General features: G+C 33.3%; 1 protein-coding gene across 1 annotated transcript; it reads right to left on the reverse strand.

Annotated features, from left to right (window-relative positions):
* Window positions 1-22,474: 22,474 nt before the first annotated feature.
* On the reverse strand, window positions 22,475-55,836 carry LOC143236020 (uncharacterized). Its single transcript, XM_076474229.1, has 3 exons — window positions 55,586-55,836; window positions 49,293-49,355; window positions 22,475-25,470 (listed from the first exon to the last, which is right to left on the reverse strand). The coding sequence occupies exon 3, from the start codon at window positions 25,445-25,447 to the stop codon at window positions 23,903-23,905; it is 1,545 nt and encodes a 514-aa protein (XP_076330344.1). The 5' UTR covers window positions 25,448-25,470; window positions 49,293-49,355; window positions 55,586-55,836; the 3' UTR covers window positions 22,475-23,902.
* Window positions 55,837-72,089: the final 16,253 nt, after the last annotated feature.

Consider the following 72,089-nt stretch of genomic DNA (forward strand, 5'->3'; position numbering starts at 1 on the left):
AACGTTTTTGTCCGATTTTTTTAGACTAATTGCCTTAATCTAAATAACCTTTCCAAACGCTTACCTGACCACCTGATAAGACTTGGAACATTTATTAGAGATGCCTTACTAGATTATTTAGTCGCTGTATTTTGGAGCTATAAAATGCATATTATGTTATATGAAAGTAAGATGTTTCAAAGATTTGTATTCCTTAGGGTTGCCCGTTCGTTTTCCGTTTTCATTTGTAACCTTTCAGGAGGTAGACTTATTGAGATCTATGTCGTTTCTACAGTCTTTTATATTAGATCTTAACACTTTTCAAAGTTGTTCTTTGAGTGTCACAAATTTTCCATCAAATTCAATATACTAACGCGGAATAACTTCAACTGTTAATTAAAACTGTCTCTATATTACTGTGTTTAGGTTTCTTGTAACTTTTTCTGTACGAGGTTTTATTGAAATGTAACTTCAAACTGCTTTTGATCAAATAAAAAAGTGAATTACCTCAAAGGGTTTTAATTCTCCACAGAGGGTAAGAATAAAGAGAAGGCAGGTAGTCATCACCACCCACCGCCAACTCTTGGGCTAATCTTTTATTAACAAATAGTGGGATTCACCGTAGCTTTATAACGCTCCCACGGCTGAAAAGCAAAGCATGTTTGGTGCAACGGCGATTCGAACCCACGATTGCGAGCCGAGCGCCCTAAACAGCTGGTCATGCGGGACCAACCTCGTTTTTTGAACCATAAATGTTCATAACATACCAGTAGCTTAGGTAATGAAAGAGCTAATACAGATTTCCTAACTTATGGTTTCTATCAACCATTTTGAAAGAAACAACAACAATATTTCAGTGCATCTTTTTAGTACCATAGTACCATTCAACCTGGAGGATTGTCAAAAAGAGTACAAAACTGAGTTCGCATTCTTCAGAAAATAGAGTAATATGTTTTCACTCGATTAAAACGAACAACTTTTCTGGAAACCATTTTGTACCTAATAAGATTCTCTTTGTATCGTCTGTTGGTTTCTCATCAAATGTGGGCTGTAAGCCGAATATTGTTATTTGAAACTTATTTTAACGCATCAAATCCAATTTAATCTTCGCAGGACGACATTAGAAATCAAATTACTTTTTGTACCAATAATTGAATTGATAGCTTTCTCACTTTTCTGTTGAATTATCTAACAAAGAAGTCATTTAATAGGATTCGTCTATCCATTACAAGTGTATTATGAATTCAGTAATACTTATAATAACAAATTTATAAATATTGACCAACAAATGTTTTTTTCTTCAAAATCGAACCTTCATTGTAAATATTTCAAGTTTTTTTCTCTAACTTTTTAATCTATTGAAAATCGTAAAACTTTCACTCCCCTCGTCTTCGAAATAATATAATGTAGTCATAGTTTAACACAAATATGAAACAGTGACATACATGATTATTTATTTGAACAATATTTCCTTTACATAACATTTATATGTATGAGTACGTAAATAATACTGGAATGAAAATGTCTATACTTAAGATTAAAATTTCATTATTTAATTATTTCTTTAACAGAGACAAAATAGTACGTAACAATGTGGAGAAATACTGGCCTTTGGTATTAAAGTAAAAATCTTGAAAAATTATATGTTGTTCAGTAGTTCTATATAGCTATTCTTATCAGGTACTAAGTCATGTATTCTAGTCTGTCTAGTAAATGTTATTAATATGAAGGTTGAAAAGATATGCGGCATGGCTAGGTGGTTAAGGCACTCGACTTCTAATGTGCAGGTCGCGAGTTCGAATCTACGTCACACGAGATCCTCCCCCTTTACAAAGACAAGTAGTGGACTTTCTTAATCTTTCAGTAACAAGAGGGGTCAAAAATGCCATAAATCATCCCAACTAAAATTAGGTCTCGAAATCGTAACTTTAAAAAGCAAACATTTAATAATGTCCTCTGAACCAATTTATTTTATTCGATACATTTTTTTTAAAATGCCAACAATAAACGCTTAAATTATTTTAATGTTGTATCAACATATTTGTATGTATTTTTATTGGGCTTTCATATATTTCTTAAGTTTGCAATAGATTTCCGCATTATTATTACAAGAAAATGTTTTCTTAAAATTACCCTTGCACTATGAATATGGAACAACATAATACTTCATTATTTTGGCTGTAGGTTGGTTAAGACAACTTGTAATCTGAGGGTTGCGGGTTCAAACCTTCATACATGTTTCAGCTGTGGGGGCGTTACATGTTACGGTCAATCCCAGTATTCGTTGGTAAAAGAGTAACCCAAACGTTAATGGTGGGTGGTGATGATTAGCAGTCTTCCCTCTACTCTTACACTGCTAAATTAAGTAAAGCTAGCAGAGATAATCCTCGTGTAGTTTAGCGAGAAAATCAAAAAGCAGACAGTATAATCCCATTTTTCTTCAGTTGCACCAAGTACGTTCTGCTTGTTTGTAGTTGTAAGTGGTAGGACAGCGTCCTGGTTGTGATGTAATCGCTTATACAACATATCAAACACAACAAGAATTCGTATTCCCACACTTTTCCCGCTAAGAGAGATTTTAAATGTTATTCGTATATTAAGTGACCAACTTTTGCTATGTTATTGTTCTTTCGTGAGAAAAACCTTTACCGATGCATACTATCTTACCACATATTTAATGGGGAAATTGTAATAGGCATCATCTCACAGATGTTCTTAAGCCTAAAAGATTGCTTGTTAGAGCTTACAAGTGCTGACGGTTAACTAACAAAAATAGTCCTCGAAAAGTATCAGGAAGTTAAGAAGTGCAGCTGGAGTCGTTATGCTATTTTGTTTGCTACTGCCATATTTATTAATTAAAATATAGTCGTTCGTTTTTATCGATGTTTCAAAAAGGTAATTCGGGACAGAAGAAACATTATTTTTGTTGGTATACACTGAACTGGTTATACAACCGGTTTAAAAGTTTAAACTTCATTTATAAGTGTGTATTAAAATATGCGTTCTTAGAAGAAGAGAAGCAGTAACCTGATACTAATTACTGTGAATTCCTGAACTTATTTGACGATAAGTTAAAATATTGTGTCATATTGAGAAGCTTTATGACATATACATATATACATACTTTAAACATCTTATCAAAATTTTATAGGTTGATCTCTTCATTCTTGGATTAATACGTCATTAAATGACACTAGACAAGAAAATTCAAAACATATTTTTTATTTTAAGGTAAATACAATACATAAAACTTTTATTGAAAGTGGTTGTCAAAGAGCAAAGGAAACGTTCTTAAAAGGAATACGTTCATCATGAAGATACGATAGAGCTTCAATGTGTCAGCTACAACCCTATAATGAAATTCAATGATAAATTGCTAATAAAACATAATTATAAAGTTGAAAATCTTGCATCGAATTCAGAGATCGCACTCACTACTGAATCTGACTTCGTAACAAAGAATATTAGTTCTAAGATGATTCAAACTTTTTCCGAGAACTATGTTATAAATGAAGATAGTTAAACCAATATAATATAAAATTAAAAATGAATAATTATAAAGCGGATATGTGTAATACAACTATTGTTCTTGAAAAAACATAATTATCACAGTCAAATCAATGGCATGTTTATTTATAACAGTTTCAGGCTCCTAAATATAGAACCCACTAAACCTTCAACAACAATGTTATTTTTTTGTTGAACAACAGCAAAAGGTTACTTAACAAACTCGAAGCTAAGTAGTTATGAACCTTCGCACTCTGTACGAACTTCCAAATCAATATAAACCAATATCCCCATTAAACCTATTATTTTTCCTATGCTAATGCTTATCCGCTTTCAAAGTAGCACAGAAAGCTCACGAAGGTTTCAAAAATCCAATTATTTTCAAACATAAGTCTAGTACGAAGTATTCTCTGGAGATACCGAATAATGTATAAAGTGTTTTCTTTAATGTTTGTAATCTGATCACCAGTATACTGACAAACAAAGTGTTAGTGATTTAATGAATAAAGAAAAAGTAAACCATCTTTAAACCCAGGATTAAATAAAAATAATAACCACTTGCTTAGAATAGAACAAGCTTAAATTTAATGACCAAATATATAAACACAACGATGGTTTAACTGTGGGTTTCTCCTCTCTCCTTTGTTTGCAGAAGTTTTCATGAATAATTTAAGGAAGAAGTTGTTTAATGAAAAAAATAATACAAAACATTTAAGAGAACTGGTATAAATATGTTAATGATACGATTCGTCTATGGACAGACTCAAACTTCAACTTGATAATTACTAAGTTCACAAAACAAATTCATTAAATTTACTTTAGAATTTGGTAAAAACGGAAATATTAATTTTTAGTCTAATATATTGGCATACATTCCTTCCAAATCTTCAGAATACCAACTAATTGTGACACCGTAATACCTGCTTCTTCAAGGCATCCAATATCTCACAAAGTTACTGTGTTCCATAGTTAATTGACGTACTGTCGTTTAAAAAAAACTAGTAAAATTAATATACCCACATATTGTATCAAACGACAACAAACACAAAAGGTTTTAGACAAGCTTCATTGATAAATCTTGTCACAAAAAATATACAAACCAGCCTCCTATTGTACAAACCAATTTAGGGAAGACGTTCTGCAACAACAAATACATAATTGAAAAATTCAGCGACAGTTGTACGTGTCAAGATTACATTAATGTATACATAGCTCAAACAGGATGCTCCATAGCAACGAGAATTAAAGAACAGTTTGGAAGCTATACATTAAGAAAAACAGAGTTAACTTTTCCTTAACTAATTTGAGCTGTTACAAATATATATTTGTGAAAAAATAAAAAACTAGATAGTCTAAAAATTATAGAACTAAAATAGATGTCTAAAACAAACCCTGAGAAAGTTCTAAGCGACCAAACCAACTTAAGCTCTTCCCAACTTGTCTCGAGGTGAATGTATGTCCAGGTTGTTATGTATTATGAACCACTTCGTTCTGTACGTGATGACGATTTTACTAGCTAAATCATGGTTCAATAAAAGTAAGTTTATATTTTGTGAAAGTTACGATTGTCTTTGTTTTTTCTATTCTGTAGTTATGGAGTTCCATCAAGTTACATTAGTTTCAAATATCAGTTATATAAATTACATTCATTACATGTAAAAATTCATAAATCATAAAATTTACATTTTTATCTTAAAGTAAAATCCTAAGTGACTAGATACTCGTTTTAAGTAATTTTACAACACATATTTTTGAAAAATAAATAAAATAAAAATTTAGCTTCTTTATCAAAATCATTTGTGAAAAATGAAATAATAATAATGAAAATTTTGTTTGACAGCATAATTATTAAAGGTTTCTTATTTATCACTTGCATATCTAGAACTTATGGGCCGTTTTGTAAAATATCGAAAGATTGCAATAATTTGTTTTGTGCATATACATATTTACTTGCACATAATTACGTGATAAATGAATATAGTTTCTTATTTGTTTGTAGTAAAGCATAAAGCTACACAATGAGCCATCTGTGCTCCGCCATCACACAGAGACAGCACTATGTCGTTCCTCCAGTTATGTCAACACAAACAAGGATATGGATATAGCTAATCGAAGTAAACTCTCAAACTACCTGTTTACTTATACACGTACAGGATCGCAGGTATTTGTTGTGAACTGAAAAATACATATTTGGTGGAAATTGAAGCAAGCTCCGTATTAGTAATTTCCCTCATGCTGTTCAGACACAGAATAAATTGTCACAGAATGAGCAAACGTTACTTATTTACGAGAGGACACATGAACAAGATGTGATTATTCATAATTTAATGATGTGACTTCTAGTGCCATCTTCAGTAAACCTTTTACTCATAATTTAATGATATGACTTCTAGTGCCATCTTCAGTAAACCTTTTATTCATAATTTAATGATGTGACTTCTTGTGTCATCTCCAGTAAACCTTTTCCTAATAAGGTTTAATTTTCATGTATTAAATATTCTTGTTTTCCTTGTAATGCGTCAATTATAAAAATAAGTAATTTATCTAGCATCATCAGTATTAACTAGGTGATATTCAACTGTTCATAATTGATTTTAACGTCCCTTTAGTTCCGTCTTTCGACACGAGCTACCGTTTCTTCCGTAAGCTTTTATACGCAAGTTAAAACCTATCATTGCTTTCGTTTAACAAACTGGCATATCCTCTCCTTGATGCTATTATTCATTCAACATCATACTTTGTTCAATACAGTTTTCTGTCTTCCCATCTTGATAAGTCACATTGTTCTCTAACATTGGGCCTTCAAACTAATTATTTTTTTACTCAGGCTATTTTCAAACAAATCAGTCTTATCATCAGACCCCGGCTAGCAGGCGTACAGTGTAGGTTCACATAACTTTTCCTAAAGTTATGGATAAAGCATTTTTCCTCTCTTCGTGGATTTAATTTTTATCTCTTTTTACCACATAGAAACTTTCAACATACGTAAAAAAAATCCAGTAAACTCAGCTAAGCTTTACAGTTTTTTATCAACGAAAACTAGGCACGATTTAGGAATAGTTTCTATCATGAAAATTGTAAAAAACACCAGAGCTTCTCGGGGCTTCGCTCCCTCTACCCCAAATCACAAGGATGAGAGATAATGTACTCGCAGGGTATCTATCAAAATTCTGAGTTCAGAAATCTTCCAATACGTATGATTATCAAACAACAAAATTTAACTTTGATAGGCTTCTACGTGCACTTACATCTTTATTTTTTACCATTAAAATAATTTAACATTACTCTAATTTTTCAGATATTTTCCTTTAATGCGTTTTGCTAAAAGTAACTTTCAACAATTGTTGAGAAAATTACTTATATGGAGAAATTATAGGCTTTGCTAATATACATCCCTGGGCATTAAAACTACCATCTGACATACATCTACAGATAATCATTTAAATAAATACTATTTTACAGATGAAGCTCTAAGTAGTTTTCTGTCGTCCAGTTTTATGAGTAACACGACCTATACCAATTGTACAGGCTTGTGTTTGGCGGGAGATAAGACAATCAGAGGGCAGCGAGTTTCAATTCCCGTCACACCAAACATGTTCGCCCTTACAGCCGTGAAGGCATTATATGTAACGGTCAATCCCACTATTCGTTGGTAAAAAATTACTCCAAGAGATGGCAGTGGGTGATGATGACTGGTTGCCTTCCTCTAGTCTTACACTACTAAATTAGGGACGGCCAGAACAGGTACCCTCGTGTAGCTTTGTCCTAAATTTAAAAACAAACAAACAAAATTAGGTTGCAACTATTATTTAACATATTATAAATATTAATATAAACTTTACTGTATTGACTTTGTGGTGACAGTAATATGTGCATATTCTCAGTGTCAGGAATTGTAACAATACTGTAACGCTGTTGAAAAGCATTGCTTAGTTGGGGGAATACAGTAATTCTAAACTTTATATGCTAGTGGGCAATCAACGATTAGTTTTGTTACTTTAATATTTTAGGGTATACATAAAACAAATATTTTATAACAGCGATATAACCACGATAACGTATACAGATATACATATATAATAATAAACATTGTATTCGATGGACATGTGCTACTTCTTTACAATGAATTTGAATAGGGCAGTATCGACGTGTTTTTAATATAATACTATTGTCTAAAGCTTGAATATTTGTAAAATATTCGTCTCCCTAGTTTTTCGTTTCTCGACCGAAAGAAAGAGGGGACGTTAACCCAAAAAACATCTAGATTTTGGGTGTTCTGGGGATAAAGTAAAAATGGAAGTAGCTTTAATTTTGTTTAAACATTATATTTATGTGAAACCAAGGGGAATTTGGCGTAAAGGGTTCTTGAAAATGACGACAACTTCAGTTAGTAATTCCAATTGGCTGATTGTCGTGAAAAAGTGGACATTGTTGCTTATAGTCCCTTTAACTAACGTGTTATAAACAATAACAACAACAAACAAACAAAAACCCTGTCAGATGATACTATTATTTCAGTTGTATTTCTGTTTTACGTAATAAGTGATAAGTTTGTTCATGTTAAGTAATATATTGATTTGTTATTTCAAAACCACATCTTGTTTCCACAAACTTGTGGAATGCAAGCTGCAACATATCAACATGTCGAAACTAAAGATAATAGAACAGTTCAAATGTCGAAAAAAAAAGATTGGTTTGTTTTGAATTTCGCGCAAAGCTACTCGAGGGCGATATGCGCTAGTCGTCCCTAGTTTAGCAGTGTAAAACTAGAGCAGTGGTTCCCAACCAGGTGAGAGATAGCGTTCCACGGGGTGCGAGATAACATTATAAAAATATGTTTTGGCTACCTTCACCTTATTCTTAAATAAATAATTACTGTAAGGGGTGCGAGAACATATTAAATTTTTTTAGGGTTGCGGGGCATAAAAAAGGTTGAGAACCACTGGACTAGAGGGAAGGCAGCTAGTCATCTGGCCATGCAGGACCCGCGTTCTTTTTATCTAGCTGATAGAGCTGCAGGATGATTATGTAGCGCGAGCACCTGTACATGGTGTGAGGGCGGTGTGTTACATGACAACCAACAGTGCATGGTTACCAATAGAATATGGTTACCAATGTACTTGCTCTTCAGTAGTGTTCAGCAATTGTCATTATTATTACATATTATTACTAAAACTATACATGAAACTAACAAAACGCGTAATTTAATTATGAATATTTAGATTTAAGAAGGTGAAAGCAGAAGAGAACTATGCCTTCTCAAGAACATTAGTCAGTCGTAATTACAAATGTGTGGTTTCACAAAACTCCTGTTTTTACTCTACCGACTTTCTCAACTACTATGATAGCTTGCTAACTTGCAGTTTGTTTGCTTCTCAACCGTGTGCATAAAGTACTTGTAACGTTTTGTTTACATGCTATTTATAGAGTGTTTGAGATATCAATTATATTGTACATCTGGCCCATTCCTACTATAAGTATACGTATGATCACATTAAAATATATGTTAAAATACACACACAAATGTTTTACAAATGTTATACACACACAAATATTTTCTGAAATTTAAATCGAACTTTTGTTATTTTATATCAATTCTGATTGAAATTTTAAAGCTTCATACACAGTTATTTTTATAATATTTATTAATACGGGTATTCGATGAAATAAACTATCAGTGTTGTCAGTCAGGTATGGATCTGTCGTAGTTAAACAATCGCTGTTCTAAAGTCTGTTGTTATTTTTATCGCAGAGTTGCATAATAATTTACGTGCGTTCTGCCAACCACTAGAAATTTATTACTTATATCCATTGCTGTCTGTATTGTTCTTATAGTTTTAATACATCAAGACATTTTTCAACAAGCTAGACAATTAACTTCTTTGGACAAGTGCAGTTGAAGACAGTGAAAAGTATGCGTGAAAAGAAACACATATTACAAAACGTATGTCCCAGTCACACCAAACGTGTTCGCCCTTTCAGCTGAGGGGGCGTTATAACGGTACAGTCAATCCCACTATTCGTTGGTAAAAAAGTAACCCAAGCGTTGGTGTTGAGTGGTGATGACTAGCTGCCTTCCCTCTAGTCTTAAATTGTTAAATTAGGGAGGGCTAGAGCAAATAGCCCTCGTGTAGCTTTGCTCGAAATTCAAAACAAACAAACAAGCAAAACGTATGAGTATAGAGTGAAGTTAATTTTTTTCACGATTGACACTGGGCGAATGTGTATTCTGTGCTTTCATTAATTGTGATGTAAATAACATGTAGGCATAGCTAAACCCTAGTGCATGCTTTATTAATAGTGAACAAATTCTGATGAAGTTATTTTACTGTATTCGGGTCTACAAAAGAGTGTAAAGATTTAAGTTCAACCCCAAAATAATTTTTTGGGTTTTAGGTCGATTTGATTGCATTTGATATGATTTAGGTTGATTGCAAAATCAGTTGCTGTGCTGATATTGAATTTGATAATGGAGTCGATGAAGACAAAGTGTTTACAGTAATTAACAGTATCAAAGAAAATCATTAAATAAATTAACAGACAACCTACTCTTATGCATATCTTACCCTGCACAAATAAAAATTAACTTACTGTTTTGGTCAGGAGTGAACAGTTCTCCCAATTTTATATTGTGGAGCAAAGTTTGTCTTTGTATTCAAGCTTAAAGCTACACAATAGGATATTTATATTTTGCTCGTTTCCCGCTAGTACAGTGGTAAGTCTCCAGATGTACAACGCGAAAATCAGGGATTTGATTCACTTCGGTGGACACAGCAAATAGCCTGATATGACTTTGTTACAAGTAAAACACACTATATTTTTGTTATCACGAATACTGAACCTCTGTATTTAGCATACGTTAGATTTTTGTTTGTTTTATTCAAAGACGCTGTGTGTGTTCTAATCTTCCCTATCTTTGAAGTGATAGGTTAGATGGAAGATATTCAAAAACACCCACCGCCAAATTTTAACCAATGGATAATGCAATTTATCGTCACATTCTAACGTATCAGGTGAGTTTCCTCAAGGACGGAATTTGAACATGCGATATTTGGACCTATGAGTCTAATGCTTTAACCACCAGGCCGTGCCAAGTCGCTTAGCCTTACTGTTTTGTGCTCTATAATTTTGCGAACTACGGGTATGAATGATATTTCTCATTTCTTAAATTAGATGAACTTCATATTAATCATCCTAATCATAACCTGGAAGTTACAAAAAATAAATATTTTATAGACACTTCTAAATGAGTATAGTTCACTGGTGATGACGATAATGTATCACTTTGCAAGCGTCTCTTTTTCTATTCAGAATTAAGCTCAAATATATCAGTAAGAGAAGCCTTAGAAGCTCTGACATTAAAGTTATTTTATTCCACAGTTTCCGGTCAGCTTGTATACGAATGTATGCTTTTTTCTGAAAGAGCAAAACATGTCAGAATTATAAGGATCACAACAGACACAACAGAAGTTGACACGTTTAACGATTATGGATAGCAGAACTTTCTCATCGTAGAAACGTCTACTTGAATTGTAATTGTATTTGCTGTACAGTATAAACAAATCGCTTAACTTTAATAGATCGATAAATGTCAGTTCTTTATCTACGTGCTTTAAATCATTTTTTTCAATAATAACTCTGAATACAATATACATATATAGCTGTGTAGGTTGCTGATATTTCTCTAGCTAAAGTGTCATGGCTACTGCTATGGCTGAAGTATTTTCCCAATAAGTAAAGATTTTCTCAGGGTTAATGACAATCTTTAGAGCATTTTGTTCTCTATTGTTTTCTGGATAACCTTTATTTTTTATATCTCTTTGTTTGATGTACTAGTCGTCCCTAATTTAGCAGTGAAAGATTAGAAAGAAGACAGTTAAAGATCACCACCCACTGCCAAACCTTGGACTACTATTTTACCAATGAATAATGGAATTGATTTGTCAATTTTATAACGTCCCCACAGCTGAAAGGGAGAACGTATTTGGCAGGATGGGGATGCGAATCCTCCACCTTAATCACCTGGCCATGCAGCCCATCACTTTGTGTTTTTAACATAATGGTTTATTTTACGGGTACTTCAGAAACTATCAGATAGTGATTGATGTGTAATAACTCATACAAATCTTTATTTGCTGTTTTTTTTTCTTTTCTATTTTTGAATAAGACAACATGAGCAGAGATCCAGTTTGTTGTTTTAGTATCTTGGTAATTTTAAACATGCTTTCCAATTTGTTTTCCTATTTTCAGGTGCATATGCAGAGTCTGTTTCATTTTTTATACTATAAATAAACCCTTTAAATTCAACTCGTCTGTAGTAACTCTCATTAAAACATTTTGGACAACACTGGCAATCATATAAGCCTTATCATCAGTACATGTCATACAAAACATTAAAGTTTTCTTCACCAAGAGCAGCTAGTAACGATGATTGAAACTTTAAAGTTGGAAAAATGAAGCAGACATTTCATTTGACATGGCTAAAGTTTTTTTCCATCAATCTTGGCTAAACTTGAAGTTATTTGATATTACTAGATATAACCTTTCAGTTTCTTGCAGTGTAATTATTTTTCAATCTTGCTGCTGTTTATTTTGTAAGATGAGGTTCATACGTACATAAAATGACTACGTACAACTGATAAAAAATAAATCTAAAGAGCACTGATATTCAGCAATTTGGTACAAATATACCAAAAGTAACATAAAATATTACCTTATGTCAAAGAAAAATGAATATTATATCAATGTTTCGAGGAGTTGCTTCTACTATCTTTTTCTATTAAATCCAAATATCTGTCAATCTAATAACCGAAATATTTCTTTAAACTTAAATTACAGAATCTGAAAATATCGAAATAACATTTCATCAAAAAGCTCCGTATTAAAAAAATGGTATAATTGTTAGTATTCTGCAGTACATTATATTATAGACATTACATTAATTTACAAATTATTCTGTATGTCTTTACACTAGGAGACAGCATTCAGTAAAATAATGTCACATATGATGTAGTCCTACTGTTTTTAATGTACTTATTCTATCCATAAGATTGCTGGAACGACATGATGAAGTCTTCTATTATCTTAGATTCAGTATGGCCAGGTGGTTAAGACACTCGACTTGTAATCTGAAGGTAGATGGTTCGAATCCCCGTTTCACCAAACATGTTCGCCCTTTCAGCCCTTGGTCAATCCCACTATTCGTTGGTACACGAGTAGCCCAAGAGTTGGCATTAGGTGGTGATGATTAGGTGCCTTTCTTCTAGTCTTAAACTGCTAAGTTGGGATGGCTAACGTAGATAACCCTCGAGTAGCTTTGCGCGAAATTCAAAACAAACAAAACAAAAAATACACGGACTATGTAGATTTTCCAGATCTAGGTTCCGATGGAGCGCTCTGGAGTGAAAAAAAAGTGAAAAGTTGTATAATTTACCTTTGGATTGCTTTCAAACTACTTGTGACCTTTAGATATCTAAGGTTGTACTTGAAACAGTTCAATTTATAAAGTATGTCTTTCAAGGAAAGAAAACTAAATAAAATGAAAACTCGTAGGCTGATAACCTTGAAAAGACATTTTCTCAGCGATGAGAGCATTATTGCATGAATAGAAATAAGGTTAGAAATAATAATGCTGAATATGTGAAACAAGTCGTAGTCATTAACCTAGTCAAAGAAAACGCTGCCTCCTTAGATAGATAGAAAAAAAAAACTATAGTAAAGATATAATCAAAAGCCAGGAAATGTGCAGAGATAACTTTAAGAAAAGCTCAAACCCCAGTCACTCTCGAGACTTAGTACCAAGAAATTACGAGAAGGATAGGCCTAGAACATTACATCCCAGTCTTTCTCGAGACTTAGTACGAAAAGAAGGTACGAGACAAATGTAAAAATATTTAAATAAAAATTAGAAAATCGAACTATCTGCTGTATCCACTGAGAGAAATCGAACCCCTGATTTTAGGGTTGCAAATGCGTAAACTTATAGTTGTCTCAGCGCGAGACAAAAATTAGAAAATATAAATGGGAGCACCAAAAAGTAAGGAAACAAGGTAGAAATTAAACACTTAGCGGGTTTTGAAATTGTGCAATCTGAAAATAATTGTGGCCATCTTTCCGTCTATTCCTACTTTATATTATACTATGACCTTTTATCCAATCATATAAACGAATTCAGTTTATCAGTAGCTAATCCTAAATATTTAGCAAATTTTAAATTTCAAACACTATAGATTTTTATATTATTTATTTGGTATGGGACCAGTCAAATATCTATAACGTCTCCTAACCGTAAAATGCTATTGGATCTTCCTCTTTCACTTCCGACATCAAACATCCTCCTTATGATATCATACATCTCGTTTGTTTGTTTGTTCTGAATTTCGCGCAAAGCTGCACAAGGGCTATCTACACGAACCGTCTCTAATTTAGCAGTGCAAGACTAGAGGTAAGGCAGCTAGTCATCACAATCCACCGCCAACTCTTGGGCTACTCCTTTACCAACGAATAGTGGGATTGACCGTCACATTATAACGCCCAAACGACTGAAAGGGTGAGCATGTTTAGTGCGACGGGGATTCGAACCCGCGACCCTCAGATTACGAGTCAAACGCCTTAACCCATCTGGCCATGCCGGGCCCATGCATCTTGTTAAAGTCACGTAATTTGATTACATACATGTATGTGAACTTTTGTTGCTGAAAACAAATTATAACACTTTTGTTTGTTTGTTTGTTTTGGATTTCACGCAAAGCTACACAAAGGTTCTCTGTGCTAGCCATCCGCAGTTTAACAGTCTAAGACTAGAGGGAAAGAGCTAACTAATCATCATCATCCACTGCCCTCTCTTGGGCTCCTTTATGACCAACGAATAATGTGAGTGACCACCACATTGTAACGTCCTGTGGCTGAAGAGGCGAGTATGTTTAGTGTGATGGGGATACAAACCAGCGACCCTCAGATTACTTGGTCGAGTGCCCTAACTACCTGGCCATGCTGGACTACAGTTTCAACACCTTTAAACTCATTGTCTTGATTTAGCGCCAATAGAAAGGTATATCTAATCGTTCTCATAGTTTAGAACAAAATAATAGTAATGAGTAGACTACAGTATCAGTTCAGTTAGAACAAATAGTTCAACCTTCAGTTTTCTGCTAAAACCACCCATGTATCAGCCACGGTTACTTCTGGAAATAAAAGACTTGCCGATTTTCATTTAATAAGAATAATTATTTGTTATTCTTGTTGTTACGAAACGTTTGGGTTAAGCTAAATAAGAATTATATCCACATAGGCATTGCTAATTTTTAGGTGACAGAATAGAGGGAAAGCAGTCAGTCAACAGCACTCTCCGCCAACCATTTAGCTACTATTGTCTGATTGAATAGTTGTTATTTACAGTCACTCTTTCGTTGCAATCATGGCTTCAGAGTGCGTGTTTGTGCCAATTGCAAACGAGCTATGAGCCTTTGAAACCATATACTGAACATACTACCTTAAGGTCAAGCCCGAATGCAAGAGATTGTTTGCAACAAAAAATTTAGGCCCCCAACATCAGTTTAATAAATTGTACAACTACATCTGAAAAGTTTATTTAGGGATGTGAAGCTGTAATTATCGTATACTTCAATAATTAATCCTATTATATGTATCTATTATGGTTTCAATCTCTTGGAGATGCAGTATAAGAGATAATATATATTTTGATGACATCCTTTTGGCGAATTTTAAAATAACGATATATTTGTCAGTGACCTTCTAACTAAATAAAACTTAACATTTTTTAATTACAGTTCAGATACGACGTCCATAGTATATAATAAAAGGACAGCTAAAATATAGGACCTGATCAGCGAAGGCTATCAACATATTTTTTTAACAGATCATGATTTTGTTTAACAATCAAAACAGCTAATGCAAAAAAAAAAATCTCTATAATTAATCTTCGATCGAACACTTCATTTTTAATTACCAGACGATGTGGACAGTTAAGCACAAAGCAACACGATGCACTATTTGTGATCTGTTGCTTTTGTTCATATTAAGCACAAAACTACACAAGACATTATCTGTGCTCTGCCCACCACCGGTATCGGAACCGAGTTCCTAGCATTATAAGTTTGCAGACACACATACGACTATGTCACTTGTGATCTGTCCACCACGGGTATCGAAACCTGGCTTCTAGCATTTAATTCATAGATATAACGCTGTTCCACTGAGGGCATTCTAAAGGTTTTAAGTCATATTGTACCTTAATGACACCCAGTTATGAACCATGTGATTGGTAGACCTGTGTTTCAGTGAAGCCCACATGTGTCTTACATTATGATGGTGTGTTTCTTTTATGACAAAACGATACTGATTTACCTGTTGTGTCTACTGTAAATACTTCGACGTACTGATCGGAGGGCCATTGCTATTACTTTTTTTCGCAAGAGCTTTAGCTTCAGTTGTGAAATACGGACAATGTTCCTACTACATTTGAAAAAAATGCAGGAGATGGCTTACAATTTTAAATAAAAACGTGTTTGCAGCCACAGACTTTATCCCATTGAGCGAAAAGTGCTGGTATGTGATAAATCTAAAAGATTTTATATGTTGTTCGATCAGTATATAGTTAGAAACGAAAACTAGGTTTTGAATTACATATACTAATTTAATGTTGTGAACCATGCTAAATTATCAAAATTAGCTTTTTTTCCATTGTGGTTTAGTAGTGCTCACACCAAACATTTTTAGATCCTAAATATGACATAAATGTTTTGAAAAAATATTCACAGAAAGGTATCTCATCACATATGTTTCAGCTAACTTATAAACAACATTTTAAATAATTGACATTTTATGTGGTTTTTGCACGAAAACAACAAAAAACTGTATTGTTATAACACAAAATCCAAGTTCATAATTTCACGAAATTTAGAGTTCAGGTCAAATTATTTTGTCATGTTCGAATCCACTGAGACCTAGAGGTGTAATAACAGACCTAGAGGTGTAATAACAGACCTAGAGGAGTAATTACTGAATACTTACTTTTTTCACTTACGAATTTTTTTCTTTTATGCCAAGAATTTTTGAAATAATACTTCGTATATGAAAACTCTACTTTCACAAACACCTGTTTTCTCTTTTACTTGAGCAACGTTTCAGATGTTCGCTCTTTGTTAAAAAATCTCTCCAAACAGCAACGTTTGGAAGAGATACTCTTTCTCCGAAATCGCTGCTTTATGTCTAACCTTCTGTTCTGACCTCATCATGATCGACGTTTCGGATGGACACTCTTCCGTAAGCTTCACTACTTGGCACCTGTCTCCAATGACATCACCGTGAGCAACGTTTCTGGTTGATTCTTTTTGTGTGGAACCACCCCTTGGCATCTAACTTCCTGCACTGAACTTATTTTGAACGATTTAAGAGAATGCTCTTCGTAAGGTTTCACTAACCTCATTTATATACGCAAAATACATTCTTTTAGCAGTGTGGGCCTGGCATGGCCAAGCGCGTAAGGCGTGCGACTCGTAATCCGAGGGTCGCGGGTTCGTGCCCGCGTCGCGCTAAACATGCTCGCCCTCCCAGCCGTGGGGGTGTATAATGTGACGGTCAATCCCACTATTCGTTGGTAAAAGAGTAGCTCAAGAGTTGGCGGTGGGTGGTGATGACTAGCTGCCTTCCCTCTAGTCTTACACTGCTAAATTAGGGACGGCTAGCACAGATAGTCCTCGATAGCTTTGTGCGAAATTCCAAAAACAAACAAAACAAATTTAGCAGTGTGTTACTCTATACTGTTTATAAATGTTTTATGAATATGCGTTACTTATTTTTTAATTAGATTATTTACTTTTTGTGATACCAGAAAGAAAAAGAAGATTATGTAATGATAACATATTTTTACTATTATAAGAGTTTACAGTAGTAATAATTTGAGGCACACTATAAAATACTTTCAATATTTTATAATTAGATACTTTCTCTTAAAATGTATTCTTGAATAGTAAAGTATCTTCTTGTTGTCCGTCGTAACAACTAATTAAATTTGAACAATTTAATAATAGTAATAAACGACTATCTATCAGATATGTTTTTTTTTTCTTTAAATCTACACTCCACGATGCGATTTAGTCTTCTGGAGAGTTCGGCTAACACACAAACCGTAACTGATAGGACAAACTTTCATTTGATCTTAATACCACATTCTACATATAAACATGCACATTACAACCCAGCAATGTTTTGGGGATTCAATTTATTAAAAAGACAAATTTTTCGTCTGAAACCTACTTTCTCGTTTGTTAACTTTTGGTTTCGTTTGCTTGGAATTTCGCGCAAAGTTGCACGTGGGCTATCTGCGATAGTCATCCTTAATTTAGCAGTGAAAAACTAAAGGAAAGGCAACTAGTCATCATCTTTCACTGCAAACTCTTGGGCTACTTTATTACCAAGGAATAGTGGAATTGACCATCACATTATAACGCGCCCACGCCTGAAAGAGCAATCATTTTTGGTGTAACGAGGATTTAAACTCGTGACCCTCTGACTGCGAGTCGAGCACCATAACACGTGACTATACCAGTCCCATTTTCTAAGTAAACGAAGTGTAATTTATTTTCCTGTTATATATTTAGTTTTATCGTGAAGTCAAATAGTGGTATTATAATGTTGAAACAAAATAATCCAATGTAAAAAAAACACCAGTGGTTACTTATCTTTCTAGAAACCTGCAATTTGTGAATGAACCTCTAACATTATACCAAAAATAACAGGAAAATGTAACAGTTGCCTTTGGTTTTTAGGTATTTACACTATGCTTACCACAGGAAGTGTAACCGCGTATTTTAACGTTAAAAGTCCGCGAAGTTAACGTTGACCTACGTTTTGGCGTTACGAATTTGGTCGCAAATAGTTGTATCGATCACGTGATGCCCCACAGTAATTTAACACAAAGCTGTATATTAATATATATACTTCATTCTCTAATGTTTTCGGTAATAACACAGAAAAACGCCCAAGCAACTGAAAACGCAAAGATCAAGCAGCAAGATTTTATAGTAGTTTGTATACTACTAAATTTGTTTAACTTTGGCCAGAAACGTGTACAGTAATTGAAAAATTATTTTAAAGTTTATCACTGACAGCCTAATTATCTAGGTTGTGTTTATTCAATTGTATCTTACTAACCCTTGTCCTTCTATTCTAAACGCTTTTTGTATCTAAATCAGTGGTTCTTAACCTGGGTTCCATCGAACTCCAGGGGTTCGGCGAGTCAGTCTCAAGGGTTTGGCGGAGGTCAAGGCACATACAGTGTGTGTGTATCCGTTCCGTACACCCCACTCGTATGATTCGTGACGTCATGCTCCACATGGCCATCATTGGCTGCGGCTGATCACGTCACATCACTTGGCCTTAATATTTGTGTTGTAGGGAACTTCGTGCGCTCAGCAATCGACTTCTGACTGTAGTAATCGTGCGTCATTTGATATTTTTTCCTAATCTTTCAATCCCTTCATACTATGTCGAGCAAAAACAGAAAGTGGTCGGACGAATACGTACAGTATGGATTCACGTGTACAACGGAACATGATTGGAGTCAGCGTCCTCAATGCATGATTTGCAATGCTAAGTTGAGCAATTCTAGTTTAGCACTGGCAAAACTAAGAGAACACTCCCTAAAGCTCCATGGAGATGGGAAATACAAGAACACAACTCTTGCTGAATTCAAGGTAAAGAGAGCCAGGTTCGATGAAAAGGCTATTTGCCTGTTCTTGGCTTTGTACCCATCTACAAACCAATCCTCACAGCATTGTACGAAGTTGCGTACTTGATTGCAAAGCAGGGCAAACCACACACCATTGATGAAGCACTCGTAAAACCAGCTGCGTTGAAGATGGCGAATATCATGCTGAGAAAGGCTGCTGAAAATAAGTTATCCCAAATTTCTCTCACAAATGACATCATCAGCAGCAGAATAGATGGCATGAGCGATGACATCTTGGCTCAAGTAGTTGCAAATTTGATTTCAAGCCCAGCAAAATTCAGCCTTCAACTCGACGAGACCACCGACGTTTCCAATCTAAGCCAGCTTGTTGTATTCGTGCATTATGTGAAGAACGACAAGATAAAAGATCTTTTTTTATTTTGTAAGCCTCTTACAACAACAACTAAGGCAGCCGACGTGAAAAAATTGTGGATGACTTCTTCAGAAACAACGATCATTCGTGGGATATGGTTTCTGCAGTTCGTACGGACGGAGCTCCAGTCATGCTGAGACGAAACTCTGGTTTTGGTGCGCTGATAAAAGCCGATGCACCACACATCATTGTAATGCACTGTGTTCTGCACAGGTATACGTTGGCAACAAAAACCTTGCCTTCAAAACTAGCAGAAGTATTAAAGATTGTAGTGGAATGTGTAAACTTTGTGCGAAATACTGCCCTGAAGCACCGTAAAGAGCTGTGTAATGAAATGGGCTCTGAATTCGAGGTACTTCTGTACCATTCCAACGTTCGGTGGTTATCCCGGGGAAAAGTGCTGAATCGTGTTTTTGCCAAGCGTGTGAAATTAATCCTGTTTTTGCGAGAGCACCAACATTGTCACGCAGATTGCTTCGAAAAATCTGAGTTCATTCTCATTTTGGCGTACATGGCCGATATCTTCAATGCTCTCAATCATCTCAATCAACAGATGCAGGGCGGTGGAGTCAACATCATCGAAGCGGAAGAAAACCTGAAGGCTTTTTAAAAAAAAACTGCCGTTATGGAAACGACGAACAAAGAACGATAACTTCACAAACTTTCCCCTGCTGGACGACTGTGTACGTAAGATTGAAGATGTATCTGAAATCGGAGACATTTCTATACCCGGAGAACTGAAGCAAGCAATTGCCATGCACTTAGATGAGCTCGCAAAGTCTCTTGGCGGATACTTACCCACCAGAGTCATATCCAGCATGGGTGAGACAGCCGTTCATGTTTAGTGTTGCGACTGCATATGTCAATGATGAATACATCGACGAAATCATTGAACTTCAGCAGAACCAGGTTCAACAGCAACTTTTCAGAACAACAACGCTCTCAACGTTTTGGTGTCACCAAATCGTAGTGTACCCTCTTATTGCTAAGAAAGTCCTTGAGATACTCATACCGTTTGTTACAACGTATCTTTGCGAGCAATCCTTTTCGAGGATGGTAGACATAAAATCGAAGAAAAGAAACAGACTTTGTTGTTAAAATGATGTGAGAGTGACACTTGCCAAGGTAAAGCCGCGCATTTCTGAACTTGTCTCTGAAAGGCAACAGCAAAAGTCACATTGATTTGCAGTAAATATTCATTGAGTTATGTTTTTGTTTTTGTGTGAAATTTTTGTTTTGTTGGTTTTGTTCTTTGAACACAGTGATATTGTGTGCAATTGATGCATGGTTCATTTTGTGCACTAATAAAATATCCCCTTATGTTTTGAATTTGAAAAAATCATATTTTATTTTTCCAATTACGAAGGGTTCAGTGAATGGAAGTACGAAACTTCCGGGGTTCAGTGCCTCCAACAAGGTTAAGAACCACTGATCTAAATTGTTATAGTACGACAAGTATTGATTAGTTGCGGCTTTCACATTTATTACAAATAAATCAAGAACATCATTACTTTGACATTTTTGTAATATATTTATAAACAGTGATACTGTGCAGTTTTTTATCATTCCTTTCTTACTGGTAAATATGAGTTGTTTTTTATTAATGCTTAACATTTCGCGATTCATCTGCAAATAGTGCACAATTTCTCATGACACCACAATGAAATCTAAAATTTGCAAATTGACAATTTAAGTCTAATGCCCTTTTTGTCCCTGATAAAATACTATTTTATAGATTTTAGATATTAAATACTATTTTGCATTATTATACACTATTAACGTGGAATGCTACTATTTCAAACTATTAAAGATTACACGTTTTGTATCAACCAAAGTGCATACAAAACCAGTTGTCAGTCGCTGCGTTGCACAAGCTGATGAAAGAAACCGGTGCAATGTTTTGATGAGGTTTGTGTTTCAGGTGATTACTTTTCACATGTTTAGTTGCACTAACCCATGTTTATGTACTACACATTATGGTACTATAGGCTTACATATTACTGTGAATAAATATTAAAGTTCTTCCACATTCCAATTTTAAGACGTAGTAAATATTAGAAAGCTAGATTGAAATTTTTGTTAGATATTCATACTTCATAATTTGCTTTATGTACTGTAAAACAGCTTTCCCTGTTTAGCAAAAGAAAACAATATAGTTGTGTTCATTTTGACGCTAAGTGTAAGAAAGGGTATGAATTAATAATAAACAATAACTGTTTTGTGAGGGGGTAACCTTGTGAAATAAGAGCCCTATGTTAATCTCTCTATGAGCATATTATTAAATGAAGTAATTATTTCTTATTTTCTGAATATTTAAATTAATGAGATTAGTCTATCTGGATTGCTAACAATTATGTTAAAATTACACTAGTTTTTAATGATGTAAACTCCGAATTACAAGAAAAAAGGTCGGGTAGTTTACTCAGTCTTTAGTTTTACATTATTCTAATCAATACTTATCGTACTATAACAATTTAGATCAGTGAGTTTTGACATTGTTGGAGGTTATGAACCCCGGAAGTTTCGTACTTGCATTCACTGAACCCTTATACAAACAGTGTTCCGACTAAGTAGGTATCCTTTTTAATAATACAAATAATTAAGATACTATGAAAATGATTTTCTCAAAATTAGTGATGCATTTCCAATTCTGCATTATTATAGTTTGATACGATACGATAGAAACAAATCCCTGAGAAATTTAATTACAACCATTTATATTTCAATTTTAGTCTCAATTTATGAACAATACAACGTTATGTGTGTACATTTACGTAATGCAAACAAAATACACACCAATGTTTCATTCAATATTCAATATAAAATACAGCACAGCAGATGAACAAATTATTATACATTTCGTTTATCATATTTTTAATCACAGATCTGTGGATAAGAGACCATTCCTGGCTTTCATGATATTAATATATTGAAGTACAACAGCACATATATCTAAAATCGTATTGTTCTTCTTTCCTTTCGATTTGCCTCTGCGAAACATTCGTATCGATGCTAATGAGAAAGCACGTAATCCAGATAAAACTACACAAGTAAAACTTAAACCGTAACTTCTGAATGATAAAACAGAACAAAAGCTGAAATAATGAATAATGTACTGGCATTGGGTACAAGGTAAGTTGTTGTTTGTTTGTTTTTTTTAAATTTCGCGCAAAGCTACTCGAGGGTTATCTGCGCTAGCCGTTCCTAATTTAGCAGTGTAAGACTAGAGGGAAGGCAGCTAGTCATCACCACCCACCGCCAACTCTTGGGCTACTCTTTTACCAACGAATAGTGGGATTGGCCGTAACATTATAACGCCTCTACGGCTGAAAAGGCGAGCATGTTTGGTGCGACCGGGATTCGAACCTGCGACTCTCTGAATACGAGTCGAACGCCTCAACACACTTGGCCATGCCGGGCCACAAGGTAAGTGCTACAATGTGTAATATTTCAATGTAACGTAGTACCTATATTTGCCTCTCAAATGTCACCTAGCACCAAAAGATTGTCTACGTAGAAACAGCTGGCTTTACTGTGCCTTTGCGTTGAATCTTGAAAATAAATATTACAGTTGATGTAATTAATGCTGATATAATTTTTCATAAAACACAAGATAGTATTAGCAGTATTCATTGGTCGCTAGCAAGATGTGCCAAACCTTGGGCTTTATAGCCTAGTGTTAAGATAAAAAAACTTCACTTTATATCACCAAACTGGTTAACCCTTTAAATGCAAGAAGTTACATGGTTAATTAAATAAACGTGTTTGCAAATCACTATATTGAGTTCGCGGTTGAATTCAAACAATTAAAGTTGCTTACCATTATAGGTGCTGTTATCTAGCACACCAATGTCTTATAGCTAAAGAAACAAACCACTTGGCTTTCTTCGTTTCGTAAACCACTGAAAAACGTCATTAACCTGCCACCTGGCTTTTGATACTTTCAGTCATCTTTTTTTTTTTTTCAACTAACTTTCCAAAATTATTTTCTCAACCTGTATTTTCTGCGTAGTTAACTTTAATGTTTTCTCCTTACGTTAAAAATGTATTGGGCAAAGTTTTTAAACAAAAACAACAACTGTTTACTTCTGGCGTGTTAAATTTGGATAGGTGTCATAATTTATTTTTATACAAATAAACAATTATGAAAATATAAACCAGAGCATGTGTTGTTGTAAAACTAACTTAAAGATTTTCTTTACCTCCTTTGTTTTATCATATGTACCAACATAATTAACTACCTCATGTTATTCACGATTGAAAAATGAGGCAACATGTCTATACGTTATCATTCATAGTTCAGTTACTGGCGTCATCTTCAGAGATTGATTTACTGCTGCATGAAAAATGTTATTTTCTTCTTCAACACATACAGTTTTTTTATAATCGTTCTTCTTTGCTTCAGACAGCCATCTATTCTTAAATGCGCGGGAAATATTTTTTCTATACCGAAATCCAAATAACAAAAGTACACAGATTACTATGACGGTTGCCACCATAACACCAATGATGAGGTTTCGTCGCCTGTTTTCTAAATCACACCCCAGTTCTTCTTTAGAAGCCTCTTTAAGAAAGGAGTTTTCCAGGACTAAAGGACTACTACATTGGACTTCGGTCAGGTCGTTTGTCGCTGCTGATGAAACATTATATTTTTTCAGCAGCTTCCATAACCACATCAACTCACAATTACAAACAAGAGGATTGTCCCTAACGTCTAAAACATCTAGCTTATCCCAAGGGAGCCAATCATGATGAAGTGTGGTGAATGCATTACCTCGTAAACTTAACAATCTCAGTTTGGATAAACCCTTAAACGTATGACGTTCGATTTGATTAAATATTTTATTGTGATTTAACACTAGTTTTTCCAAGTTCCTGTTGTCTTCAAAGGCGCCATTTTGAATTCTAACCATTTCCTCACATTCACTTATTTCAATGACACGAAGATACTTCAGTCTTTTAAAACAAAATGGCTTTAACTCAATAAATTTATTCTGACCAATATTAATTTCTTCTAAATGCCTAACATCATATAACGTATTCGTCGGAACTTCACTGAGTTCATTGTCTTGGAGTCGAAGAACTAGTAGAGAGTTCAACCACCTAAAGGCTCCAAGTTCAATTATTTGTATACCATTACCATCAAGAGATAGCTCCTTTAAGTGCGTAAGAGATGAGAACGCTTCCTCTGGTATGGTTCTAAATGAATTGAGGCCGATATCAAGTTTTATTAGCATAAGCAAGTTATGGAACGAATGAGTTGGAATGTCAGTAAGTTTATTATTTCTCAGTGAAAGTACCCTTAATCTGTCCAGACCAAAAAATGTTGATTCTGAAATAAAGAAAATTCGATTTTGTGAAATGTCCAAAATTTCCAGCTTGGATAGAACGCTAAACACATTTGATGGAACTTCTTCTAATAAATTGTCGTTAATATGCAGCACAATTAGTTTTTCTAAACCAGAAAACGTTTCGTTATGTAAAGATGAAAGCATATTTCTACTTAGTAATAAGTATTTAAGCTGGTTTTGTTTTTGAAAATTATTTTTATCTATTGTTATTAACTGATTTTGCGAAACGTCCAAATATTCTAGGTTGTGATACACAGTAAGTGAAGCCATTATGCCTTTTATGTTATTGTTTTTTAAAACCAGTTCACGAAGCTCTGGGTTTAGGGTTAAGGGAACAACTTCAAGATTTGCAGAGTCACATTCAACATGTAAGTTCTCATCATCACAGTTGCACTTAACAGGACACATTGCAGCGACCTCATTCCACAGAGAGGTGAAGTGAAACAGCAAAACGACAACACACGGAGTTCCCTTTAAATAATTCATTTCTGTTCCTTTGTATTTAAAACCTATAGTAAAATAATAAAAAGTGAAATTATTTCTTATTATATATGTAAGTAAAAAGTGTTGCTAGAAAACAATTTAATAAGTAAATCTGATAAATCGTATTCGGGTAACAGTAGGAAATTCCAAAACTAAACACTACCAGTGAGTTTATCATATTAAGTATGGAAAACTAAGTTCCACATTCTAAGTCACATTTATTTCTTACGAGAGTGAGTAAATTCAACAAAATTTAAAAAAAAAACTAGTTTGTTTCCTTTAAAACAGTTAAAATAAAATTTAATCCATCAAAAAAATAACTGCTACGTGTGATAAATAAAAATAGACTCCTAAAACGGCCAACAAAAATATACCAAGTTTGTCCAATTTTTGAATTTGATTTTAAAGGAAAATTTGCAACTTTAATGGTAAATTAGAAATAACGTAGTCTTAAAGTTAGAAAAGATCTTTGAACAATCTTATTTCTTAATTAATAAAACATGAAAATCAAACTAAAATACTCAAACCCGAATAAGTTATAAGAAATTAATTAGTATGGTGTGTTTGTATAAGTACCACTGGTACCTCTAAAGTGTAGTCTAAATATTTTCAAAATATCCACTTTATCGAAAAAAGTAATTCATAATTTTAAATTTTAACGTGCAAAAAATGGAAATATATTTCTAATAGATCACACGGAATCAAAATTTAAAGTAGCGAAGTAAGTTATATAAAAAAAATATTAGCAGCAAAAACTTTGTTGGAAATTCCTTTAGGATCTCTCCTTCACACGCGACATCCAAATAAATGGATTATCGTGAAGACTGCGTTCTTATTTCTTGTACAGTCAGAAAGCGAGAATAATATTGTTTGTTTGTTTTGGAATTTCGCACAAAGCTACTCGAGGGCTATCTGTGCTAGCCGTCCCTAATTTAGCAGTGTAAGACTAGAGGGAAGGCAGCTAGTCATCACCACTTACCGCCAACTCTTGGGCTACTCTTTTACCAACGAATAGTGGGATTGACCGTAACATTATACGCCCCCACGGCTGGGAGGGCGAGCATGTTTTGCGCGACGCGGGCGCGAACCCGCGACCCTCAGATTACGAGTCACACGCCTTACGCGCTTGGGCGAGAATAATAAATTTAAAAAAAATTAAATTTCTGGAATGGAGATATTTTGAAGTCTCTACATTACACACCTTATTTATGGTTACTTTTAAAGCAAACTTGTGTATATTAGATTCATAGTATCACGAAACAATAAGGCTCGGCATGGCCAGGTGGTTAAGGTGATCGACTCGTAATCCGAGCATCGCGGGTTCGAATCCCCGTTACTCCAAATATCCTCGCCCTTTCAACCGTGGAAGCGTTATAACGTAACAGTCAATCCCACTGTTCGTTGGTAAAAGAGTAGCCCAATAGTTGGCGGTGGGTGTAAGACTAGCTGTCTTACACTTCTTTGCGCGGAATTCAAAACAAACAAACAAAAACATTTCGAAAGACTGGAAACTTGAGTTTCTTAATAGCAAACGTTTTATTAGTTTTCCGTGTTAATGTCGTTATAGTTGGATCTTTTGTGGTAAACAAATGAAGTTTAAATCAAGAAAGTGCTTTTTAAATACAAGTTTTAAATGTAGGAAAGAAAACTGTCGTGAATGACCATATACGTTACAATATCCGAAATGTCAAGCCAGCATTCATGAAGAGGGGAAATTGTTTTTCAACTCTGGAACCTCTGCTTTAAATGGAAGTGGTTCCACCTGTGTTTACACTATGACAACAATCTGTTGGATTAGTCCGACATTCTGCTTGAGAAAACTGACCGAAATGTAATGATTTTCAGATTGAATTTTGTTGTTGTCTTTCAGGAAGTGTAATACTTGAAGATTTTAGGCTGGCCAAGACGTATTCACTGAACTTCCAGATCTGTAAGTTACTCACAGCGAGTTTTGGTTGTACGTAGACGGACGGAAACATGTGAAACACTCCCTCTATAAAACCTGCATCCAGTAAATATTCTGAGTTTTTATTTTCGTCTTAGCATCTATAATACCTAACGGCCTCTGTAATAAACGTATATAACACTGTACCACAGGATTTATATGATCATATAAAAGGTATATTAACTGCAGACTTTAAACATATAATCACTGCAAGGTTTCTGTCAAAAATGTAATTGTATAGATTAAAGAACTGAAAAAAAAACAAATAGTTATGGTAATATAAATATCCACAGATGTTGTTTTTTTCACTTCAAACAGCTAATTCAGGAAAGTGAAGCTTCTTTTATATAATACAAATAAATAAAATTAGGATGAAAACGAGACAAGATGATACGAAACTTATAAATGTGTTAGTTTATAGTATCTAAATTTACATATTGTGGTGTAATCTAAACCTACGACAAGTTTCATGGTTTTTACTACAAAATGCACAGTTCTTCCTCAATGATTAAAAACAACGGTTGAAGGATGTCAGCCGTTTCAACCTTTCCGTGTGTGTGTGTGTGCGTGCATGTCACTTCTTATTTTTAGGGACTTTCATACTTTTTTCTCTATTTTCAGAGTAATTAAAACAGCAAGCTCATAAGCTTGGAAACACACACTATTTGATAACTGTGTAGGTAGATTTGAATGTGAAAAGCATTTGGGGCGTTTAATTTAACTAAGAATATTACGCAAGTTCACTTACAAAAAACTTGAAGATCTTAGTTCATTATGTATATTAAGTATATATTATCTACAAGTTATTCCACAAAAAGTTTGGAATCAATACATGTACACCCAAAACAAATTATTATCATATGCATTTGACTGACTGAACAAGTTCGTAATTAGTTGAACAAGTTAAACTTTACAAAAGCATGATGTCTCGAGATTTATAAGAATCTCATTTTGTTATGTATTATTTGTATGTTAAATGCCTGCACAATCCTACTTCGTGGAGTAGATCCCAATGTACAACTGGGTTAAGGTTTTTAAAACAGGTTGTCGTTTGCAGTATTTCTTCAGACATACAATACTTTTCTTCCTGTAAAACATCTGATGTATTTATCAGTTCATTTGTCCTTATTACAATTTTATCAATAAAATAGCGACTTCAGATGAAAGAACATGTACTATTAAGAACAAGCCTATATTCTGGTTCCCGTTTTACAATTTCAGAATATAGTTTCAATCTATAACTATAGGGAGGGGTTATCGAAATCTTGATTTGTCTGGCATTATTATTATTATATGAAAAATTTAACCATTAAAACTCAAATCGAAATTAGCATAGTAATCAATGATAGAGTAAAAAGGTTGTATTGCTATTTCAAATGTTAAATGAAAATACATTAAATTTAAATTAACTTGAGTAAAAACAATATTATACACAAACTTTCAGTTCCGGCATGGATTTTATAAAGTTCAGAATTATTAGATTTCATTTTGTAACTACGTTGATGTTGCATTAAATTATCCCAGGTTGTTTCTCATGAACTCAGTACTATTTTACTATATAAATTGTAGCTTTAAGCTCACCTCTTGTGGGATCCATTTAATTTAACAGTATGTTTGGTAACCTGTACTGTGAAAGAGATCATACAATTAACTGAGCTGAGTATCACGTCTAGTATGGCACAAGGTAATGCTTTGAGTTTGAATTTCTATAGGCTAAGCCTCCTTAGGGTCACTCAACTTATCTGTGATAAGGATTAAGAGCACATGTTCATAGGACCTCTTACGATTGGTGTGTTTGAATGGTGTCCATTAAACCCACACGTGTAACACTCTTTGAGGAACTCCCATAAAAGATGACAGTAGATATCAAATCCTATTGCATACTCTATCTTAACTTTGGAGCAGACACTAAACGACCCATACTTCTAAATTATTTATGCGTCATCTTTAACTTATCAATATCTAGCAAATTACCTTATTAGACACCACCGTTATCTAACCAATAAGTCAAACAAGAGAATATACTGATTCTCAAAACTAGGAATATTCCTGCTAAGGTAACCCTATAAAATATTAAGCTCTCTTGTTTGTTTGTTTTGAATTTCGCACAAAGCTACTCGAGGGCTATCTGTGCTAGCCGTCCCTAATTTAGCAGTGTAAGACTAGAGGGAAGGCAGCTCTTGGGCTACTCTTTTATAGTAGGATTGACCGTCACATTATAACGCCCCCACCACTGGGAGGGCGAGCATGTTTGGAGCGACGGGGATGCGAACCCGCGACCCTCAGATTACGAGTCGCACGCCTTAACACGCTTGGCCATGCCGGGCAATTAAGCTCTCTTGAGAGAGAAAGTATTAAAGTTGATCTTTTCAACATCCTAAAGAAGGATATGTTACTGTATTGTAAGAAGTATTAAAGCAGTTAATGGATCTTTGCTCATAAAAATGTAATGATAACAAAGTTAATCGTTATTTTTCAAACGTTCCTCCTCATCCTAAGATTAAAGTAAGATATGCGAGTTCTGTGTTCCAACACCTGTTTAAAGTTCTTTTTTATTCTTTTATCTACTCGCAAATTGAGTAATCCAAGACTTTTTATTGTAAATTATTTATGTTCATAGTAATGGAAGTGACAATGATAGCGCCAACTGTAAAATTGGGGTAGTGTGTACGTATGTATTAAAATGCATTTTATGACGATGCACAGTTTTAAAACAGTTATGCTTCAATCATCCATTCCACCATTTTTAAAGATGCAGGCACATATCTCTGTACTTCTTACTGAATGTTCATCTTACCCTCGAGTTCCATCAGTTCTACTCTATTCCTTTGAGAAAGCTACCTAACTCTTGTTTCTCTAGAATAATTCACCTTCACTAGATGTGTGTATCATATCTGTTTAATGCATCACTATAGGACTTTTCTATGGTCTCAGCTCCATTCTTTGGAATCAATGCATGAGATTAAGAATAGTTGATTTCCCAGTCTAAGGACTTACAGAAGTTGTTAAGCACACTAAAACAAAGATACTTTAAAATGTTGAATAGAACAAAAAGATTAAAAGTTTCATTGTAATCACGACGAAAGTAAAGCCAGATTATTTATATATTTACCAAGCTACTGGTATCTCCAGATAGAAATATTTTACAACTTATTTTATTACAAGTTACAGCTTTTACAGTAAGAATAGTTTTTTTTAGAATCTATAATAAGATACATAATCACTAAGTAAACTCAAGTTGAGACTATTTTCAACATTGCTAATACTGCCTCAGTTTAGCAGTTTTCAAATGGTATGGGAAGACGATCTGCGATAAACATTCATGTTCTCTACTTACCGTATAATTACAGTTCTCTGTATCCGTCTCTTGGTAAATATATTGATCCAGCAAGCCCTAGTGCTTTAGTTGGATATCAAGAATTACCCAATGGAGGCTGAGGTGACAAAAACCAAGTGGTCAAATGTACCTGCCTTCACAAAATTCAAACATTAAATAAATACATTACCAAAATCATCTCCAATTTAAAAAAAAAAATTAAAAATTACATTTTAATTTGATGTTGATAATAAAACATAATATTTTAAATAAATTGCATACTATTATAAAATAGAAGTAAAAAGGACGAGTGTCTCTTTAATTTTCATTATCATTTTCATAATTCTTCTGTTCATTCCTTTCGGTCTGACGAAACTGGCTTCGTTATCTACTATGCAATAAGTGTTTCCTAGCATATTGGTTTGCTACTCTCCAGAGTACAAGTTTTCTTACTATCAAAGATATATCTGACAAGATATATCCCAGTGAAATTATTTCCGAGAAAGAAGATATTACTGCTTATACGTTATCAGAGTGAGAGTTCCAAAATAAAGTAAGTTCTAACAAAGAACAATCACAATAATAGGTCTCTTAGAAAAATATTCGTGTGAATTATCTACAAGCTACACTTAGAGGTACAACAAATTACAAGTAAGAAAAACCAGTACTTGAAGTAAATACTTTGGTATAGCCAATGGTATTTGATGATTAATTTGTAACTATTAGAAAAATGCTTTGAAAAATTTATACATCATTAACATTCCCTCATTAACTCATGATCTCGCACACAGTTGACTAATAAAAATTCAGAAAATATTAATGGATGAACAAAAATGTCGCTCAACGGATGTTCAGTTCGCTCAGACACACAAAATATTTGGCAACTCGAACGTTTAATAATTCTATAACAGTTGTTTATTAAAAAAATAATTACAAATAATAATTATGAATGATTTATAAATAAACAAAATAGTTTAAGTGTTTGTATGTCATTATTAATTTAATAAATAAAAGTTGAATGTTTAGCCTATGTGAATAAAAGAATCTAAATGTTCCCGAGGCAAACAAATTAAAGCTTAACGACTGTGATCCCTCTGACGTCATTTGGAATCATTTAGTACTTTACAGACCACTGCTTACTTAAACCACTTTTTATTAATGCTGAATAAAACAAAAATACGACATTGAAGGACGTTGCGGTAACACAGCAGTTGTGTTTTAAAACGAAAGTCTGTGGATGCATCTCTGATTGCATATTGAAGTTCAATGAACCGGTGAAAAGGTTTATATTAACACTGATTTTATTGCAATTTTGCTGGAAATGATTAAAGCTGTTCTAGAAGGTGAAATATATGATTAATCGGTCAGACCATGTTTGCTAAGCAGCGATTAATTGCACATGGGTCAGTTATAGAAACTACATTTCTTCAGAATGCATGACACGATTCGTTATTAAGCCCCTTTCTTCGGTTTATTTGTACAAACCTAGACAATCGTCGCCTCGCATGGTATGATGGTAAAACAAATTATTATAGTTTAGAATTTGTCCTCAGGGGCGCCATATTGATATAACAAGTACAGAAACACAAGTAAGGAAAAAACTCATTGCTTATAGAAAATTGTACCATCGTTTGACAACGATATTGTGCTAGAATTTTATGAATACCAAAAAGTGCTGTCGTTCAGGTTTGTGGTTTTGTTAAATAGAAGATGTACTGTCGACAAAGACTTGAAAACTGAGACCCAATGATGGCAGCACGAAAACAAAAGTGATAATAACGCAGGTCCTCTTCCAAACCATAACAGTATAAAAGTGGGGTACTGAAATAAGTGACAGAAAGCTAAATAAATTAATGAAAATTGCTATCATTCTGAAATGGAGTTACATACTGCGAATTTTATTACCAAAATCAAATTTACGTACTTTGTTTCGTGTTGTGTTACAAGGCTGATGTTTTTACACATTTAGTTTCACATTTATGTTGTGGATACGCATGTTTACACATTATGAAATTAACAAAATGTTTTGCTTGGTTTGCTATTAAATCACACACACTGTGGATAATTCGCAAGATCATTCGAGAGCTATATATGCTAGGAGCCCCTAATTCTGAAGTCATAGACTAGAAAAAAATGCAACTGGTAAATACCACCTTTGTCTAACTTCATGGAATACTTTTTAAGGAATAGTGGATTTAGCTTTCGCATTATAATGCAACCAGGGGAGAAAGGACGAGAAATTTTGACAAAGGGATTCGGTCGAACATTACTATTCGAGCGTCCTCACTTTAAAATCACAATTAAAATTATACATGTGTGTGTGTGTGGCGAACTTCATTCGTTTTAGCCTGGGCATGAAAATTCGATTTCATGTAAACAAAGCTACGTTAATTCATTTTACAGTTAAATTCAAGACAAATTCTCTTGAAAGTATGTACTTGCAAAATAAGAAAAAAAAAAGATCAAAACAGCGTTTAAATAAGCGGCATGTTAAGGAAGGATGTTGAAAATTAAGATAATAATGTTGTGATCACTACTTAAACAAAACAACCTTATTTTGAAACCAATATACCCATTATCTTAAAATAACAAGGAAAACTTTGCATAAATTCAAGTGGACTGGTTATAGATTTTTTTGTTTAATCAAAAAGCACTAAATAACATCTCGATATCAGTGTGTCTGGTGAAAATATGTACAAACAATGAAAAGAAAAACCCACCAAATAATGAATGGGATTTGAAAACGAAATGTAATTGTAGAATTTATGTTTAACCAGTTATGAATATAATGACTGAAAGTGCATACTACACGTAAGGGGAAATTGTAGGAATCCCATCAGTACCGTTGTGCCATCCAAACTGTCAGGTCTGTATTAGCGAGCATTGGAGCTATGAAATCTGCACCTTTTAAAAGAAAAGTTATTTATACATTCTGAATAATATTTCCTAATTTATCAAACGATAGTTGGCAGATTCAAAAGGTAAAATTTTAGGAGTTAAAAGGACAAACTTTTCTCAAACTATAGTGAGATTAATCGTAATATTAAATGTTATTTAAGTACTTCTGTATACCCCAACAAAACTGTGCATAAATGGTACTTAAACATATTAGCAAAAACATTGGAATCGGTTAATAAATGAGTTTAAAAATTGTTTAATCATTCTTAAAAATCGTTCGAGATAAAACAATTTCGATAGAAATGCTTTCAATACGGATGTATTTACTCTCATAGAAAGTTAACGATACTTTTATTATATAGTTTTGTTCACCTAACCCGAATTGTGGTAGTAGGTTAAAACATTTAGCAAATTATTCTAGTAGCACATCAAACAGTCAAAAGATTTGTTTTGTTTGTTTTTGAATTTCGCGCAAAGCTACACGAGAACTATCTGCGTTAGCAGTCCCTAGGGAGAAGGCAGCTAGTCATCACCACCCAACGCCAACTCTTGGGCTGCTCTATTATCAACGAATAGTGGGATTGATCGTAATTATATAACGCCCCGCGGCTGAAAGGGCGAGCACGCTGTACGACGGGGATTCGAACCCTCGACACTCAGATTACGAATCGAACGCCTTAACCAACCCACAGCCAAAAAATGAAGTATTATGTTGTTCCATATTCACAGTGCAAGTTAATAGGCCTAATAATTATGATGATAATTTGTATTTGACTGCAACTGCCAATTTTTATTTTTAATTGGTGTACTAAATTTTAAAATCAGGTGTGTAAAAGTAACAATGTGATTGTAACCACACAACTCTATGAAATGTTATTGTTAGTGAAAATTTGCTTTGTCTATTAAATTGTTAAAACTACACAAGTCTTGTTGTCTATAAACGCGGTCTAAAGAGAAAAAAAAAACTAGTTTCGAAGGGTAAATATTCCTGACAATCACATAATCTTCACTTAGATGAAGTCTGCCACATTCGTAACATGCAATAGCACAAAACTAGATATCACTTGATAACAATCCAAGGTTAGTAGTTATTTCCATTTTAACGAAAATCAGTTTACGATCGAAGAAATAAAGAAAGATGTATCCATACCGGTTTAGCGAACTATTAAATATGCCTAGAAACTATTATTTCTATACACTTGTCCGAGAGAGAGATATGCCGAACCTGGTTTGCACGGCGGGAACCAATGTACGAACTAACATTTTCAGCGTACGGTTGTAAAAAAGGATCGTCGAATGTGTTCCTTCTGAGGCATCTCGAAACCTTTACACCATATGCACCATGTTACTAGGCGATTGAAACTGTTCCCAAATTTTCTTCAAATGACTATATGCCTGATTCCTCTCTGCTACTTGGAGATGGTTCTGTCCTTACCTAAATCTATATCTGTGTCTTCTAATTCTATAATTCTCGCCATACAGCATGGAAAATATTGATGAATCAGCGTTATAAATACCTTTTAGAATCTTAAAAACTTCAATCAGATCCCCTCTAACTCTCCTTTTTTAAGAGAAATTTTTAAGGTTATTAATCTCTCCTCATATAACAACCCCACCATCTCATGTACCATTTTAGTAACCCATTCTCTGAACCCTTTCCAACAATTTCTAAGGTAAAAAACCCAAACCTGAAAACAATATTCCAATGTAGCCTAATCAGTGACCTCTACAATGAAATTATAACCTCGTTAGACTTGTATTCAATATTTCCGTAGATACAACCTAAAATCCTACTTGCCCCACCACTAGCAACAGCACACTACTTGGATGGCTTGAGAGACCATTACACCAATATCCCTTTCTTCCTAAACACTGTAAAGGATGTTCCCATACAAATTGCACTTATAATTCAAATTGTGACAACCCACTTGTACTAGCTTGCATTTGCCATAATTAAAACTCATTTCCCATTTATTTGCTCAATTCACTAAATACTCTAAATCCTTTTGTGAAACACCCAAGACCATAGCGTCATTAGCATATTTAAAGTAGCTTATTGACCATTTCTTCATCCACGTCATAAATTTAAATCAAGAGCAATGGTTCTGAAACTGAGCCCTAAGATACCTCACTTGAAACTTTTCAAATGAACTCAATTTATTAGAACTCTGCTTTCTCCCATCATGCCTCTTTCATCTAATTTATTAACTTATCACTCATATATGTAGAAATAAGTTTCTTTACAAGCCTTTTATATGGCACTTTGTCAATTACTTTCTTAACATCTAGATAATCCTAATCTACATGCCTACCCTCATCCTTATATGCAGTAACATTTCCAAAGCATGTCAAATGATTTGTAAGCCATGTTTTCTCCTAGTTGACTATCTAAAAAAATTGTAATATTTGTTAAATACCTGGTAAAGAATAGTTCATAAACATTACAAATTTTTTCCTACAACTGCTGCAGGACTGAAAGGCCTATAATTATTACTAGAGTATCTTCTATTACCTCCCATAAATAGAGAAGTGACATTAACTATTATCCACTAAAGGACTTACAAAAAAAAACTATAGTAAGTGGCTCGCACATACAGGCCTTGACCTCCTTTAAAACACTTGGGGAAATGTTACGTGGCCCAGGAGCTTTATAATTCTTTAAGCTTCCAAATTTTATTTTAACTAGCTTAGAATTTATTAAATTGTCTTCTTCAACTTTGTTTTCATCTATCAGTTGTTTAAATTGCGAAATTAGATCAAGTATTCATTAGAAAAACTGAAAAAAGTAGAAATTAATAACTTAGCCATTTTATAATCTTCAGATCAATCCTTCCTTTGTCATACCTAAAGGGTTTTATTCACATATTAATATTATTTAGCCCTAATGAGTATTTTAAAAAATCTTAACGGTTAATTTTTTGTTGATTCTTTTAATTTTGTTAATTTTTTACGTTATCATTCAATTTATTTCACATATCCTTTCGTATGTCCTAATTTACTTTTTTACCAACTGTCTTGATCTTCTAAATCTTCTATAATATCAGCCAACTTTAATTTCTTAAATTTGTCATCCTTTTCTTTAATTTTATTATACCTTTTGTGACCCAACCTGTTATTTTAATTGCAGTTATAATTTTCTTTGTGTAAGGAATATATTTGTTTTCAATATTTAAAACGTTAATTTTTCCGCATTTGCTAAGTATTTCCAAATAACTTAGCTGCCCAGTTTAACAAACAGATAATTCTTGTTGTATCCCTTCAAAATTTCCTTTTTTAACATTTAGATCAAAATATTATTCATGATTTCCATATGCAGCAAAACATCAAACCTAATACATCAGTGATCAAGTTGTACCTAGGTGTTCCCCAATTCCATCCTCTCAACCTTAATATTCGTAACTTCAAAAGGAGGTAACTTGCACTTTATAAATAGAGCCCCTTCTCTCGCTGATACTCTGGTACTATTTAATAACTTCTACTTACGTATTTAAAGAAATTTCTATCGTCCAAATCATCTACATTTAACTTGTTTGTTGTTCTCATTATAATTAAACTCTTATATTTTTATTAGTGCCCACATTTATTTATCTTATTTCTTATACTTCTAGCATTACAAAAGTACCGATTAAGCCAGTTTTATAACCACTTTTATACCGACTTACTATGTTAAACTTTCCTCTAGATCTCGATTTTGTTTCATTTAGTTTACCTTTGCCCTCAGTTTAAAACTTCTCTAATAGTTGAATTAACAGGATTTGTAAACATGCCACATCATTACCCACTTAACTGTAAACTATTCATTCCAAAAAATTTATTCTACTGAACTGACCTTACAAGGCCAACCAACTAACCCGATCATCTTTACATATTAATTTCTGCCCAGTATTTACCACTTTGAATAAGTAATTATTAGCAGTATCCTTCACAGAACTTGTGATCTTTATCTTTAAATGATTTTATCAACCACCTCTGACTTACTTTCCGAATATCCTTATATCTTTAGCCCATACGTGCACATCAAAGACTGCATCGTTGCCAGTCCACTTCATAATATCTGTTGCTCTGTGTTAAACCTGTACCCCAAGGTAGCATAACCTAAATCTTTTCTCACTATTTACCCCACAGACTATTCTATCCCCATGTTTTGTCAAGAAATCACCTATAACTATAACCAATTTACGTTCATATCCATATTCTTCACTTTTTTTTTGCTTTCCCTTTCTTCAATAAGTCCTCGTCTACATAAGCCAAGAACTTAAATCTGTTGCTCAACAGAATAGGACTTTATACTTACTTTCACTACTTTCATCTCTAATACTATACTTTCTAACTTCCTGAATGTCATTGTTAATCTCAGCTGACACGTCCCTTCGATTTAAAAGTTTTGTGCCTCTTAAAGTTTCATGTCATTTCTCACAGTTTAAACGTCTCTATGTATTTCCTGAACTTTGGTTTAGTTTAGTTAGGATTGCTTCCAACTTTTTCTCCTGTTTGCAAACTACCTATAATTTGATCATCCTCACTACTAGCTTTTTAAAAATGCATAGTACTCCAGAGTTCCTAAATAAAACCCATTCGTTGCACCTAGTGCACATAATCTGGGAACGCTTAACCCCCGAACTAGTCTTAACCAACGTATTATTTTTAAAAAATAAAAACAAACACTCGGTATTATGACTAAATTCCAGCAGCCTATTGTGAACATTGTTAAGCCTAAGTTTGACAATTAACTACTCTATTTTATTCAACAAATACAGTATACAATGTATTTAACTTGTCTTACAATCTCACTGCAAGTTTAATTATAACTAAGCCTAGGAAACCGTGACACGTGCTAAGCATGATCTAACATTATACTATGCATTACACTACTAAAACCTAAATTAAAAGCTTATACCTAATATGTTAGTCCGCAATCTCACTAAATCTTTTGTTATGCAACTCTAATTTCAAAAAACATAACAAGATAAATAGCATTCAAAAATCCACAATATTATCAGAACTTTGCTTTCTATGCGTTTGTTTGTTTTTGAATTTCGCGCAAAGCTACACAAGGGTTATCTGCGCTTGTCGTCCCTAATTTAGCAGTGTAAGACTAGAGGGAAGGCAGATAGTCATTACCACTCACCCGCCAATTCTTGGGCTACTCTCTTACCAACGAATAGTGGGATTGACCGTCACATTATAACGCTCCCACGGCTGAAAGGGCGTGCATGTTTGGTGCGACGGAGATTCGAGCCCGCGCCCTCAGATTACGAGTCGAACGCCTTAATCCACCTGGCCGTGCTGGGCCACTTTGCTTTCTAACGTTTTCAATGTTCAGATAGCGCCCTCTTAAACAATTTTAATTATGTTAAAATTAAGTGGCCTAAAATAATCTTCAGTTGTCAAAACAATGGAAGTCGAGTGTATGTATGATATAAGACAAACAAAAGAGTGCACTTTGTTAAATTCAGATTATCTTAGTGGAGTGTCATAGGCAATAGAATACATTCTATTAATTTAAGCATTTGAAACAGTAGTACAATAATGTAAATATGTACTTGAAAGGAAAAATTGTAGAGTAACTAAATGAAGAGTAATATTATCCATAATTTAAAACTTGTGCAATATTACTGGACTTAATATACGAAGGCTTTTTTTAGGGTTAATTACTGATTAATGTTGTGTAAATAAAAACGGGTACTGCTACGAACCAAGTTAGAAGTACTTTAAATCTTCTATTCTACACTTTGAAAGCAAACAATTTTCTAGTCTGTATTTATTTACTAATAATTTGTGTAATTATTGTAAGTAAACTTTAGTGACGATTTTACAGTATATATCATTAATATATATTTCGAAATGTGTCCAGTTTAATATTTTGCTTTAATTTTTAACGATAAATAAGCCCCAGTTTATAATTTAATTGTTTGGGTGTGGTTTGCGTCCCGTAACCGCAAGTAACACATTTGCTCTGCACATTGAGGCCATAGTCGTGCCATAATAGTGACGCTCCTATGCCACAATTCGTGCCTAGAATGGTAGTATCTCAAGCGCATACTGTATCGACTAGATATCTTACCTGTAACCTATTAGTGCAAAACTGGTAACGTTATGCACAGATGGCCCTTTGTTAACTAAGTAATAAACATCACTTAATTCTTTCTTAAAACTATATACTAAGAAAAGTAGTTTGAAAGTTTATTTTTTTACGTGACTCTTATAGAAGATGCTAGTAACGATGCTACTGGCCGGTTGCATTCCTGTAGTAGGCAGTTTCAATTAATATCTGGAGAGAGACAAACGAAATACCCAAGTACACACGTACGTAGAAGTTTGTCTTAACTGGATATAGAATGATCAAGTACGTAAACTACCATCATTACTTACTAAAACAAGGGTAACTGAGTTACCTTGTGGTGAATAAGGTAACGGAAAGGATTCTTTTCCTCTTACCTTGTGCTTTCTTAACAAATTAAAGAAGACTTGTGAAATGCAGTGTTAACACTAATTGAAAGCTCAAAGCCTTAGTTTTATTTTTTTTTAAGAGTATGACACAAGGAGCCTCTTAAACCACGGTGATAACGAATTCCCCTGTTTTTGTGTGGTAAACATCCCAAAATAAAGTTATTGTTAAGTGACAAAAGAATGACAAACTCTTTAAAGTTGAGAATCAAATATATGATTCAACAACCTGACGAATATCCCTAACTTAATCAATAATTATTATGTATTTAAACGATAGTTTATACTACTCGGGAATTTATGTTCAAACATACCTAGAATGATTTTTCTAGTATTATTAATGCATACATTAAAGAGGCGTCTAAGTGAAAATGGTTGAAGTTACATTAAATGTTCAGATGTTTAGGAAATGTTAAATCCAACTGGAAAGATTTGTGACATACGACATAAATACTCAAAATAATGAATACCTGGACACGGTACAATCAAACTGTTTAGTTTGCACAACTCTTGTTAGAAAACTTCGCTATCATAAACATCTAAGTATCGTCTGTTCTTTCTTTATTCAACCTTACAGTTTCTAATAATAATTCTCTTATCTAATACTGGCAACTGTTTCTTCCCACTGCTATCCCCAAATAACACAAAAGCAATGCACTATTGAATTTCTACGAGTGTTGTAAACCGACACTATAAACACATATAAACTCTTTGGTCCTTGATGAAACTTTGAAACAAGATATCCAAAATATTCAAGTTCGTAAAATAACGCATATCTCAGACCTCTCTTCTTAGTATTAAACATAACTGAAAAATTTAGTTATTTCAAATACATCGTAGTTCGAGTATAGGTCCTTAACACGTTTTTTAAATGTCGCAGATTACATGTAGTTTTACCATAGTTATGTATCTCAACTATGATATCATGTTCATTCTGTTTTATATTACGTGTACAGTCTGCTGTACCTGGAAAGTTCACGTTATTCTATGTATTCTGTTAAGCCTACATACAAAATCACGTTGTTCAAAATACCCTATGAAGTCTATAAGTGAAGATCTTGATGCGAGACCATAACGGATTTTAGCCATTCATTGTAAATTATCTAATAAACCATTTTACCGAAAATTAGTTTGATCTTGGTTTTCTATAAAATAATCATTAACGAAAATGGTTTGAAATCAGTTTATACCCCGTTGTATAAAAAGAAACGGGCTCGGGTGTTCCACTGAATCATACTTGTGTGTTATTCTTTTTGGATATTCAGCGTATTCCTCTATATATTCTTGAAACGTCTAGTAACAAATAGACTGTAACAAGTAAAACTTATGTACACATATCTTTGATCAATTTATGAAACCGATTTTAACATAGCACGTAACGGATTTACTGTTATTCATTAATTTTAATATCTGGTTTGTTTCAATATAATGCAAGTAACGTATATTGTTAAGTGTGTATCGCGCAAGTCCCACCTGTTCTCTAAATGTGTAGAAGATTCTGGACTAAAAAGTAACAATACATGTTTTACGAAAACACTAGCGTATTGTTGGACCAGCTGAATATTCTAGAACTTCGTTTACAGTTATATAGAATATTGTTTGGTCTGCTACAGTCAGTACACTATAACCCGCGGAAGCTATTATTGAGATAAACGCTTATTAATTGGAAAACTATTCGTTTGATTAGGAATATTTAGATTTCGAGTAGTACAAATAGTTCAATTTCAGTGATTTAACTTCAAACGGTAATGTTTCTACGAGGACATTAGATATGATCTGGTTGGGAAGAATAGAGTTATCTAGCATTCCCATCAAGAGAAGTGTGCAGTCTATGAACTTAGAATTAATTGTGGACCTGGACCGTCGATAAAATATACAGTCCCAGACAAAATAGAAGACTGAACATTGTTTGCGAGTTTCTAATTTTTTTTATACATAAATTCTTTATAATAGTTATTTGTAGTAACCATTATTATAAATTGTGTTTTTGTTTGCACGTTAAAATATTTGTGCTAAAAAGTAAAATTGTGTATTAATCGTGTTCCCAAATATCAAAATTTATTTATATCGACATTTGATTAACATCTAAATTAAAATTTTCATCTATTTGGAAGGTTAATACGCAACTTACGTTACACGATAAATCGGAGACTCGTAAGAAAAATTATAATACGTAAGAGGCAAAATTAAAATACTTGCAGCTTTTCTAAAAGTATGGATAGTTTAGAATAGATATTCCACAGTTCTGTCAGTTGCTTTTACAGGCCCGGCATGGCCAAGTGTGTTAAGGCGTTCGACTCGTAATCCGAGGGTCGCGAGTTCGAATCTCGGTCGCACCAAACATGCTCGCTCTTTCAGCCGTGGAGGCGTTATAATGTGATGGTCAATCCCACTATTCGTTGGTGGAAGAGTAGCCCAAGATTTGGCTGTGGGTGGTGATGACTAGCTGCCTTCCCTCTAGTCTTACACTGCTAAATTAGGCACGGCTAGCGCAGTTTCGCTAGTAGTTTCGCCCGAAATTCCAAAAAAAACAAACAAATAAACAATTCTCTTTTACAGATTCCCTAACACACGTACATCTAATGTGCTGTCTAACAAAAACTGTATGGCAACGCAGAAATAAAAAGCGTTGACACTAAAATAAGTATTTGAATAAAATTTACCCCCTGTTTTATTTTATTTTTTTAAGAAGGATTTATTTGTTTTGGACCGGCTTAATTAATCACAGGTGAAGGAAATAACCGAACCTATATTGTTCAAGTCTCCTCGCACACTTTCAATAAAGTATTCGGATCTAGACAGCATGACAGAAGTAAACTTCGTCATATGATAAATTGTATACAGAAAACTGGGAGGGAAATAAAGTAGCCTCAAGCTGGGTGCTGTGGAAGATCCCACCTGTTCTTAACGCAAATCCTGGTTTACCAAACCAGCTGCCGTACGTTTAACCATTTAAGTACTGAATCAATAGCTAGTTTTTAAGTGTTAAAATATTTTCGCCTCGTAAAGTTGAAGTTTAAACAGAGAAGCTAAATAAAACCACTCACTTTACTACACGAATTGTTCTTCGTAAAAACGAAAGACTAATCCTTAAGTTCAGAGGTTACCTTTAGCAGGAACTCAGTACCCGACTAAACTAACCATACTTTACAAAAGTTTTATCTCAACTCGGAGCCGCTCGGCGTATAGCGGGAATGGTTTTTCTTTAAGAATTTTTTTATTTTATTTAAATTTTAAAATGATTAAAATTATTGTTGTATCTACTGGTATAAAGAATAGATCGGTACGGTCCTTTTGTAAGTGTTGGGTAATGTTTTAAATTGACTATATTAAAAGCAGATTTTGAATTTATTACGCATACGAAATCCTTGTACTCGTCAAGCGAAGACGAAAAGGGAAGGTTACAAATGTCCGTATTTAAAACGTTATACGTCTATTTGTATCACAATATCAAAATATTTTGATATGTAAAAGCTATTCAGGTTATAAAGTGGTCATAATGTATCTAAGTACTGAAACAGTTGTTTAACACAAGAGGCAGAAAACTTCAATACAATGTTTACTTATTGCGTTGAGAAGACCCCACGACAAATAATATTTGTTTCTTTTGTCAATAACGCAGAAGGATTAAACAATAAACTGTCTACACTTTACCGTATTAGTGATAAATTAACTTACTATACAACAACTATAAAGGATAGAGAGAATAACGTGCTATAAAAGAAGATATTCGAGTCTGAAGAGGCGTCTAAAACAATATATTTAAATGTTAACTTATAAAACTAAATACACACAGAAACACGATGTGTTTAATTTCATACTTTACTGCATCTCAATATAGTGGAAAAAGAAAACTTGAACATAGTTTCTAGACAACTACGATCGGACAACTAACATTTCCTGTGGGAAAGAACCGTCTCAAAAAGTATTTAAGAACATTCACCTGTAATGGATTTACTATTATATATTTATTTTAATATCGACGTTTATTTTAGTTACATATTTAGAAGTGCATGTAACCTATAGTGTAAAATATGTTGCGCAATTACCGCCTATTCTCGATTTTAGGAGATTCTCAAATGTAAAAGTCAATAGCATACTTTGCGCGTGTAAGTAAAAAGTATTATTTCGAACTGAACTTTCGAGAACCTTGCCTAAAGTTTATAAATTGACGCCCCAAGAGACAGTTTTCATAACATTGTTGGTTTGCTACAGATAGTATACACGGAAGCAATAACTATGATGAATGCTTAGTAATTGGGAAACTACAGATATTTGGCCAGGAACGTTTATAGATTTCAAACATTACAAAACGTTTAACTTAAGAAAATTAACTTGGGACATTAGTATTTCTACGAGAACAATAGATATTTTCGTCGGCGAAAACCTTACGTGTGCATAGTGAAGCAGCTAGCAAGCTAGCTAGCTGTTATGAGAAATGAATCTATATTAACTCAAAATTAATTCGCTAATCTTACAAAGAATACTTACTTTTCTGTTTGGTTTGGAACTGAATATTTGATCGAAGGTTTGTAAAACTTTTGTATATAAATTATTTGTAATAACCACTATTATAAATAGTGTTGTCTGTATATCAAAATGTATTTGTGTTAAGAAAAAAAATTTTGTATATCAATCTTGTTGGCAAATATCATAAATTTGATACATATTAACATTTAATTAACTTTTACATTACAATTTCAGGCTAATTAAAATTGTAATATATTAACATACGCTACGTAACACATAGGAAACACGTTCGGGATAAACTACCATACGTAACACATTTTACCTTCTCGCACACATATTTACTTCAAATAAAGTTGTCTGTTTAATGTAACGATTGGAGTTTTAAAATGGGTTTTGTAACCGACTCACCACATCTCTTGTGGGTTTATGATGTTAAATTGATCTTTCTAACTATCGACCCGAAAAATAGTGGAGAGCAAGTGACTTCATCTACAATCAAATATTAAAACAACAGCCAAAGAGAAAAGTAAAAGTCCAGGATGCACCTGATCCTCTCAGATAACATGATCTAAAAAAACAATCAAAGAACAAAAGTACTCGTAGATCTGATGATAGTAACTATAATAGAATCTGGTCGGATTTCAGTAACTAACAAAACGTTTTTATGCACTAAAAATCGTTGTTTATCTCCGTTTGTCCACCCATTACGACACAAAATGAAATAGATTCGGCACATGAAACCCGATCAAGCAGCATATCTTAAATTATGACTCATTTTAAAAGTAGTAGGTTAATACATGAGCCACGTGATTAGGATTATTTTTAAACTTGGATATATTTTACACGCGTATTTGCATTGACTCAATTACATTTTATTTAAATTTCGTAATGACAAGTTTGTGATCAGATATGTCGAACATACAACCATAACTTTAAAAATCATCACTCAGCTATACGTTCTCTCCCGGCGAATTAATATGCGAGAACACTCACTCACTAGTTTTAAGTACTTTACATTGGGTGTGACCATCGTGGAGGTGATCGCATGGTTAGAATTTTCTCGTGTATAGGTAATTTCTGCCTAATGCTTATTGAAAATGTAAAATAGATAATTGTGTTCCAACACGAAGAAATTTCCAATGGATATGAATTTACGTTACCAGTACTGACACCCTTTGGACAGACAAACCCATAGATTCTAAAAAGGTACTATAATCAGTAACTTATACATGTCAAAAAAGTTTGTTACGACCTAAAAAATAACACGACAGGCGGAAAACAAAACGTGATGAAACAATTTGTTCACGCTTTTTGATATCGTTGACTTGTTAGTGTAGCAGTTAAGTGTGTTCATAGTGAAGGCTGGTGTTAAGTTCTGTACCAGTTTGGCAGCTTGCTAAACATTGTTCTGCTCGACGAAGTACTTGCAGGCTGCTAACTTTGAAGGGCGAAGGCCACACACACACTGCAACTTACGTTCATGACTATGTTAACGGTATGTAATACTGTAAATTATTAAAGTAACTATGAATAAATTCTTACACATCTTAAAAAGCAAAGCAAATCACACCTCTCTGTTAATAAGTGTTGTGTAACACATTCGAGTTTCCTAGCTATTAAAACATATATTTCAAATATACTGTTGTTAAAAGAAATTTTCCGATTGGATAGACAAAACTATTAAAAATGCGACTATTCGTAGAATCTTCATACATGCAGTTAAACTTCTGTACCTGGAAGGTTTCGATAACTTTTAGTTTGTTGGTAAACGTAAAATTACACAATAGGTTATACTCGTATGTTGTACCACAACACGGATAGAACTTAGGATTTTAGTTTTAAAAGCCCAAAAATTTGCCTCTGAGTCACTTGGATTGCCTTGCGTGTAGTAAACTCATCGCTGAGACTTCGACTAAATTTTCTAGCAAACAGAACTTCTACCCGTTGTTCTGATACATTCAATGTCAGTTACTCTATGATACATTCAAGTGTTTGAGTAAAAAGAAACTGGTCCTATTTTTATCAAATTTAGTCGAATTTGTTTGCTTCCAATATAAACTTTGCGATTTACTTTATTTTTATTCACACGAGTGTATCGTCAACGTTTCTTTCTATGATTACATGATGCTACAGTTGATTATATGGGCCTCTTGTAATGAATAAAGAAAAGGTAACATTACTTTTCATAAGTTAAGTTAAAGAAACACTCAACGATTTAAATTAATGGATTACGCAAGTTAGAAGTGGAGATTTAAACGTGCTAGTTTTAGTGTAAAATGGTTTAGACTGTGCACCTTTTCATAATTAAATCTGGAGTGATAACTGTGTAGCCATAGGAAGAGCCTATTCTGCCGAGCTGTGAATTTAAATAAAAGGTTAATACCATGATGCTGCAGAATACGCTTTTTAATCTATGCTGTGGATGCGTCATAAGAGTGGCAGGCCATTTCATTCCTCTCTTTAAAGCAGTACCAAGCCCTTTTTGAGGTATGTGTTGTTCATTGGTTGCCTTCCCAGTGACCAGCTCTAAGGTTTTTGGGATTAACAGCAAGTTGAAGAAATCAGCGAACCCAAAATGTCTGAATCAATCAAATATATTTAGAAGTACAGTTAGCAGTTTAATAAATAATGTTGAAATAGTTCAACTGTAACTGAATTTATTTCATAATAACTATTATTATTAAAAGAAATAGTAGATACACGACGATTCATTTAATTCTATGAAATGAATTCCATCCTCCACTTTAACAGAGTCAGAATGTACCAACATTTATCATAACGTCGCCAACAATTATTATGTTTTACGAGAAGCCACATATTTCTCAACGTCTTAGGTTTGAAAAGATAATTTTTTATGAGAACAAAAATACATCCTACTACTCACATTACACTATGTAATACAAATTTTGTTCCTGAATAGTATGTTATTTCTTAATTACTTATGTTGTAAAAGTACAGAAAATGGCCATTATTCCCTTCAAACTTTGCTTTTGTGACCTGGATAATGAAATTTAGAAATTAACCTATTTTATTTGTAAAAACGGGTAAATTCGCACATTTTCATTTACATAATGTCTGAATAAAACAACATATGAATCACGATTTACATGTATTTATAGTACAGTTATACAAAAATGAACAAAAATGTTTAAAAGTGAGTAATTTTTCGAGATTTGCGACTGTAATATAAATCACTTTCACGTATCAACAGGGAAACTTCGTAAAGCCTCCTTGGAGACCCATCAGGAATGCCACCATTTTGAAGTTTCTGATAACCTCCCACTCATACTCATCATACTTCTAGCAAAGTCTTAATGCGGTTGTATTCCTCTTTGAGGTGCACCGAATTTTAAAAGGTCTAAAATTTCTCTAATATAAAATTTTACTATTGAAGCAAGCAAAAATTGTCCGTCTTATCTTCTAGAGTTTTTTGGGTTTTTTTTGCGGTGCTCACAGGTAAAATGAGGTGTCCAGGGTTTGTCTTGATCACCAACGGTCATGCCGAAATATGTCTTGTAGGCTTCACACATTTTAGTAAATGTTGTCACAGAGTACTTTTTCGCTCTTGTCTTGATAAATTGGCCACATACATAGCAGAATGCGTCTGGAGAATGCTTGCAGCTTCTTGATGCCATTTCTGATAAAATCAGATAAGTTTGTGTTTACTAAGGCAGGTAGAACTAAACTGAAGTGGTGAGCCCCTGTATATATATATTTGCATTTGCTGTCATGATGCAGCAACTAGTCCCCATAATTATACCTTCTCCTATAGCATGGCCATCTAGGGGCCAGTAAACGTATTATATAAACACAGAAAATAACTGAAATTCAAATCTAATAAAATGAAACATTTTGTCGAGATTTATATAGTCAGTGTAGTTGTCTCAGGTTGTCCATGTAAACTTTCAAGTTCTCATGCGGTTCGTGCTTTTAAACTTTAAACCTGGACCTGTGAATCACTATTTTTCAAAGAGTATAGGCTAGAGCGCATTATGACAATGACCATGTCTCAGCCATTAAGTTGTTTATCATCCAAGTGCTTGAGGAAGTCTTAGTCTATGCTTAGCATTACACTATACTCGAGCCCAATTATTACAGGAGTGCATCTTCCGTCACTGCCTTCTTAAAACTAATAAAGTAGGGTGCTTAGCTTTAACACGTTGGTGGAATGGGAGATAGGCACATGCTTTTGACGCGTTCGTTACAGTATGGATAATGTTACATTAGTATTTGACTGAAAGAAAACTCGTGCTTTACGTAAGAAACTTTAGTTGTGGTACATTGTATTCCACATTTTACAAAACAAAAGGCAGTGGTGTGTATTTAATGTAACTGAAACAGTTGATATGACTTATCCAGACTATTCACATGCGACGTTAGGTACATAGAATTCTGAATAAGTCTTGTGGCCTGGCGGGGCGTCTTACTAATTACTAGGTTAAACTTTGGTAGATTAAAACCTATTCCACAGTACGTGATACCTACCAAACACTTGAAACTGAACAGTCTCATTAAATTATAAACCAATCAACTCATCTACTATGAGGATCTAGCTACGCTTTCAAAACCTGGGTTTTGGGGAAAAACCTAAAACTCGGTGATACTGCACTCAGGTACAGATAATTTAAGGGCCAAAAAAATATGTATAATTCTGCAAAATGACCGGGGTTTTCCAAACTGAGGGCCACGGGAAATATTCGACGTAGAAAATATACAATTCGCACAACTAATACTAAGTAGCTTATAGTAATTTAAATAAGCGCGATACTGACTATATGCAAGACGACCAGTGGTTACATGGATGAAGTGCTCCACTGTCAGTCAATTACGGTAGTCTAAAAAAAAAAGACAGGTATTATTATGCGAATATTTTAATTCAAAATAAGTTTGAAAATTTATTTTAAACACCTTAAGAACTAAGTACTTAGAAGGAGTACAAAAAACAATTTTAAAACAGCAATAAACAAATTTATAATTTAAATTCCTTCAACCTTTTTGTTTCTAGTTTCAATCAAATTTCACAAGAATATATATCAACTTCATTCAACTAGAAGTTTGAACTTGGTTTTCTTTCGCCTTTTTAAATAGATGCATGGAAGTAAGAAATTCCAAGTGCGTGCATAACTGTCATAAAAAAATCAAAACACTAAATATTTGACATTTAAATGTAAAGTTGTTTTCCTCTAACATACAAAATTATAAAACAGATCATACGCGGTCTGCAAACAATGTAAAACCGAGAGAAAATTGGTCCTAAAAAACATACGGAAATAAGAAATGATGACATTTTAGTTATACATTTCACAAAAGCATATTTTAAAGAGATACAACAAGAATTATCTGTTGCGAATTGGAAAGCTGAGTTATTTGGCGACAGTGATCAGATGTGTCTGAAATGTTAAGATAAATGTTTCAATATTCAAGGTAAACAAATTGATTATAGAAAAACAAAGGAAGCTGCAAGTAAACAACTAGGTTGGTTCACAAAAGAGGCTAACAGATAAAATTAAAGTATAATAAGTTTAAACTGACGAGTATGACAGGACTTAAAATATTAGAGATTAATAAAGTTGGTGAAACAGGACATTAGGATATTAAGAAAGGTTCGGTGAAAATGTACAAATTAACAGTAAGGATTTCTTTACATACATTAAAGGTTAACAAAATGTAAAAACGGAGGTAGGAATGGTAAAGGAAGGCTAGCATCTGATTATTATGGGATGGCTGTTGTTTTTTCTCTTCGGTGTTTACTAATGAAGATTAAAGCAGCATTTCACATCTTAAACAGTTGATAAATGGAAACGAGATAAAATAAGACGACTGCATCAATTCTGAGCTAATTAAGAAAAAAGTGGAAAGTCTATAAAAGGGCTCACAATATCAAAGTCACCAGAAATAGCCTGTCCATGTGGTCAAATATTTGCTTTTCGCTTAAAAACTAAGAATGCGAATCGAGTGAAATATTACAACTGTATATTTTGTATTAGTAGAACGTTTTGAAATTCGACAACAATTTTATCTAGAATAAAGCAAGCAACTAACAATTACGTTTATTTAACCACAATGAAACCTAATAACAATAAAGACAAATATAGCAACTTGTAACAAAATACTTATCGCTAAACGTACAAACGTGGAAATAACTTTTAGGCATAGTAGATGTCAACTAACCAAAGGCTAGACTTTTATATGAAACAATGTAGAAAACATTCTTAAACAAGTCTTTCAGTAAAATACTGTTATTTGTGTTGTCGTTATTAATTTATTCAAACACAACTACTTAATTTTTCCTAAATATTTATACTTTACATTTTTTTGTTCTACTACCCTCCAGGACAGGTCTTACAACTCAGTTCTTGCTTACAATTATATTAGTTTAATTAAGCGATCATGTTACTATTAAAACCATTGGTCCCGGCATGGCCAAGCGTGTTAAGGCGTGCGACTCGTAATCTGAGGGTCGCGGGTTCGCATCCCCGTCGCGCCAAACATGCTCGCCCTTTCAGCCGTGGGAGCGTCATAATGTGACAGTCAATCCCACTATTCGTTGGTAAAAGAGTAGCCCAAGAGTTAGCGGTGGGTGGTGATGACTAGCTGCCTTCCCTCTAGTCTTACACTGCTAAATTAGGGACGGCTAGCACAGATAGCCCTCGAGTAGCTTTGTGCAAAATTAAAAAAAAACAACAAAAAAAACCATCTATTGAGCAGAATGATGTTTATAACCTATAAAAAAGTTGAGTATATTATTTACTTCAGTCATCCAATAAAACTTTCGCCAGAGAACCACTACATGGTGCCTACCACCCCGCCACGCAAGATCTGCCTTCCAATAACCTATCAAATCATAGAAAACAAGTACAAAGTAGTTTATTATTAACAGTCTCGTCTTGGAGAAAAGTTCCATGCGTCAAGAAAACAACAAGGAAATTTATCGTTTCACACCTTAAAGAGTCAGTGAGGAGATAAGTACCATCACATAATTACGGAAACAGTTATGAAACAGTGGGCCCAGATACCTGGCAAACTTCTTAGATACGAGATAAATGAAAAAAAAAGGAACGTGAAACAAAGCTGGAGATACTGTATACATTTAAATTACGAATCCATATTTGACTCCGAATATAACTAGGTAAGATCATGGAACCAAAATAGAAGTTTCTGGTTTGGGTAATGATGTATACAGTATCTACACTCTTGTTTGCTTATTAGATGACGACCCCTATTTGCAGGTTTTTAAATTTCCAGTTTTTATTTATTACGAACGTATAAAACAAATTTTATTATTTTATTACTTCTTCACTTTATACACAAGGGGTTGGCTACCTAATGACACCAATTGACAAGGCATTCAGTATATCTACTATTGGCTGAACTCTTACTTCACCCTGTACTCGAGTTTTTTTGGGTTTTTTTAAGAACATTAGTTATTGGAAAGAAAGCTATCTTCAAGTGGGTTTTTTTAAGTTGTGTAAAATATAGATGAAAACAATCTATTTTTTAATATCCCTAACACCATCAAAGTACTTTATTTAGTATTCTACTACAGGTGTGGGTGTAATATTCAAAGTAGTTTTCTCTTCTAGGCTGACAGGAGAACAATAAAAAATGCAAAAAATGCTTTAGACAGTTTTCTTTAACTTGTAAGTCTAAACATGCATAATTTTTATGCAATTTATAGGTGTAAAGCTTTAGTAATCAATAGTGTAAAGGTTTTAAAGTGTTGTTTGATCTGAATCTTTATGCTTTTTGCCCAAACGTTCCATTAAGGTTTGTATAACTCCTTGCGATCCCTATTATGAACCACTATCGTGGTTCACGATACAGAATTTTTGTGATATAAATATATTTGCGTTTCACTTTCATACACATTGTTATAACCGTTTTAATATAACAGGATACTCCGTGTTTTGAAAACCCCTTACAGATATCATCATTGTGGTAGATGGTTCATGACCAATACGTAATTAAATATGTAAATGAAACGAGATTGTTTTCTTGTATATCACAGTAAATTAGGCAAAACTTTATATGTGATTAACAAATACATTTCGTAGCAATTCGAAGAATACGTCAAATGTGTAGTGTGTTTTGTTTTGGTTTTTCAATTGTATTAACGTAGAAAAACAATAATGTAATACACCATTACTGAAAATGAAAGTAATTGAAATAAATAAGTTACACATATCTAAATAAACACTACAGTATCACATTGAATTGTTTTGAATTTCGAGCAATGGTATACGTGAGCAATCTGCGCCAGTCGTCCCTAAGGATAGCAACGAAAGACTAGTGGGAAGAGTGAAAGGACAAGCATGTTTAGTAGGACGGGAATTCGAACCCGCGACCCTCAGGTTACGAGTAGTTTCCTAATCACCTGGCCATGCCGTGCCTGAGAAATACACTATAAGCACTTTAGAAGTGCATTTCAATGAAGTTTCTCTCTTTTCGTGTGTATAATGCTAAGTGAAGAAGAAATCGTGTACTAGAAGGGCGTTGATTTTCTAAAATTTACTCTTAACTACAAGTAGTTAACAGTTGCTTTTATTCAAACATAACATTCATTTTACACGTTTTGGAAGATTGAGCATATCATTATCGAAAAGATACATTTAAAATGTTTTGTATAATTTAACTATTAATGTACAAGATCGAGTAAAAGAAAAGTCAGTATGGTAAACACACTAGAGGAAAGATTTTTTTCACTTACGATGTATTCTCACGAGTTTTAAAACTTATTCAATTGTTACTATAAATACTGGCATATCGAAGAGTTGAAATGTTCTTGTAGGTAATATATAAAATATTCTTTTAACTACACAGAAGGTTGAATAAATTATGATTTTCCATTTGGGCAGTAAAAAATGATGTCAAATTATCGGAAAAAACAAAGACAAATTTATAAAATTAAAGAGAAAATTACTTCTAAGCTGTCATCTCACAGAATCAGTTGTAAGCACATTTGTAATATTAGATCTAGCACGCTTTCAGTATCTATTAACAATAACTTGAATCCAGGGGCCTTGGACGAAAATGTTCCAGAAGCTCCTTCTCACCCTCTAAGTGGTATTGCCAATAAAATATCTATAGATTATAACTGTTAAATTACTTGATAAACAATGCGCACTACGAAATAGCACGAATTGAAACTTTGTATTATAAAATTAATAGATTTAAATAATTCAATTTGAAGGAATTTCTAAGACAGAATTCCTACAAGTTAACAAAATCATAAATAATACATCAGTTAAATAACCGAGACTTTGATAAAAAATGTGTATTTATTATTCACTGAAAACAACTACTGTCATGAGTTTGTAAAAAATACTGGTCACAAAATAAATTATTCAACAAAGTTAATAAATATTTCAAAAATCTTTGGTTCACGTTAAGTTCAAACGACTAACTCGAAAAAACATAACTATAAGCTATATTATGCAGCGCAAAAGTGCGTTCTTATTATTATTATTGGCCCGGCATGGCCAGGTGGGTTAAGGCGTCCGAGTCGTAATCTGAGTCTCGCGGGTTCGACTTCCCATCGCACCAAACATGCTCACCCCTTTAGCCGTGGGGGCGTTATAATGTGACGATCAATTCAACTATTCGTTGGTAAAAGAGTAGCCCAAGAATAGGCTGTGGGTGGTGATGATTACCTGCCTTCTCTCTAGTCTAACACTGCTAAATTAGGGACGGCTAGCGCAGATAGCCCTTGAGCAGTTTTGCGCGAAATTCAAACAAAAACAAACAAATTACTCTTATTTGTAGCCTATTAATAAAGTATTTAAAGAAAATATTTATACAGACTATTTTTCATGTACCACTTCATTAAATCAGCACCTTACGCCGTCATTAGTGTAGTTTTATAACTGAAAAAAAATATAAAAAATATATTTAACTAATATTAAAGGTGTTTAATTCTCACGTTTTGCGATTTCATTTTATTTGTTTTGGTATATTTAACTTAAGAGACATGTTGCTGGATCTGAGAATTTTAACGAGTGTTCGTTTTATTTCTCATTTTAGTGCTTTGTTAGAAGTTAATTTGTCTGAAAGTCCACAATAAAAAATTTTGGCTAAATCAATTAATTATTTCCAACAATACTTTCTCCATGGAGGTCAGGCATGACCAGATGGTTGGGGTGCTTGATGAGAAATCTGAAAGTAGTGGGTTCGAATTCCTGTCGCACCAAACATGTTCGCTTTTTTTTAGCCGTGAGAGCGTTATAAGGTGACGATCAATCCCACTATTCGTTGATAAAAGAGTAACCCAAGAATTGGCGGTGGGTGGAGATGACCAGCTGCCTTCCCTTCTAGTCTTACGCTGCTAAATTAGGGACGGCTAGCGCAGATAGCCCTTGTGTTGCCTTACGCAAAATTTAAAAGAAAAACAATAAAATTTCCCCCATGCATTGACTTGTACCTCTGAGAAACTGGAAAAGCTCGACATAAATTATATGGAGGAGTAAACACGAATTAAAGTTAATAATTTAACCCTAAATAAGTTTTACATAGAGAAATATTTCTTTTAACTTAATTAATTTAAATGAGAAGACAAAATAAAAACCTATAAGTAAACATTCAGCCACAAGAAACATCTTGTCACCTTAATTAAACAGCAGAAAACGTGTGTATCTGGAATTACTACAAATAAACGGTTACTGTTCTTTAATGCTAAAACTAATTGTGCATTTTTCGCTTACATCGCTTATCGAGTTTCTTCTGCATATGCTAGTTAGTGGCATAACATAATGAGAAAACAGAATTGTTGTATGTGAAAATATTCTGGTGATAGTAATACATTTGTTCAAATAAATAATACATTACTGCCTTCAACGTTACATCTTAAGAACTAAACTATGAAAACTAAAGTTAATAGAAGTATTTAAATAAATATTAATAATATAAATCAACTCACTCTTGTCGTTTACTATAATATTAATAAGAATATTTTTGTTTAATGAAAGATATAATGAAAACTTAAATGATTGATACACAAACACATATCACAATCAGCTGTTTAAGACCGTAAATAGTCCATTACTATTCATAACTTACTTTAACTGCTTACCTACAACCAACAGAAATCGTGTTCACGCTTTAATTTAAATCTTTGTGGCATTCTTGTCGAGAAACATTTATTTCTTATTTACGTTGAACAAATAAATTTAAAACTTGCTGATTATATATTACTCAAAACTGTTATTATTCACACCCTAACATTTTTAGCTTGGTGATTGTTGTTAGGAGTATTACAAGACAAGAGGGGGAAAAAAAAAAACATTAACGTGCGTTTTATACATTCATAGCACTGTATCATAAACACTGCCAACAACAACCACACGATTCTCAACACAGCCAAAGAAAACCATTGCTATATAAGCTACGTTTCATAGTAATGGTGCATTCCACCAAGACTGTTCCATTTTTTCCCAAAGGGAAGGATATTAAAATTGATGATATAAAAAAGATGCTATATTATACTTTGCGCACTTTGCTGTCTTTACGAATCGAGATTGGTTACAGACCTTAAAATAGGTTCTTCCCTTTAATCTCTGCCTTTCAATAATGAACAAAATAAATAAAATATGAAATTTAAATCCTGCAAATAGAGACACTTAAAGATGATGAACAATATGATAAAATAGCTATAAATAGTGTATTTTTGTAATGAAGCTCAAAGCTACATAACAGACTAACCGTGGTCTGCCCACCACGGGTATCGAAATCCTGATTCTAACGTTGTAAGCCCGCAGACATACCGATGTGCCACTGGGAGACTGTAAAGAGTGTAAGGTTGTTGTTTCGTAATAAAAATAACTTTATATGTTTGTTTGTTTTGGAATTTCGCACAAAGCTACTCGAGGGCTATCTGTGCTAGCCGTCCCTAATTTAGCAGTGTAAGACTAGAGGGAAGGCAGCTAGTCATCACCACCCACCGCCAACTCTTGGGCTACTCTTTTACCAACGAATAGTGGGATTGACTGTAACATTATAACGCTCCCACGGCTGAAAGGGCGAGCACGTTTGGTGCGACTGGGATTCGAACCCGCGACCCTCGGATTACGAGTCGAACGCCTTAACGCGCTTGGCGATGCCGGGCCCAGGCTTAAACGAAGACCGAATTTTTTAATGCTGATATCACACTGTGTTTGCTTTGCGATTTATTTTCAAAACTGCAAATGAACAACAAATACTCTTTCCCTACTTCAATGTACTGTCATCAAAGTATAAGTAAAACAAACAGAGCAGTTTAGTTTGTTTATAGTAATTTTGTATTTTTTCAAAATATGAGGCCTTGTCGTAAGAAATGATATGTAAACCCAACTGTTTGCAACAATCTTAAATGCATCAATGTCTGCCACTCTTCTTCTCGGAGAGCCAAAGCAACCGAAATTTAATGTGTCCTCTTGTGATTGTGCAACTTAAAGTAAACCATAGAAGTGCATAGGGAAAGAGAAATTTAGCTTAATACAAATTCACAACAGTGAACGTGTTTGTTACAACACCCTTTTGTTCCGTTGTTTCAATTTGTTTTGTTTATGAAATAATACCAATCAAGTTTAAAACGTTGGAAAAGGCATCAAAATAAATTAATTATCTATTATTTTTATATACTATAAATCCAACTAATTTAAAGTTTAAGCGAAAAGCAACGCAGATTATTGAGAGCAGTGGATATTTGTTAAACTTGTTCATCTAAACTAAATATAAAACATGCAACACTTTTACAGAAGAGTGCTTAAAGTTTATTTACCAGTCGCCACCGATAAATATATGAGGTTTTCGTAACATCTATTTTTTATGCAGGCACATGTAGATACATAAAGGACGATTTTTTTCTGTTATAATCTAGCGTAGACAATACAGGAAGTATTAATAACATACTCCCTATGACGTAATTAGAGTCACATACTTATATGATGCTGATTAAAGTCTTAGAACTATATATTAACAGATACAAGGACACTCAGTCATATAACGTGAAAAATGGCAGGGGACGGAACGAAAAGCTCCCTGAAAGATATGTTTTATATCTGAAAGATTAAAATTCCTTGAAAAACAAAAGGGAAACTTGCTGGTGACATTAGCAAGTTATTAAAGTTTGAAGAAGTACAGTGTCGGAGTTATGTCGAACTTACGTCGCAAAGAAGAAAAATCCAGAAGATATCTAACGAATGGAATAGATGCCATAAGGTTCAGACCTCTTCCTCATGGAACAGAGCCGAGATTTGCTGAACGTCATAACTGACAAAAACTAGTTGTACTAAACAATTCTTGGGGTGCAGCTTGAACAAAATTAAGTGCAATTACAGAGACACTTTGAGAAATTGCATAGACACAATGTTCAGGTATTATTGATGCCAGAGGTGGTCATACGGAATAGTAGTACTAAACAAAGCTAAATATATTATTTATGTACTAATTATTTTAATAGTATCCTTTAAGATTAATTTTAAAAATTACAAGTGAATTTTTATAGAAGCAATAACTGTTTCGTATAAAGCCCATGTTAGGTATCCTAAATTTCCATACTACTGAAGAGATGTCTGAATAACACAAAGAAAATGCAGTTAAAATTCCTAAGATTAATTTTCTGAAATATCAAATGAAACTGACAAGTATAATAATAATAATAATAATCCAATGGTATTAGAAAAAACAATTGACTAGTTGACCTGTTATATCAATTACTTAAAAATCAGGAAGTGTGAAGATGATGTTACAGTGTGGAAATCATGGGAAGTTGTCCTTTTACACTAATGGATCCCAAACATCTGAGTATTAGAACATTTCAGATCTTTCATTTTGCACTTATGCAACAAGTAAGTTATTAGTGGATAAATTCGAACTTGTAATATCGTATGACTTTTGTACAGACAGCAAGAGGTATTTGTATTAATTAGGAGACGTGAGGTAAGGCAACCTTCTTTTAGTAAAATGACCTTCTTTTTATATCATCAGTTCTGACTATTTTTCTCTAGACCCCTTACGAAAATTCTCTGGAAGAAGGATACAAATGTGGTTCATCAAAGTACAAATTGAATTCTTTAACTTTGAGCAACTTTGATCTCAGGTAAGTAGTTTGAATTTTTCATGGCTGCGATGGAATTTTGTCCTGTTGTTTCAAACAATGGGAAATTTAAAGACAGTCGAACATGCTGTAATAAAAGCAATATATAGGTTACAATTTTTGTCTGTATTTTATCCCTATCTAAAACTTCTAATTATTACTCAGTTTAGCTTCTCTAACTTTGAAATATTCTACAATTATTGTAACTTATGAAATAAATACAAAAAATTAATGCCTCACAAAATAGTGACACTTACAATATTCCTTCCCTTTATTATTTATATATCCTGTTCATTAACGTCATTCTCATACCCTTCTTCTTTAATATCAAATTTCCTTTTATCAGTTAGTGGTGCTGATAGAGCATCTTCTTTAACTACATTAGTGTCATTAACTACACAGTGTGTTCCAAGGATGAGTGTGTTGTCGGCCACAGTAACAATAATATACCTGTATAGAAACGAATTACTGAATATACTTCTTCGTACTACTTAATGTATTTTCAGTATTTTTATTTTAATCTTTAAAGTGATCGATATGCCTCCAGAAACTTATACATTCTATGAAACTATAATTATGTAATGCGAAATAAAGATGTTATTAATAATTACATTTTACAATTCTATTTCTATAATTCTTCAAAATGATAAGAAACTTGTTAAGTATATGATATTTTTTGCTTTGAATGTTTTTACTCAATGTTTTGAGTATTATTATTTCGCAAACAAATCAAATATTTAATAATCAACATCAGTATTACGTTTTTAGACATATTTTAAACTAGACCAACATTCCTTTCCAGCATAAGTTTTCAAAAATAAGCAATAAATGTATAAAAAATATCGTTTATAAAGAAAATTGATTCGTGTGTTTAATTAATTAAGATACAAAACACGAGAATATAAAGTAAAATCGATTTCAATAACTTGCACATTAAATCTTACATCAAGAGTGCTCTGTTTAGTCCCATATCGATTCCTTCTTCGGAAATATCCTACAGTAGTTTTATGTAAACATCTAGATTCTTAAAACAGTTACAATATCTGTAGAAATGTTCAAACCTGCCAATACTTTAAGTAGAATGAGGTACTTAATCATTAAAGTGATCAGAAATGTATGGCAATTCTTAGGCTTAAATGATAAGGACGTGCAACTAAACAAGATATAATTGAGCAAAAATAAATAAATGTTACATCTGTAGCAACGCTATTTCCTTAGAACAGAGTTTATCAAATTGAGGTCCACGCATATCCACGCAAATACATGCCAGAAATTTCATGAAATTATATTTAAAAACATGATTCATAGCAATAAAATATTTTTTTCACAAAATAAAAATTACGTGAATTAAAATATTTAATTTTGGAATGCGGCTTTTCATGTAAAAAATATTTATTTTTAAACAAAAGTATCGATAATTTTGGAGATCTGGAAAACCTTTTAATCATAAGGGTTCCTTGGATTACTAAAGTGTTAGATCCGTTGCCTTAGATCATTGAGATTTATAACATAAAATTAGTAGTTGAAGTTAGTACATATGGGAGTACCTTTTGTTTGTTCAGGATTATCACGCAAACTTACATTAGTGTTAACTGCACAGTGCTTTCAAATTTCTAAATTGAATAAACAGACTAGAAGAAGAGAGCTGGTCAACTACAACCACTATCAACTGTTGAGCTACCCTCTTTGACCGAAAAATGGGATTTGACCCTCATCTTTATGGGTTTTTTTTTCCAATAATGAGACGCAAACCATGAAATCTCACATTCGTTGTCCTAACATATTAACCACTAGGCCAAGAATGTCCTTATAATGAATTATAATACTTAATTAGGAGGATAGTATTAAGCTCATTATTACTGTTTAAAAGAGATAAATGTTAATATTGCACACTGAAACGACCTCAGTTATTCGTTATAAACTCAGACACCAGAAGGTTTGTTTTTTGAATTTCGCGCAAAGCTACACAAGGGATATCTGCGCTAGGTGTTCCTAATTTAGCAGTGTAAGACTAGAGGGAAGACAGCTTGTCATCACCACCCACCTCCACTCTTGGGCTACTCTTTTACCAACGAAAAGTGGGACTGAGCGTCAAATTATAACGCCTCCACGGCTGAAATGCCAAGCTTGTTTGGTCGATAGTGTTTCGAACCCGCGACCCTCAGATTACGAGTCGAACGCCTTAACCCATCTGGCTATGCCGAGCCTGACACCAGAAGAATATTTGTATTGTGTCCAACCTGAGAAAGTGAAATTCAAATATTTAATGTTAAAGTTTACCGCTGAGCCAACTGAGGATGACTACCTCGATATCCAATTGTTTTTAGTGTTTGTAGAATGGTATGATATACATGAAAATATATAGACTACTTGCAAAGTTAAATTCTAAATTCTGCTGATTCTATATAACATATATTATAAACTAAAGTTATGCATTAATAATACAAGTAAAAAGAATTACCTAAATACGTGGTTAACAACTTATAACTTGTGTAAGACTTATGACACAAAATTACAAATGAAATCTTAGTGTTATGTGTTGCTATGTATTTAGCTAAAGTGCAACAGAGATTTTAGAATTACTGTTTTATTATACATCGAATATCAGCCAATCTCTCTATTGAAATGCACAGTACTGTGCAAAATTATTGGGACAAGAGAATATTTTATCATTCTTTCCATTTTATGTGGATACTGTTTTCGTGCTATTACAGATTGTAAATTTTAACTCTATGATAATGTTTCACTGATCTCTGTTGACAATTGAATGAGTCAGGATGAGAATACTTACAATTATTTAGAATTCCCATATACTTATTCCAAGGGCATTTCATGAGGGTTCTGCTTGAATGAACACACTGATCAAATTTAGGGTCTCAAATAACTATCATGGTACCCCATGCAGTATCTCAACTATACAGTATATGTTAAAGGAAATCAGTTTAATAACACTCTACAAATAAACTTTGATCAAAACAGTGTATTAAGTTTAGTTGTCATGCAACGGCTCCAAAATCGAAAAGAACTAACAATGGAGCAGAGAGTTTGCGTAGGAGCTTTACGTGATGCTGGTTGGAGCCTCAGACAAATTACTGCAAACTTGAAATGTACCACAATTCCTGTCAAGTACACCATACATCATGAAACCGAAACAAGTAAATTTGAAAATAGGAAAAAAAAAGAAAGAAAACTTAAGCTCCACGATACTAATGTTAAATATCTTCGTTTGTGCAGAAGTAAAACTGCCACTGATCTCAAGCATGTATATCTCAGTAACAAATGATGAATCAAGTGGTAAATTGGGCCCAATATTTATTTTTCCTACTCATAGATATAGTTTTATTCTTATAAATCTGTGTTAAATGTTCATGTTTTAACAAGTACTCAATGTACATTCTTAAAAACATTCAACACAACTGTGGAAAATACTATCAAATTCTAAGGAAAGCCTGAATTAGAAAAAAATAATAAATTACGATTTTTCTTAGTAAGATGCGTATAAGACATCTGATAACCACTGATAGAAATATTTAATGACTAATTAAATAACCTGAATCAAGAAAGCGATTTAGAACATAGAGCGTGTGAATCTGCTTGCCGTACGTTGAATATTAAGTGTTCTAAGTTCTAAATATTTATAGTTGTATACTAATGAATTGTACTCCATAAAACAAACAGTAATTAGAAGTTTAATCTGACTTGAAATGCAGAATCTTGGTAAGATTGGCCTGAAGCTGCCTTTAACTTGTACTTTTTATATGACTGCTTATATAAGCAGTCTAACCGTTGGAAATTTCATGATATGGAAGATTATTGGTTTTTTTTGTTGCTTTATTTAGAACGAAACATGCAGTAATTCAGCTGAACAAATACAAACAGACTACTTGACTTTAATTTAATCTAGTTTAGACATGCTTTGTAAAAATATTTTGTTTCGTATTACATTGGGCTATGTACAGCGTGGGATGTGCACCTGGGTATTATTTTTTACATTGACTCAAAACATTTTGACAGTTTTTTTGCCCTATAACCCTTGAACTTTATGGTTCTACTTCCTGAAGGTATAGAAGAGTATAATATTTTTGTGTGATTCTCACATACTGAATGAACAATATGTGGAGTTTTTCTCAAATATTCTTTGAGTATTTAAAAAATAGTTGAATTGAATTAAATTTTTCAAATGGAAACAAACAAACTGATTGAAAATTTGGCGTATTGGGGTAGTTAAAGAAGCAATTTAGGTAATGGTGACGCTTGAAAGATACCTTTGAACACCAAATTAATTATCGTACTGCCTACTTACTAGAACCAGCTTGCTTCAACGACTTTAACAATCATCAAGCCTTATCTTACAGCTACAAAATGAGACACACATCATAAAGAAGACGCTTGAGCAAATTTTCAGAACAAATTATAGAGAAGAGAAGAGAACTTAGCTAAAGCTGCTACTACAAATCTTATTTGAATGGTTAATTGAATTAATTGCTACTTACGCAATTTAAATATTAAAACAGACGAAAATAGAAGAATTAAAGTGTAACCAGTCTTGGTGTATATTCTTAAAGGAAGCTCTGGAGTTGCAACTAATGTTGCAAATAAACAACTAAAAGCATCATCTAAAGGTTATGAGACAATCCAATGGAGTAATACTGAAACAATAGCGCCCCCTGCTGTTAGTCAAAAACTGGTTACAACAAATGGAGGAAATAAGTTTCAAGACAACAGATGTTTCAAATGTAACTTGAAATAATGTTTCCCAGGACTGCAAACAAAATCTTTTAGGGAATACAAGCTCTTCTCAAAGAATATGATAATGAAGGAGTTATTATTAATGTCGGAAACATGACCTTTATGGCTGAAATTGTAATAAATCAACATCTCTTAATATCCTAAGAAGACAATATCGTAAGGATGAGTCCTTGAACCAGTCTATATTAAAGAAACAATAAATAGTTAACCAGACATTAGTAAAGCAGGAATTAGCTAGATTTCTGGGGTGAAGTTCAACTGAAAATATGTCACCCATCCTTAATATGATAAATCTTCCCTATATATGAAAACACATTCCACGAGTTCATAGTTCGATTGATGGAAACCTTATGGACTGTCAGTGGTTATTTAGCTGCAATACATAAACAACATCTGGTACTTAAAGGTGAGCAATTGCTTCCAGCAACAACAATCAAAGATGAAGTGATCAAAACAGCAGGTGGACATAAAGTTCCGGTGAGAGGGAAGTTGACAGTTACCTCCAGGGTAGAAAGCTTCTATCCATCCCATAACGTGTGAGTACTTGACATTGATAGCCTGACATAATGTGGAGAAGTAGATGCAAGATTAGACTAGCTTCAAACAGGTTCACAATCTATGATAAAGAAATATCTGTGTCCTAGAAGAAATTTCTACAATAGAGAATGGGTTTTAGTGAGTGTGTGTGTTTCTGTAGGTGAAGCGTATTGTACCACTGAGAAGTAAAACACTCACACTATTAGGAATTTTGAATAAATATACATCAAGTGAATTTAGCATAGAAAAAGAAATTATTGTGGAATGTTTGTTTATTTTTTGAATTTCGCAAGCTATCTGCGCTAGCCGTCCTTAATTTTGCAGTGTAAGACTAGAGGAAAGGCAGCTAGCGATCACCACTCACCGCTAACTCTCGGGCTACTCTTTTGCCAATAAATAGTGGGATTGACCCTCACTTTATAACGCCCTCACGACTAAAAGGGCGAGCATGTTTGATGTGACAAGAATTTGAACCCACTACTCTCAGATTTTGAGTCGAACACCTTAACTACATAATCATACCGGGCCCATTGTGGAATGTCATCAGGAATTGATGGTTGGAAGAGGTCTTATGAATTTAAAGACTAAATAACATCACATATGATTATATTTGGGCAAGACCTAAATAAGGTTGTATTAAAATAAAAAGCCCGCAACAAACCTGGATTTCACTGATATATTACAGCTGTACAATTTACGTTGCAAGAAAGTGCAGATTCTAGAGTTAAGCGGGTGTTAAAATGAGCTTGACGTTGCAAAAAGAAAATCAGTGATGTGATTTATTAAATCTATAAAGATAAACAGTCTGCGTCAAAGGTCATGCATTGTGATAGTATATGCAAGTACATCAGTGATATAATGCTAAACTATTTGATTTCAGAAAGAAAACTGTTTGACGGGTTAGGATTTCTGTCGAGGCTACTTCCAGAGGATCAACAGAAATAGAGTCGCTAATAGATTGATTTGATAACAAACATACGAAGAATTTTCCCAGTTAAAAGAGAGCTAGTGGGTATAAAGGTTAAGAAAATCTCATCTGCATGTCATAACCATCGAAAAAGAGACTTAACTAAAGAACTGTATAATGTAATGTTTTATTTTTGTATCAGGTTTGTTCCAGAAATTTCACAGTCGAGGATGAGGGCAATGTTTTAAGAAATATTTACAATATTTTCGTTTACACGTTGTTGTTCTTTTGCTAGAGAGAGTTGCCAATCATGATAATAATAATACAATACCTACAATCTTCGTGAATGTTAAATATCGATAAGCTTTGTGGGGTATCTGGAAACAAGCAAGCGTTGTAAATGCCATTAGTAACTAATAAAAAATCAGCGAGCATTTAAGGAGAGTTATCGCATCTATTCTGTTACTCTATGAATTGCGTGTTTGTGTTTGTTTATCCATCAAAGGTAAGTATGTTAGGCGTAGGTGCCATTACCAAGGAATTTCTTTTCAAACATTCTTTGTGAACTTGGGTCTACAACTTGTTTCACAGTGAACGTAGTCTGTAGTAAATTTATAGAAGAAATAAGTTGATTTGTTATCGTTACGTAAACTAGACTTCGAATTATTTTCGCTAAACAATTCATCAGAATCCGCCCAGTGTGAAAACATGCTTAGTTTCATGTTAATCTATATTAAGAGCAATTTGAGAAACATTTCCGTACCTAAACCAAATTTAATCTGCGTTAATGAAAGCTTAAATACGTCTTGATTAAAATATATTTTGTTTATTACAATAAATTCATATTATTTCATCTTTAAAGTTTGACTTGTGGACTGGCTAAATGAATCCTATCTAGGAGGGATAATTAATATAACATCCCAACCGTAAAATAATAAATACACTTTATTTAATTTCGGTATAACTTTTGTTTTCATAGATCTTCATCCATTAATATGTGATTATATGAACACTTGAAAATACATTTATCAAGAAAAACGTAGAGCTTAATTAAATTATTTTATTTACTGGACTTGTAATAGTTTTCATTTATTTATGAGTTAAAAGCATACATATCAAATGAAAGCCTATTCTAAGACATTAAATTTCATGGGAAAACGTAGTTTAATTAGTTACTTCACTACATCCTTGGCACGTTCATAATATGATGAATTTTTACTAACTGGTCAGCATATTTTTATATAAACTGTGCCACTATTGCCTAATGTTATGTTTTTAACCTGATTATCAATAGTTCGATATATATAGTGGTGTTAAAAAATATAGTCTTTGTTTGTTTGTTTTGGAATTTCGCACAAAGCTACACGAGGGCTATCTGTGCTAGCCGTCCCTAATTTAGCAGTGTAAGACTAGAGGGAAGGCAGCTAGTCATCACCACCCACCGCCAACTCTTGGGCTACTCTTTTACCAACGAATAGTGGGATTGACCGTCACATTATACACCCCCACGGCTGGGAGGGCGAGCATGTTTAGCGCGACGCGGGCGCGAACCCGCGACCCTCGGATTACGAGTCGCACGCCTTACGCGCTTGGCCATGCCAGGCCAAAAATATAGTCATAAGAGAAATTTGTTTACAAATGCTAAGCCTATTAAAGTACAATCGTATTTTGCCTTCACTACTTTTCGATGGTTAAAGGTTTTGTAACATATTTATGTGCTCTTACCATTAGATAATATTACAGCTACATTAAAATTTCATTTATCATGCGCAAATAATTTTAGTTATTTTTTAAAATTGTTCACCCACAACAAAATATACATGTATCTACTTATCATGTGTCTGTAAATTATACAAAGAGCCGAATTAAAGTGAACAACAACGCCAACTCTTATATAATAGACATGCTTCAGTTTAATATTCAACTTCACTTTTTTGTGCGGTTCATTCTCAATAGCTTGGGAAATAAAAAATGTTTAGAACGGCTGTAAATAATTTGCAAATATAAATATTTCTAATATTTCCAAAATACATAATTTCGTGAAAATAATTTAGATTATCAACGTGTAAGTATTTCTGTATTTTACTGCCCCTAAGTCTCCCACAGGTACAGCGGCCAGTCTACGGATTTACAACGGTAAAATCATGGGTTCGATTCCCCTCGGTAGACTCAGCAGATAGCCTTATGTGGCTTTGTTATAAGAAACACACACACACTACCTCTGAATTCACAAAAGCCATGAGTACAATGACAAGGTGGATATAAAATAAATCTGGGATTGTTTTCTAACCCGCTTACTGTATACAGTAAAACTTAGTCATTATTATTATGGCTCTATCAAACAAACACTAAGTTACTGGCGTACGAAATTACTCGTTCAAGAAGTTAAGTCGGCTGTAATGGAATCATTCGTCCAGTAAGTTATAGTGAAATATGTGTTGATATCTGTGGTTCCTCTGATAATAATTCGGTCTAGGCTTCTATGTACAAGACTGCACGAAAAAGTAAACTTCATGGCAAGAAGGTTTGCTTGCCGTATGTCAACAAATGTAGGCAGCATATTAATAAAATATATATAGAATGTAGCGTGACTTTTCACTTAATAAATTATCTGCCCGTCTCAAAGACGTAAAGGTTGAAACAGAAGAATTTAATAAATCTAATAATTACAAAATGATTTGTGTGTGTATTGGAGTTTATGTTAGCCAAACACTTTTAAATACCTGAAATTCAGAAGAAATAAATATAAAAATATAGTATACAAATGCAGATGTAACTAATCGGTTTTATCAGAACATGAGGTAAGAACATATCACGTTACAGATAAGAAAAATGTTAGACTGAGAAACCAGGTTGAGTTCAAGTGGGAAAGAAACCTTAGAAAGCAATATTTGGAGCAAACATATTGTTCCAGGTGTGAAAAAATGAAATCCTGGAAATCTGTTTTGTAAGTTCTTCTTCGATGGTCACCAGTTATTTACATCGAGAAACACTATATTATGAGAAGAAACAGACAAATATCGAAGTTTGAAACATAAGGTGACAATTTTATTGACAAGTCTGTTAACAATATTATTATACAAAAATTATTCCTGTTGTTATAACATACGTATAATGGTTTTAATTTTCTTCTAATAACTCAAAATGAAGATTGTCTTGAACATATTTTATAAATTAAATTTGAGATTTATCTAATTGATTCGCGCTATTGAATTGTTAAAACTATCTAAAGAATGTGGTTGATATTAAAGTATATAAATTAAATGTTTACAGAAGGTATAAACTTCAGCATAAGTTGTTTTATTATCTGTACAGCTGTAAATAAAATAATACAACGTATAGTTGTGGAACTTTTTTTTTAATGTTCCATAATACTTCCCAAAATTTCGTCAAACTGTGTGGTCGCCTTTTGACTTACCCATTGTTTACAAAAGTCTAACCAACCTCAAACATATTCATATTGGGACTTTGTAGATTCTAAGCCATTGTCGTGGGTTTCCCGTTGACCTATATTTTTATATCATGTTTGGCTAACTTCATTTGCCACATAACTTAGACGACTTACTCTCTTTCTGTCAGATTTTAATTCAATAGAATTACATAATGGAGAAGAAACTCTTTGTTTCTATAAGAATTTAAGGTGCTGTGAGTTTTATACAGATATATAATTAAAATTAGCTAATTCTTGATATATAAATTATAGATATCCATGTCATACAAAAGTGTGCAGTTCATGGTCTGACTGGTTACGACCTTCTCTAATTCTTTTACAGGTTTGCGTTGACTGTTCCAAGACAACTGGGATTTGCATTTATTATGTAAATAATGTATATCTGCGAATATGTTCATTCTATTGTTTGTGGTCAGTAGTTAGGGAAACCGAAGTCGTCTACCACCAGACAGTGAGTTACCAAGGGTACATTGCTGGTAGATAAATAATATCATATGATAACGTCATCAATATTATATATTTATTGATTTATTTTGAGTAGCTGATGTTTCCCAGCGCCAGAGGGCGCATTACTAAGAACGAGTTGCTGAAAGAAGGGTAACATCTTGTGATTTCGTCTTCTTCATTAAAATTTTTAATTCTATTTGGTAATATTGAAAAAAGACAGCTATTTTGTTGATCATATTTTTTATCACAAAGATAAAAAATGTTCTTGAGAAAACAGTTGACCTTTTCATATAATTTCAGTTGATTAAGTTTTCAGTTTTAAATGCATTATATGATATAGTTTTTATCTATTTACTGTGAGAAGGGTGTTGATTGAATTTTCTAAATAATCAATAGAAAACAAGTAATTCATATTCATGGAATTATATTTCTTAATAATTTTAGGGTACATAAACTCAAAATAGTAGATTATAATTCTACTTTATAATAAATAAAGTATCTAAATGTATCAAATGTTTAAGATTTTCAAGCCCCCCACGCTAGTGCAGCGGTATGTCTCCGGATTTACAACCCTACAATCAGAGGGTTCCATTCCCTCGGTGGGCTGAGGAGATAGCCCTTTGTGGCTTTGTTATACGAAAAACACACACAAACATTTTCAAATTGATTATCTTTTAATTGATAAATACCTCAATGTTTTAAGCACTTATAGTTAATGAATGCTAGTTAAATCCTGGACTTGACGAGATTAAAACAAATATTAACAATATACGTTTCACAAAGGTAAATGGTGTTTCTGTAGACACAGTGTTAATGTAATTCCATAGGGATGCATACCAATTTCAACTTGTTTCATTTCTTCTTATTGGTTTTATTTGTATACTTAATATTATTACATGTGTTTTATAAAGTTAAATAGTGTTTTTATAAGCGAATTTTATATGTAAAACACTGATCGTTAATTCAACAGTTTTTCATTTCTATAATAAGTATATTCTATTATATACTTTTATTTGTATTCAATTAGACTCACGCTGATTGTTTTTATAAGTATTACCAAAACTTTAAGTCTTATATAGGGGATTATGACATTAGATCAGTTGTTTAGGTTTATAATTAAATAATAAGAATGATTTGGAAATTTAAGCGAAAATATGTAGTAAAGCGAACCTCCAAGGTTAAAATTTTAAGCTGGTTTACAGTTGAATTATTACGATTTTTAGTTTGTGTAAAATATAGAAGAAATAAATTGATACCTTTAAGACCTTCGCAGTACCTTATCTACTCGTCTACAAAAGGTTATGACGCTATATATCAATCTATTTTGTTGTATGCTTATAAAATAGTAATAATAATAATTACAAATGGGACGTTTTGAGCCAATTTTCTTTTCTTTGTAAGTCTAGCACGTGTCCTTGTTTTGTTCATTTTTATGTATGTACAGACTTAACAGTCAATATTAAAGGTTTAAATATGTTTTATGAATTAATATTTACTGTTTAAGCTGCATTTTGCTTGACCGTTCTATTAGGTTTCGTGTAATTCCTTGCAATCCTTATCATGAACCATTATTGTTGTTCATGATTACACAGTAAACTTTTGAATGTATATACTCTACAACTATTGAGAAACAGAATCACACAAACGAACATCTGGTGTTTTTGTACATATTATTTAGATAATTCAATGAATGCCATCCAGAGAACAAATAGATAGAAAATATGTCATACAATATACTGATTATAAAAGGAAAAAATAAATCTGATGAAATAATATGCAAAGATCAAATGCCTTATCAAAACCATTTTTATTATTATACTAAAAGACATGTGATGTACAATGAACAAAATAACAATCTTTCTTAAATATTATCATATGGAAATGAAAACTATAATTCTGACGACACAAAGACGTTTTTGTTTTTGGAATTGGATGTTTCAAATATCTTTTTACCTCACGAGCTTGAGCAATCACACAAATATAGTATATTGATTAAAAAAACAAAAACTATAAATCTAATAAAATAAAATACAAAAGTCAAATGTCTGGTCGAGATCATTTTATCATTATACTAAAAATACGTAATACATTCAGGAAAATAATTGTCTGGCCTTAACAATGAAGTGAGAAGCTATCATTTATAATAATGTGATTATATGTGACGTCTCATCATCTCCTAGAAACACGTCCCTAGCAATTCTTCCTCTGGTACTCATGATTTAAGCATGTGACCTCACCTCTCCTAGCAACGCACCCACTGGTAGCCTACAACTTCATTTTAACTATCTGGTCTGATGCTTATTTTAAATTTGGTCTTTTCTATTCAAGATCACTTTTAAGCAGCTACCCATTGAGACCATTCTGTTCTAATATGTACCTTACTGTTTTTTATGGAACGTTGTTCAGATCTGTTTTTATAGCAGGGTTAGTAGTAAAATCTAAACTCGATCATCGTCTGTATTGTAAAGAACAAAAATGTCACTTGTTACTTAACAGGTTTTCGTTTCGGTTTTCTCGACCATTTCCATTATTAGCAGTGACAGTTTCACTTATCATTTACATAGTTTTTTTTTTTAATTAGCTACTACAGATACATGAGGTCTAGTCAAACGTTTCTGCAGGAAGTGTTTATTCATTAAAAAAGCTAAACTTCATTGTCCTATACACTTGTCATGCAATTTTTCAGTCCTGAGAGCCATAACTGAATATTCGTTACTACTACTATTATTACCGAGCCTAATATTACTGCCTAACTTTATAGGAACTGACACATGTAGTTCAGAAAATCGTAACTTTAAACTATTATATTGTTACCTCTCATTTATTGGTGAAATATTTTCATCTCTATCAAAAGAGGAAAAGGAAGTATTCCAAAATTAAGAGAACAAACACTTCTTAACCGGAACAGCGGTAAATGTACTGACTTACAGCGTTAAACACCTGGGTTCAATTCCCTGCGCTAGACACAGTAAATAACCTAATATGGCTTTGATCTGAAATAAGATCAAACCTTCTCACAATCAGAAGATCCAAACTGTTCTTTGACCACTTACTAACTTTAAAAGGTTAAGATACTGGTGTACTGGAACGTGTCGTTACATAATATTTGTTTTTATAATACTAAATAGTAACTAAAATAACGTGTTGTATTCACACTTTCTAGTATGTGTACCTCATAGTCACGTTTTTGGAGATTAAATATAATTTACTTTCTGTCATAAATATTCGTGTTATACGCTCATTCGTTTAACACTCAGTATATATAATATTTTAACTAACGCCATGTAATAAAAACCGAGTACAAATAATGTTAAAATATATCTATGCATTGAAAAACCTAAATTAAGTACCAATGATAATGTATTTATTAAAATCGTGTAAGTGTTATAAAATAAACCTCATGTCATTTA

Source organism: Tachypleus tridentatus, chromosome 2 (genome assembly GCF_004210375.1).
Source record: "Tachypleus tridentatus isolate NWPU-2018 chromosome 2, ASM421037v1, whole genome shotgun sequence".
Classification (NCBI taxonomy): Eukaryota; Metazoa; Arthropoda; class Merostomata; order Xiphosura; family Limulidae; genus Tachypleus; species Tachypleus tridentatus.

Coding starts and splice junctions, on each gene's coding strand:
- LOC143236020 (XM_076474229.1), bottom strand. CDS start 25,447: ATGAATTATTTAAAGGGAACTCCGTGTGTTGTCGTTTTGCTGTTTCAC.